The 72,089-nt window shown below is 31.4% G+C and overlaps 1 protein-coding gene across 1 annotated transcript; it reads right to left on the bottom strand.

The window, feature by feature from the left end:
• Positions 1-14,488: 14,488 nt before the first annotated feature.
• On the bottom strand, positions 14,489-58,178 carry LOC126884253 (facilitated trehalose transporter Tret1-like). The gene is made up of 3 exons (XM_050650186.1): positions 58,032-58,178; positions 52,949-53,308; positions 14,489-16,456 (listed from the first exon to the last, which is right to left on the bottom strand). The coding sequence occupies exons 2-3, from the start codon at positions 52,998-53,000 to the stop codon at positions 15,141-15,143; spliced, it is 1,368 nt and encodes a 455-aa protein (XP_050506143.1). The 5' UTR covers positions 53,001-53,308; positions 58,032-58,178; the 3' UTR covers positions 14,489-15,140.
• Positions 58,179-72,089: the final 13,911 nt, after the last annotated feature.

Below are 72,089 nucleotides of genomic sequence, written 5' to 3' on the forward strand. Positions count from 1 at the left end.
CAACGAGCTAACATTACCAATGGATAACATTGTTGAGATTGTGTGGCTTCTATATGAGCGTGATCAAATGTATGCGACCGACATACCATCTGTACGTATTGACTTCGGTCGAGAGGGAATTCATTTCATTAGACCAAGGATTGTGAAATTTACAGCGCTGCATCGCTACGGAGACATACAGAGAAGACCACTACCATTAATACTGTGTTTTGCATGCACAACACATAAAATACAAGGCTGTACTGTGGAGTATGCTGTTTTCTATCTCGGTAAAAAGCTCTTTACCAGGGGACAGGCTTATGTTGCACTTAGCAGGGTGCGTTCCTTTGAGGGTCTGCGAATTGAAGAACTAGAATGTTCAATGCTCTTAGGAAACACACCCTGTAATGAAGAAGCTATGGGGAAATGGAACAAATGCGCAATCCGCAACCGAATGCTTATTAGTTCCAATGCTTATGGAATTGGAAATTAAATTTAAAAACCAAATAGGCAATATACATAAAATTTTATGAAATATATTTTGATGAATAAATAATTTCAGATATTTCCCTTAAAGCTGTGTGTTAAACACTTTCTTGTATTTATATGAGTTTAAAATCGATTACAAAATCCTTTTATGCCATAGAAATTGAAACAACAAAACAGTTTATAATTTTTTATTGGGTCCTATAAATAATGAAAAGGTTTTATTATAAAAGGTTTTTTTTATAAAAGTATCTTTTTTTATAAAAGTGTAATTATTTAGGTTGTCAAGAAGTTTAAACATTAAATTTCAATATTCTAATGAGTAATCAGGGCTTATTTCAATTTAGATGGTTGTTTTTTAATTGTTAATAATGAATAAATAAATAAATTATTAAAAAAACTATATTGATAATATATGTAAAATATTGAAAATAAATTATAAAATTTTAATAAATGTCAAGTATTTGTTGATATACCAGGGCGGAGCTGTGAAAAAACGTCTATCTTTGGATGTGAAAGGTGGCATTCGGATTTTTGCAGATAAAGTTAGGTGACAACTTCAGTAATAATCATTGACTTATGCTCCTCCTCAAGTAGTATGACCGGAACATTAATCTTCTAATTAATAATTTTACTTTCTTTGCTTATAACTTTAAAACGAAATTTATAAGCAAAGTTTTTTTTGGAACAAAGTCGTAAAAAATAAAATAAAGATAATTGAATTTTGCGTGATATACGACTGGTTAAAAATGTCTTAAGTTATTACCCTTGCAAAATAGCAATAAATACAAAATAAGGGGGCAAAATAAACCTGTTATTATTCAATATTTTTCAACCACTTTGGCTGCACTTAGAACCTTCGTAATTCGCTTAGAACATTCTTATAACATACTTAAGCCGTCCACCAAATTTTATTAAAATCGACGCAACAAATTTTGCATAATAATTTTGCAATCTAAATTTTTTTAAAAAAGTTCAAATTTTTTATAAACTTTCTGAACAAAAAGTAGACGATTTAAAAGTTTGCTAATTTTTTACATACATGTAAAGAGACGCTTTACCTATCTAATGCATTTACAGAATTAAAATCAGCGATTATTTAAGCGGCTTCAGCAATGTTTTAAAAGTATAAACAATTTTTTAGCTTATAAACAAATAGAATAACTCCGTTACTATTATATTAAATTAAATTTTAAAAATGGCATTAGAAAAGACTCAATACGACGCTTATTTTAAAAGCAAAAAAGTTCAATTGTGAGGACTAGCTCCTCAGATACAACCGGTCAAATTTGGCCGGTATTTATGACGAAGTTATAAACAATAGGAATCTTTGAACTATTACCTTACTCTTTCGATCTTTTTCTCCAAGCAAATTTTAACATACTCAAGACACTCATAAAATATATTAAAATAATAAAACCTTCATAATTGCGCGATTGCTTGGTATAAAAATACCAAAAATACAAAAAAAACTAGGTTGAAGGAATTTGAACTAAAAGTTCAAAAATCGGTATACGTGAAAAATGCATTTTCTCGGCTTCCAATCGAGCAATTGTCTTCATTCTTTTTTAATCCGAAGTAACTCGAGTAGAGCCACCTAAATAACGTACTATCAAATCCTAAATATGCTTTAGTTTTGTTATAATAAATTAATTTATTTATAACAAAATAAAACCACATATTTTCCTATGTTTTTCTAAAAAAATTCAACAATATAGGAAAACATGGGGTTTTATTTTGATATAAATAAATTAATTTATTATAACAAAACTAAAGAATATTTGGAATTTGATAGTATGTACGTTATTTAGGTGGCTCTATTCGAGTTACGTCGGATTAAAAAAGAATGAAGGAAATTGCTCGATTGGAAGCCGAGAAAATGCATTTTTTTACGTATACCGATTTTTGAACTTTAACGTTAAAATTTCTTCAACTTTTTGAAGTTCTTTTGGTATTTTTGTAGCAAACAATAGCGCAATACCGGTGGTTTTTATTATTTTAATATATTGTATGAGTGACTTGAGTATATAAAAATTTGCATGGAGAAAAAGGATCGAAAGATTAAGGTAACAGGTCAAAGATTCCTATTGTTTATAACTTCGTCGTAAATACTGGCCAACTTTGACCGGTTGTATCTCAGGAACTAGTCCTCACAATTCAACTTCTTTACTTTTAAAATAAGCGTCGTATTGAGACTTTTCTAATGCCCTTTTTAAAATGTAATTTAATATAATAGTAACGGAGATATTCTATTTGTTTATAAGCTAAAAAATTGTTTATACATACCTTTAAAACATTTTTAAAACGTCGGATTTTAATTCTGTAAAGTGCATTAGATAGGTAGAGCGCCTCTTTATAAGTAAAAAATTAGCAAACTTCTAAATGGTCTACTTATTAATCAGAAAGTTTTTAAAAACTTAAAACTTTTTTAAAAAAATTTAGATTGCAAAATTATAATGCAAAAGCTATTGTGTCGATTTTAATGAAATTTGGTGGACGGCTGAAGTATGTTATAAGAATTTTCTAAGCGAATTACAAAGGTTCTGTGCAGATAAAGTGGTTGAAAAACATTGAATAAAAACAGGCTTATTTTGCCCCCTTATTATGTATTTATTGCTATTTTGCAGAATGGGTAATATTTTAAGACATTTTTTGACCAGTCGTGTATCATACAAAATTCAATTATCTTTTTTTATTTCTGTAAGACTTTGTTCCAAATTAATCGTTTTACAGTTATAAGCAAAGAAAGTAGAAAAATATCGATGTTTTTCGACATTTTTAAATATTTTAATTTTTTTATTAATGTTCCGGGCATATTTAAGAAGGAGCATAAGTCAATTATTATTACTGAAGTTGTCACCTAACTTTATCTGCAAAAATCCGAATGCCACTTCTCACATCCACCTCAAAACAGATCCGTCGTGGTCTATGAGAATTTTTCGCATATGTACGTAGATATAATATATCTACCTATACATAATTATGTATGTGAGGACGACAAATATGTGAGGTGAGCCGGCGCGACGGCTTAAAGTCAAGTCGACGCGCATAATTAACAATTAAAAGACAACGGTCTATATTGAAATAAGACCCAATTACTCTTTAGAAACTTGAAATTGATAGTTTAAACTTTAATTTAGGCACTTGGCAACCTCAAAAATAATAATTACATATGAGTTTTCAAGCCTCAAAAATGCGAAAAAATTGGTTTAAAAACATTTTTTCAACAATTTCTGTCCAATAATTTCGCCCGGTACCCTTCTGATTTTTTAAAGCCGGATTTATGTTACATTACAACGGGACGTGGACGGGACGGGACACGTTGAAGGATCGTCCGATATGAAAAGAATTGGCTGATTTATCTTACGACGGAACGGGGCGAGACCGGGAAGTGCCAAGGACGTGCGATTTATATTGTCCACGTCCCGGTGTAACATAAATCAGCCTTTAGGCGACATGTTTGAACATGAATCCACAAAGAGACCGAATCAGAGAATGTTTCATACGGGAGCTTCATTACACGAACAACTATAATTAGAACAGATGGAATCTATTTTAAGGTGTACTTTTTTAGAGAACATACAACCTTTATAGGTTTTTGTAAGTGTACCTCTTAAAAAATTGTAAACAAATACCGTACTGACAAACAAAGTGAAATTGATTAATGAGATCGATGGATATATTTTTGATAATAGGTAAGCTTCTGTTAAATAAAAAATATCCCCCAATTGTTATTAAGGTAAGGTGCTTTCCACTTAACCTCATTTTATGTGGACTATTAGTCATACAGCCAACACAAATGATTATGGTACTTACATTCCATGTCAAATAACTCAGGCAACAACTTTTGGATCTCCGATTTTTCTGAAACTTGGTGTATAGCTTCTGCGGGCCGTAAAAATGGGATATTTAAGGTCAAAAAGTCTTTTTCTTCTTTTTTTTCTCAAAATGATATTTTATGCGATTTTACAGTGATTTGGTGTTTATTTAAACAAATTTGCATTCTTATCGTAAAGTATCAATGGAAAAAATAATATTATAATAGAAGGGACTCAAAAAATGTCATTATATGGCATTATAACAAGTTATTTTGATTCAAAACAAGTTTTTGGTCAATTTTATAGTATAGAAAATGTTAAAATACCGTTTTTTACATTTTCCTCCATTCCCAAAATACATCATAATCGATTTGGCTGAAGATTTTCCCACAGATAGCAAAAACATAGGACTTTAAGTGGTTAGAAGGATTTGAATTATTGAATTGGGATACACAGCATCTCAATAAACATCATATTACAAATAAACCTTTTAATAATTAAATGCCCGTGGTAATGTTTGTTTAATAAATACGAGTAACCTAGTTTTGCATGCTAGTATTTGATACAAGGTCGAGTTGCAATAATATTCAGTGGGTGTTTATTAACAGTCAGCACTTTAAATCACGGTCACCTCGGCTTACCAAAACAGTAAATAAACAATAACCGACTTTAATTATATTTTTACGAGAACAGATAAATCAATTAGCAGTTGAGATTCGACGGGGTAACATCGATTTCAAGTAAATAATATACCACCAGTTATTTTCTGTGATATATTTAACGTGTAAATAAATGTCTTAACAACGAACTATATTTACTACATCAACCCTCATAGTCGGGGTAACCACCCCTCAGTATCCAGGGTGGCTCAAAAGGCGGGAGCCACCATATTATCTTACAATACCAAAAAAGTTACATGCAATACTGTCAGACTCAAAAGTACCTATATTAGTCCAGTCGGGATATCATTTGACCTTGTATGCCGAGCTGTCCAAAATTTTATTTTTCTATTCTTTAGGGGGGTCAATCGTAGCCTAAATTTAAAATTGCAAATAAATTCCTCCGTTACGTTAGCTGCCATCTTGATTTTAAAGGAGAACCGTTTTTGCTCAATATCTCCGTCATTTTTAACTTTTCGACAAAAATGGTAGGAAATGAAATTGTTCCAAATAAATCGTATTTACAATTACATATTATAATTTCTTTTTAACAATTTTTGTCGTGAGGAAAATATTTTCCGAGTTAATTGTACTTACAGTAGATGCCTATATTTTTGACTATGATATTGCATGTAACTTTTTTGACAACCATGTACAAACTACAGGGCTCTAAAAGTGTTTAGAGACACCATGAAAATATGGGAAAGAGTAATTGATAGAAGGATACGTGAAGAGACCGAAATATCCGAGAATCAATTTTGCTTTATACAGGGCAGATCAACAACAGATGCAATTTTTCATTATAAGGCAGTTGATGGAAAAATACAGGAGTAAATAAACAAACGCTCATATCGTATTCATTGATCTTGAGAAAGCATATGGTAGAGTTCCTCGAGAGATTCTGTGGTGGGCACTCAATAAGAAAGGAATCCCTGGTGAATATGTAAAGATTGTGAGGGATATGTATGAGGAAATAACGACTAGTGTTAGGACAGGTGTGGGAGAGACTGATAAATTTCATGTGAACGTAGGACTGCACCAAGGCTCGGTGCTTAGTCCGTATTTATTCTCATTAGTTTTGGACCAGATAACAGCGAAACTACAGGGTAACTTTTCATGGCGCTTAATGTATGCTGATGATGTCGTGTTAGTAGGAAATAGTGAAAGAGACTTAGAACAAAAACTGTAACAGCAGAGACAAGCTCTGGAGGAAATAGGTTTAAAACTTAGTAGGACAAAGACACAGTATTTGAAATTTTCATTTAAAGATGGAGTTACTACAAATAAAATGGTAGGTATCTTTGGATGGAAAACTGATTGTAAAAAGCAATAGTTTTTAATTACCTGGGAGCGGTATTACAGAGTAATGGAGAAATAGATGGATATGCATGCAGTAGAATTAGGGCTGGATGGATGGAATGGAAGGAAGCGAGTGGTGTGCTGTGTGACAGGAAAATTCCTATGATGTTGAAGGGAAAATTCTATAAAACAGCCATAAGACCGGCTATGATGTACGGATCTGAATGTTGGACAGTGAAAAAGAAAGAGGAATAACGAATGCATGTGGTGGAAATGAGAATGCTTAGATGGATGAGTGGAATGACAAAAAATTATAAAATTAAAAATGAGTATATTAGGGGAAGTCTAGGTGTGGCACCAATTGATGCCAAAATGAGAGAGCATAGGTTGAGATGGTTTGGTCATGTTCAACGTCGAGACACTAATGACCCAATACGAAGAATTGCTGAAGTGCAGATTCCTGGAAGAAGTAGGAGAGGAAGACCAAAGAAGACGTGGGGGGACGATTAGGCAGGACATGTTGGTAAAAGGGATTTATATTAATAGGATCAAGATATAATTGTATGGAGAAATACAATAAGGGAAGCCCACCCCGCATAGGGATAAGGCAAAGAGAATAATGATGATTGCATGTAACTCTTTTGGTATTTTAATATAATTCAAATACTTCTAACCATTTAAAGTCCTATGTTTTGGCTATCTGGGCGAAAATTTTCAGCCAAATCGATTATGATGTATTTTGGGAATGGGGGAAAATGTAAAAAAAGGTATTTTAACGTTTTCTACACTATAAAATTTGATGAAAAACTTGTTTTGAATCAAAATAACTTGTTATAATGCCATATAATGACATTTTTGAGTCCATTCTATTAAAATATTATGTTTTCCATTGATACTTTACGATAGAAAATGCAAATTTTTTTAAATAAATACCAAATCACTGTAAAATCGCTTAAAATAACATTTTGAGAAAAAAAGAAGAAGAATTAGAAGAAGACAATTCGACCTTAAATGTTTTATTTCTACATCCCGCAGATTCTATATAACAATATTCAGACAAATCTGAGATCCAAAAGTTTTTTTGATCCAAAATTGAGTGATTTGAAATAATGAAATCACTCTTATTACTTTTGGACTTCTTTTGAAGGGGGGTGTCCGCTGATTTTTACCAAAATTTTATATATTATTATATCTTAACAAAGTAGCCTGTGGCTATTTTTTAACCCTTTAGGTGCCTCTGGGCCATAGACATGCCCCTCAAAAGGAACAAAAATAGACAAATTTAAAAGGAAAAAGGTTTTCCTCTCTGGACAAAAATAGATTTTTTTACCCTATATTTGACGAGCTATATCTCTGAGCCCAGTGGACATATTTTAACGCACAAGGTTTTATTTTTCTTGTTATAGTCTTCTTATTTAATAAGCGAGGAAGAACGAAAAGAAGACTCACATTTTTTAAAAAGACAGAGAAAGTATTGACTCCGTAAAGAACAGAAAATTGGCTTACTTCGGTCGCATTATGCGTAATAGTAAATACCGACTTCTAGGGTTGATTCTCCAAATGTAGCCGTATCCTGGATCCTGGCTGGCCATACTTAGGAAATTGACTGGTCTAACGTCAACTGATATATTTCGAGCTTCTGTGAATAGACTAAGATCGGTCAATGTGGTCGCCAACATCACTAGAACAGTGTTTTTCAATCTGTGGGTCGCGACCCCTAGGGGGGTCGCGAAGCCTTACTCGGGGGGTCGCCGACTGAAAGAAAAAGTTAAGGTTGTTGAAGAGGCGAATTCCACTAATAATTTAAGAGCTTTAATGTCGACACTTTGCGAATAAAATTCCATTTTAAGCATGACATCAGCACCTAAATCTAGAAGCATTCTTTCATTTTTGTGGTGACATCAGCGAGATCAGCAAAAAGGGTTTAAAATTCATCTACACCCATTATCGGCTTTAGAGTGCAAGTCTGGAAAGTATGTCAAAAGTTGCTCTTGTAAATTATGCAAGCTCTGTATCATTCAAGAAATGTGAGCTGATAGTGCAAAACTTTGGTCTGTTGCATTATCTTCAACAATTTTCTAAACACACGGAAAATACTCAATTATTTTGTTTTGCAGGGAGGTTGACCACAGACGAAGTTTGCGTGAAATGCTTTTACTTTATCTTTAGCTGTTAAAATATTCCCTTCTCTTTTTTGAAGGTTTTTGTTCAAATTGTTAAGTTGACTAAAAAGATCTACCAAAAATGCAAATTTCAAAGAGCCAACAGGGCCAGAAAAACGATAAGCATATTTAAATTTTGCATCTTGCAAGGACATTAACAATTCATCTCTCAATTCAAGAACTCTCGTCAATACCTTTCCTTTGGATAGCCACCTAACCTGTGGAAAATAAACGATTATAAATAGCCGGGTTTGCAAAGATTTACCTTTGATAGAATTCACAATTTTTAATACCTCCTTGAGCATGTCATTTAAATCAGAAGGTACTACCTTAGCAGCTAGAGCCTGTCGATGGAGGAAACAGTGTCCATGATATGTTTGGCATTATCAATTCTACTTTGTGATGAGTTCGCAACTGAATGCCAGTCAAAACTTTAGCGACATCGCTACAAATAGCGATACATTTTTTCAAATGAATATTGTAGCTGCAAGTGCTTTCTAAAAACATATACAAACTCTTATCAGTAGTGTTTGCAGGAAGTGCTTTACAAAATAATATTTCTTCTGTGATACTGTCATCTGCTTCAAAACGCACAAATACAAACTGTGCACAGTCGGAGATATCTGTAGATTCGTCAAACCAGGGCCCCCGCAAGGCTGATTGGCGCCCGCGTGCGGGATATATTTTAGCGCCCTTTAAATCTACTATACAGGGTGAATGGGGAAGAACGCACCAAACTTTAAGACTGTATAATATTCGTAAAATCATCAAAAATAAATACTTACTTACTTACCTAATTAGCCCTAAGCCTTTCTATCTTTAGGTGTAAGGCTGTCAAAAATAAATAAATAGAATAATAATAAAAAATAACTCATACGTTGTTATTCGATTTTCATTTGTTTCCGAGATACGGGGTGTTAAAATTCTTATTACAAACTGACGATTTATTTATTGCTCTAAACCCGGTTGAGATGTGCAAATGAAATTTGGTGGGTTTTAAGACATAGTTGGTGCACATGTTTTGACACACAATTAAGAATTTTATATTCACCATTGGCGCGCGTACGGGTAATAGTCTAAAAATTTTGAAACGAAAACAATAGTACGCCACTGAGATATTTCAAATTAAAAATTTATTTTTGAATTCGCTGTTCAATTTCTGACAAACAATCTATCTTCATGTTTTCAAACGACGCTTCATTTTCATGCAAAAAATAAAATATCTTAACGCTTACAAAGTATTCGAAATAAGTCAGTTTCTACATGTTCATATAGAAACTTCGTCGAAAACTTTGTAAGCGTTAAGATGTTTTATTTTTTGCATGAAAACGAAGCCTCGCATGAAAAAAAGGGAAGATAGATTTTTTGTCACAAATTGAACGAGGAATTCAAGATTTTTAATTTGAAATATTTCAGTGGCGTATCATTTTTATCTTTAAACAATTTCAGACTATTACCCGTACGCGCGCCAATGGTGAATACAAAATTCTTAATTGTATGTCAAAACATGCGCAATAACTATGTCTTAAAACCCCGGTTTTAGAGCAATAAATAAATCGTCAGTTTGTAAGAAAAATTTTAACACCCCATATCTCGGAAACAAATGAAAATCGAATAACAACATATGAGTTATTTTTGATTATTTTTACGTATATTATACAGTCTTGAAAAGTTGGGTGCGTTTCTCCCCACTCACCCTGTATAAAACTAATAAATATTTTTGAAAAATTTTAACCCAGAATGAAACATTATTACTGAGGCCGAAAGTCCCTGAAAACTTCTATAATGTTTATTTTAGTAAGCTATAGGGGTGAAAATAAAAGAGGAAATTTAGTGTGATTTTTAATAATTGCAAATATTTAATTCAAAAGAAATTTTTTATTTATTTTAAGGGACTGTCGGCCCTCGGCAATAACGTTATCTTTGATTCTGCGTTTAAATTTTTAAAAAATACTTATTACTTTTCTCAGGATTCGAAAAAAATGAATACATTTAAAACACATTGAAAATTTTGACAGGCGACATTTTGCGCCTTTCCCCTTAAATTATTTGCAACATTATTGAAGCACCCTGCATATTAAATTAAAAATATACATTTAAGTAAATAAACAATAATATTTTGTCATTTCAAAGTTTTCAAACAAATTTTATACAGGGTGTCTACATAACTAGTAACCATATGGGAAACTGTTTTATTATTAATTTTACGAGAAAAAGTTATTCTTCATAAAAAGTTCTGCATTGTCTAGAACTCAGAATACAACCATCAAATATCAAATTTTATGAATCTTATACGAAGTATGTCAAAAAATATGAATTTTGGTCAAGAGCAAAGTACGTTTAGTGTTCACAATATTGAAAAGTTGTTATGAAAAGTTGTTTAGCATTAAAAACTGTGTCTCTATATGCAATTACATCCTTCTAATTGAAATATATTGTGATCTAGAAAGGCACTATACTTTTGATCGAAACTCATATTTTTTTACATATATCTCATATAAAATTGAAAAAATTTGATAGGATTTAGTCACCCGTTTATGACTTTTCAAGTTGGGTTGTTCTTTAGTAGTATTGAATTCGGCAATTTGTAGCAGATTGTTATTCGAAAGATATTTAGGCTCAAAGTGTGATTTCCTTCTAATAGACGGGGTGTTAGTGTTTGTGCACAGTTCGTCAATAATGTTCCCCAGTTCGTCAAAAAACAACAAATAAGGGAATAAAGACCCTGAAGAAACTCTTTTGAAATAGTTTGATGATGTAGAAGACGATATAAGTGAAGTGGAATCAATTTTTGATGAAAATATTGCCACTGACTACCATTGCTACACTGTACTAAATATAGTATCTGTCAGTTTTTTTTTGTTTAAACCTTTTTTAAAAACCTTTTTATTTTCATTTTTGTTACTCTTTGTTTAACTCGATTATAAATTTTTATTAGGATTCTTTTATTTGTTTAATTTTTATCACACTTTTTTTCGGGAGTAAAAAGGTACACAAACAATTCTTTCATTCTTGTTATAATGTTTTTTATTTTAATAAATGCAGAAAAACTAGATTAATTACTGTGTTTTTTTAGATAATGAATACTTTCAGTAAGTCATCGAGATATCTTTTTGCATTAAAATATTTAACAAAAACAAAAATTACCACTAAAATGTTAAACCCGTCTCTCAGGCGGTTAGTTAGTGTTTACGTCATTTGATTTAAGATGTTAGTACTTAAGGCTTAAAATAAATATTTCTTATTTACCAAACCTTCGGTTTGGCGCCCCTTTGGGGTTACGCCCGCGTGCGCCGCACGCGTTGCACGCCCGGTTACGGGGGCCCTGCGTCAAACTGCAAAGCAAAATATTCTTTAATTTTTGACCAGCGTGAATAACAGATAAATTTACCAAAATAGAAAAAAATCATTACCTAACGTATGTAGTCTTTTAATTACATTATTTCTTTGGTTTTCTAGGATACAAGGGGGTCGCCAGAATATTTCAACCTGTAGTAAAGGGGTCGCGAAATCAAAAATATTGAAAAACACTGCACCAGAAGATAGGCATCTTTAGAAGAAGAAGAATATAGAGGGTGTTTTGTAAAGAATGGGTCTTAGTACGAAAGTTGATAATAGTCGAAATACAGGGTGTCAAAGTTAAACTCTTATTTTATTTATTCTTGAATATTTCCTGGCAGGCACGGGATAACAACACGAAATTTGGCAGGCAGGGTTTCTTGGGACTAGAAACCTAAATTCGCCACCAAAAATAATGTATTACCCAGAGTGCGCCACATAGCGAGGGCTGAGAACAATAAGGTTCCAAGCGCCATTTCATAAATTTTTCAGGAGATAAATTTTTAATTTTAAACTATCACAACTTCGTTATTTGAAGGACTGTAAATCTTAAAATTATTTTATACTACAGTGTGGTAAATTGTGATAACGCCTTGATATACTGACGTCTGCAGTGTACTTGGAACCATATTGCATTATAAGCCTTGTACTTGGAACCTTATGGAACTATAAAATACGGAATTATAACATTTTACAAATTTTTTTTTAATTTTCCGAACATTGTTAGTGCAATTGGTGAAATTATGGTATAAATTTCAAAATAAAACGAATACTAATATTTACGTTTAAATAGAAAATCATAACACAATAGTTATTTATGATATAAGTGTTAAAAGTACACGTTTAAAGCACGCATGTGAAAGTTTGCAGAATGAGCGAAGCGAATTCTGCAATTCACATGAGTGCCTTAAAAATGTACTTTTTAACACGCATATCGTACAATATTTTTTCTACAAACGTAATTACAGGACAATATCTACAAAAGCTTTTACTTGAACTTGACTGACATTCCATTTTTATATTTTTTTGACATTACATCAAAATTGCCTATACGGTCAATACGAACTGCAGTGCCTTAAATTTTTTTTAAAGCATTAGTGCCTTAAAGTAGCATTTTTAAGGCTCGTATGCAGTGCTAAAAATTGCATTTTTAACACGATTGTAGAAAAAATACATTTTTCCTAAATTTAACTTAAACAACAGAATTTAAAATGAAAGTAAAAAAATACTTATACATTATGGAAAAACCTAACTAAGTTTATCTTCTTTTGTATTCAGAAATTATTGCCCTCATATATTCCTGATCCTGGTTTGACATCCACTTATAGGCAAATTCAATTTGTTGAATTTTTTCCTCAGTAACTGTTTTATTTTTCATTTTGTCGGTTGGAACTATGATAAGTTTATCCAAATTACTTTGAAGTAGTAATATTTTGCTGCGTTTAGCTGCTTTAATGTTAATATTAACAGAAACAAATGGACTATGGTGATCATTTTCTTTGTATTGCACAATAAACTGCTCCCCTTGTACAAAGCACAGTTGACACACTTTTGTGTATGGTATTTGATCATATTGGTACAGACACATTCTTTTTTTAAATTTTTGTTTTAATAAAATTTTTTAGAAAGTAGTAAGTATTAATAGTTATTTATGAAACAATACAATACAATACAATATTTTATCTACGAAAAACAAATAAAAAAACTGCAACTCTTCGTCACTGGAATTCATTTCTATTCTACAATTTTTAGAACTTTTACATTTAAAATTCCTACTTTCAAACTACTATCAAACCTGTGGTTTGAAACTACTTTCAAACCACAAAACTGTCAGACATTTTGTTGTGTCATTGCTCATATTAGCATCACCATGACAACGCAAAATTTAAGGATAATTGATTATATGAAAGTGTGCCAAAAAACCCATTGAAAGTGTGCGAAAAAGTAAATCTCGTTAAAAATACATTGTTTCTTCACGCACACTTTAAACCCTTCACGCACTGCTATCTATAATGACAGTTTTCACTTTCACAAACTAAAAACATACATAATATGATATAGAGTAGATAAAATTAGTTTGATATTTTAGGGCTTCCAGCGCTGATTTAATACGTTCAATTTTTGTTATTCCCCGCTCTACACACTTTTTGAAGTTCTACAGAACTGTGCAAGAGAGTGAAAATTCTTAACATGTGGCTGTATCAGTGAATACTCAAGTTTACGCGGACTGAGCGAATTACAAATGAAGAGGTCTTCAGAATAATGAAGAAAAATCTGAGTACAGATATGAACTTCTACAAGCGGTCCTGCAGGTAAAAATATTTGGAATTAGGAATCAGAACCTGGTTCAACACAATATCTATGCAGGTTTTCCATGGCAGACAAGATAAATATTGCCATGATGCCACATTCGTCATGGATAGGCACGTCAAGAAGGACAAAGAGAAGATGCCCTAATATCCATTAAGCTCGTTTAATAGAAGAATGTTTGTGTCAAACATATTTTGTCAGAAGGTTTATGAAAATAGTTATTATTTCCCTTTGTTTTTGTTTTGTTTTATGTTTTTCTTAAGTTAAATTTGATTTCAAGTACATGAATCTTGTCTTATCTTCTTATAAAGTCATCGCAGCAAAGCATCTCATTTTATAAAGCCTTGTGCTTTAAAATATATGTTTTATGTCGAAATTTGTGCGGCAGATAAAATTAAACTTCTAGAAGACTTTTTTCTAGGTAATAAAAGACGTGTAACAAAAAAATTAATAATTTATTTATTTAAGTATATTTTTAGAGTGATTTCCGAGTTGAAAATCTAAACTTATGAAGTAATATGTTTTCAGTTATAATTATTGTGTTAACAAAAATATAGTACCTAGATAACATAGTATGTAGTATTTGATTTAGAATATAGCAGATTTTTAAATGTCAAATAATTACAAAAACTTAAAAAAGCTCTAAAGGTTGATTGTTGATAAAATAAAAATGGCTAATTATTCATTTTATTAGTTACAGTGTGGCACGTATGGTGACTTGTCAGATACTAGTGTACAATTTGGCTTCAGTTACCAGGTCATTTTGTAGCAAAACCTAAAGTAACTCTAGAATTATCTAAAGTAGTAAAAATTAGACAACTCCAACATCCAGGCCTTTAGGTAGAAGTTGCAACTGTAACAAAACAAATATCGAAAAGCTAGATGTCTTCTAGATGCGATTGTATTACAGAAGTATACTTTTGTATACTTGTATTTGTATTTAGAAGAAGGCTTGATCGTACATTTTCCCATATTAAAAATTTGGAACATAACATTTGTTAATGAAAAATTCTTCTTCAGCTACGTCATCGATCCTTTGAGTAACATCATCGCTTTAAAAGTATCCGTCTAGTGCACCTTTAACTTTGCTACCTACTTAATTCGTCTTGGATTTCCTCCAACGTTTTGGCACTGGTTTCGATAACATAGAAAACCACAAATAATATAAATGCAGTACAACAACCAGCAAAAATAAAGAACACAGGTCCTATTCCAATTGCTTCAGATACTGGATTAAAATATTGAGCAATAAAGAATCCTATAATGTAGTAAATAAATACTGAGAAGGACATAGCGAATGTTTTTACCCTTGTAACAAATATCTCGCTGGTAACAACCCAGCAAAGGGGTCCGACTCCAAAGTTATATGTGAACATGAAACCGGCTAATGAAACGATGGGTAAAAATTTTAATGAAGACGACACTTTTCCTGCATCATCTAGAACACAATATATTCCCAAAACGGACTCACAAATAATCATTCCTGCAGCTGAGAGATTCAAAAGAAATCTTCTAGTAAATCTTTCAGCCACAAACGGAGCTATGGAACCACTAGCCAGATTGAGGGCTCCGAGAATAATTGAGCAAATTTCGGGGGATAAATTTGAGCCTGTTTTATTAAATATCGTTTGGCTGTACATAGTTATGCCATTAATACCAGTAAATTGTTGAAAAATGAGCAACATATTTGCTATAATAAAACTTTTTATAAATGCTTTAGTTTTAAGTACTTCTATTAATTTTCCAGAGTTTTGCTCTTCAATTTTCTCCTTTATTTCTTTAATTTCTTCGTCCACGTTTACACCTGGATTTCTGTATACTTTTAAAGCATTTTTCGCTTTTTCGGTTTGATTCTTCATAAGGTAGTAGTAGGGAGATTCTTCGCAAAACAAGATCGCTACCAAAATAACTAGTAGTGGATTGACAGCTAAAATTATATTTAAAGTTGTTACTGGAACATATGGTCCAATGCAATAACTGGCCAAAGCTCCTACACCGAGCATCATACCTCCAATTGTTGAAACAAAACCTCTGGTATTTTTACTCGCTATTTCACTTATAAAGGTTATTTGTATAACGTTTCCACCTCCTAAGCCTATGCCTGTTATGAATCTAGCGACATAATATACCGGAATGCTTCTAAATATTGCCATCAATAAGTAACTAGTGAGTATGGGAACTCCTACGGTACACATGGTAAATCTTCTTCCTAACACATTGGCCATATACGCAAATATCCAACAACCCACGCAGCATCCAAGTACCATCAAAGATGTCATCCAGGAAATTTCATTCGTAGTCGCTATCCTACCGAACGGATTATCGTCAGTCAGTTTTTGTAGTTTTGGAACGACTGGTGAAGACCAACTGATAGCAGTGCCGAACATAAAGGCCATCATTCCCACTAAAAAAGTAATATTTAATTTAGATTGTATCGAAAGACATAGTAAATAGGTAGTAACTATTAAGTCAAAAGGAGATATAGGCCAGGGTAATAAGGCAAAAATATACCCTGTTCGTGACACTTCAACAGCCAGGGTACTGAAGCATTTTTTCGACAGGTAGTACCTATAAGAACAAATTGTAACTATTTCCCTGCGTAGGATCTGGCGGCCTTTTTTATTTATAAACAATTTATTGTCAAAAAAATGCCCTTTTTCCTTTTTGTTTCAGCTCAATGGAAAACAGTAAAACTTACGTTTTTTTAGTACAAACATCTTCGAGAGCATGGAAAAAGCTATAAAATGGCGTATTACAAAGTTTGATATACTCATTTATTGTTAATATAACTGCGAAAAAAGTCGAAATTGCATAAAAATTAAATTCGCAATATCTATTGTAAAAATTAGTGTACAGCTTTAAAATTTTTGTCAAATAAAGGTTCTTTGGTGCTAAAGTGACAGAGAGGGTACCCCCCGTTAAGATAGGCAAAATGCCCTCACTCCCAGAATTCAATTTTTTATATTTTTTTTACGTTCTATGCGATTAAAAAATGAGATTATGCGGATTTTTAGCTCGCCACCCCCTTACCCCTCTCCCCACAGCCAAAAACGTAGATTTTTAGATTTAATTTTTTTAGTTGGGTTGCAATTGATTTAAAAATTTCAAAAAATTCACACATGTAGCTGAAGCTTTTATAAAACATGTCCATTTTTTATGAACCCGTAGGTCGAGTGTACATAACCTCAAATTTTTTTTATATTTTTTTAAAGCTTGTAACTTTTTGTTGGAGATGGCTGCAGGTCCAATTTTTTTTGAATTATGTGTATTTTATCAAAAACTATCCCTCTAATTTTATTCAGATTTTTCCGTCAACTGCGCCATCTTGAAAAATCCGGAAAACTGTTTTTTTAGGGGGTTTTGAGGATTTTCTCCATTTTATAGACTTCAAAATAGATCAACTCAAGGTTTTATTGATAGATTTTGTACAATTTGGAATGACTGAGTATTTTATAATATTCAAAAATTGGGATTCAAACAAAATACATGGGACGTTTTCGTAGTCTGACGTTCCAAACTTGTAACCTGTTCAACAATGAAAACTTCCCATGTTACAGTGTTCCCGTACATCAAAAAGTGTCCGACTAGACACCGTTAAGCTATTAACAAATTTTCAGTTTGTATTTAATAAACTTGTTTTTGATCCACGTCATCCAGGCCTGCATGAGTAACCGCTGAGAAAACTTTAAAAAATTTGAAAAAACATCGTTTTTGGGGGGTTTAGAGGTGTTTTGCACAATTTTTGAATATCCCTAAAAACTCAGTTATTTAAGATTATACGTAACCTATAAAAAACCTTAAGTTAGTCTATTTTGAAGTAGGTAAATAAAACGGAGAAAATCTCTAAAAACCACCGAAAAAACCAGATTTGCTGATTTATCAAGATGGCGCACCTTACGAAAAATCCTGAAAAAAGTCAGAAATATAGTATATGATAAAATACACAAAACACAAAAAAAAATTAGACATGCAGCCATCACCAAAAAAAAAGTTATACGTACCTATTAAAAAAACAAAAAAAAATTGAGGTTATGTACACTCGACCTTCAGGTCAATAAAAATAGATGTTTTTTAAAAGCGTCAGCTGCGCGTGTGAATTTTTTGTAATTATTAATTTAATTGCAAACCAACTTAAAAAAAATAAAATCGAAAAATTGACGTTTTTTGGTTGTGTGGGAGGGGGAAGGGGGTGGTGGGCTAAAATTGCAGTGACTCTTAATTTTTTAATCACATATACCGTAAAAAAAAATAAAAAAAATATTCAGGCTGTATCAACCTCAAAAAATATGATTAGAACCGCAAAAACCCTTACAAAACTTAAAAAAAACATGGTTTTTGGGGGGTTTAAAAGTGTTTCGACCAATTTTTGAATATTATAAAATATGTCATTTCAAATTATACATAATCTATTAACAAAACATTGAGTTGATCTATTTTGAAGTCTATAAAATGGAGAAAATCCCCAAAAACCCCCTAAAAAACAGTTTTCCGGATTTTTCAAGATGGCGCAGTCGACGGAAAAATCTGAAAAAAATCAGGAGGATAGTTTTTGATAAAATACACAAAATTCAAAAAAATTGGACCTGTAGCGATATTTAACAAAAAGTTACAAGCTTTAAAATAATATAAAAAAAATTTAACGTTATGTACACTCGACCTACGGATTCATAAAAAATGGACATGTTTTATAAAATCTTCAACTACATGCGTGAATTTTTTGAAATTTTTAAATCAAATGCAACCCAACTAAAAAAAATTAAATCTAAGAATCTACGTTTTTGGCTGTGGGGGGAGGGGTAAGGGGGGGTGGCGAGCTAAAAATCCGCATAATCTCATTTTTTAATCGCATAGAACGTAAAAAAATGTAAAAAAATGAGTTCTGGGAGTGAGGGCATTTTGCCTATCTTAACGGGGGGTACCCTTTCAAAGCGATTCATTTAATTGTTTAAATTTTATTCAAATTGTTTATCCCAGAGAGCTTTTTTTGCAATAACATGTCAGAAGAAAATGATTTTAGAACCATTCTACAGTTGTCAAATGAAAGAGCATGAGCTAAGCTTTCAAATTGGTTTAAAAAGAGTGAATAAAACATGCATTTATTAATAATAAACAATTATGGAAAAGTACCGTCAATTTTTCCTTATAAACTTTTTGATTAACTTTTTCCAAAAACATCTATTTTTTACCGTGATTTAGGTGCACACCTTACCTACCAAATAATGTTATGTAGGTATACAATAAATTGATGAAAAATTGTAATAAATATATATAATTTATTATATAAAAAAATAAAATAAAAATGTATACCATTTTTATTCAGTTGCAATGCGAAGGCAAAACAATCTTACTTTTCAATTAGAATACGGAGTGCAGTCCAGTCCCTTGAATCGCGATTTTCGGCTCTTATTGGAGCCTCATCGGAAAGAACGTAGGCACTGTTCTCCATATTTTAACTGATTCGCATCGAGAGCTTGTCCCACCAATTGCAACCGAAGTGATGATAGTAGGTGGCTAGCGCCATCTGGCATTGACGCTGGAATAAGTTTATGAGGCAAAATTGACGATAATTTTTCATAATTATTTATTACTAATAAATGCATTTTTTATTCACTTTTTTAAACCAGTTTGAAAATTTAGCTCATGTTCTTTCATTTGACACCTGTACAATAGTTCTAAATTCATTTTTTCTAACTTATTTTATTACAAAAAAAAAAGATATCTGGGATAAACAATTTGAATAAAATTGAAACAATTGAATAAATCGCTTTGAAATTTTTGACATATATTAAGCACCAGACAACCCTCATTTGACAAAAAATTTAAAAGCTGTACACTAACTTTTACAATAGTTATTGCGAACCTTTTTTTTGCAATTTCGACCTTTTTTGCAATTGAATCGTTTATTTCAGAAAGGGGTCAAGTGACAAATCTTGACAAAATGAGTGCAAAAAATTAATTTCTTTTTCTTAAACAAATTAATAAGATATATTTTTAAATAATACAACACTTTTTGACAAATACTCCAGGTTGTTAGGTAGAATTTTTATTTTATATAAAGTGATTGTTTGTTGAATGTAAACAGTGTGTAAACTTGATTTTCTCAAAAGTAGATACTTGTTACTTGACCTCTTTATGAAATAAATGATTCAATTATAGATACTAACAATAAGTTAGTATATCAAACTGTGTAATACGTCATTTTAAAGGTTTTCCGAAAGAATATAGACCTTTTAGTATAGGAGAGTATATTATATTCTTTGGTTTTCCCATGCTCTCGAAGATGTTTATACTAAAACAATTATAAGTTTCACTGTTTCCATTGATTTGAAAAAAAAAAGAAAAAAAGGCCGTTTTTTGACACTAAATAGTTTATAAGTAAAAATGGCCGCCAGTTTTGGCGCTAGTACAATTTGTTGTTATAAGTATTACCTGTCGAAAAAACGTTTCAGTACCCTGGCTGTTGAAGTGTCATGGAAAAAACCTTAATACCCTGGACTAATACGACAACTAATATTTATAAAAGTGAAGTATTTAACACGTTGACGGACAGTGAGTCAAACGTATAAGCAAGTGTTGTGACACTTTATGTATTTTGCATAGTAGAATAGGGAAAAATGCAACATCTGTAGACGTTGTGTCACATTACATCCATAGAAATTAGACGTCTATAGAAGTTCTGTCCGTCAAAGTGTTAAAATCATTTGAAGTTTTATTTCCGGAGACATTAACACTTCTCTTGTGGAGCAGATTCTGTTTATACCTGTAGTCGTGGTTTCTAATACTTGCATGTCAAATGAACGATGAATGAAGAAACACCTGGGGAAGTCTAAGAAAAGTCTACCTGTCTATACAGGTTGAGGCAAATAAAGGGCTTGTTAGAAATATCTCGAGAACTAAAGGCGACACAATCATGAAAATTTGAATTAAGGGGTTTTGAAGAGTCACCTATGTAATGAAAATATTTTCATCTATTTGCTACTTCCGGTTATACCGGAAGTTGCTTATAACTTCGTTTTTTTAAATGGGACACCCTGTATATTTTTACATTTTTGGATTCTCTTCGATGTCTTCTTTTTTAAAATATGAGGTTTTGCAATGTTATACAGGGTATTTTAAAAGATAATTACGTTTTTGTATTAATTTCGTAGCAATATTTACACCCTGTAGAAATGTAGTAGTTTGACATATGAAACTCTACTTACGTTCAAATTATTTTTAATATAGTCTACTACTGTTAAGAATCATTAGTATAGCTAAATTTTTATTTTTAGTATACAGGGTTGGTCGAAACTCGGAATGAGTATTTTCTGAGTTTTCTTAAATAGAACACCCTGTGTTTTAGTATTGTAATGAAATGATATTTTATGGTACTTTTTTATTTCTTAAGCATTCCCTATACCTAACTGCCTTAATTTGTGCTTAATTGTTAATCGCACCAACAATCTTAACTACGTAGGTATTTTGATAGCTAAACCATTACTGGTAATTTTAAGGATTAGTCTGGATAAATATGTATTTATTTCTGAAAAATTATTTGTGATTCAATTTTTTCACGGCCAACCTAATAAAATTTTACGTATTTTTTGTTGCAATTAATGTTTAGATTGAATCACCAATAGCTCACAAATTAAAGCAATTAGGTATAGGGAATACTTATAAAATAAAAAAGTACCATCAAATATAATTTCATTACAGTACTAAAATACAGGGTGTTCCATTTAAGAAAACTCAGAAAATATTCATTCCGAGTTTAGACCAACCCTGTATACTAAAATTTCAAAATTAGCTATACTAATGATTGTTAACAATAGTAGACTATATTAAAAATCACTTGAACGTAAGCAGAGTTTTTAATGTCAAACTGTTACAATTCTACAGGGTGTGAATGTTGCTACGAAATTAATAAAAAAGCGTAAATATCTTTTAAAATACCCTGTATAATATTAGAAAACCTCATATTTTAAGAAAGAAGATATTGAGGAGAATCCAAAAATGTAAAAATATACAGGGTGTCCCATTAAAAAAAACGAAGTTATAAGCAATTTCCGGTATAACCGGAAGTTGCAAAGAGATGAAAATATTTTCATTTAATAGATCGTCCTCCAAAACCCCTTCATTCCAATTTTCATGATTCTGTTGCCTTTAGTTCTCGAGATATTTCTAATAGGCCAGTTATCTGCCTCACCCTATATATCAAGATGAAAATTCTAACGAATTCTTGGTTCCTATACTCAGGTAGGAGTAAACTAATATAAAACGAAAATGAGAGACATCTTATATTTCAATTCGTTCAGAGAGGACCAGCAACCTCTTATGTAGGCTTCACCCTCATTAGAAAGCATCGTAGGGATATATGGCCGGTCCGGAATAAAAATGACGTAACTGCAAAAGGCCAAATTTTCAGGAGAGCAAAAAAATATTGTTAATTATTTAAAATAGGGATCAAATGAGGAGTAATCGTCCAGGAGCATCGGTATGGCGTTTATTCTTACAATGATAGCTTTTATTTTTGTCCCTATTGGTTCGAATTTCATTATCTTAATTTAACCCCTCCCCCATTTTCAACCCTTTTTACAGTTACGTCATTCTTCATCTAAAAATTTTTAAATATTTATAATGGTGATTAAATAAAGAGTAACCGTCCGGAGCATCAGTATGGCTTTTATTCTTACAATGATGGCTTTTACTTTTACCCCTATTGGTTAGAATTTCATTATCATAATAAAATCCCCCCATTTACACCCTATCTACAGTTACGTCATTCTTGATATTTTTTTCTGTACAAAAAAATATTTTTAAATATTTAGTACGCCGTTTATTCTTAAAGCGATGGCTTTTATTTTCATCCTTATTGGTCCGAATTTCATTATCTTAATTTAGTATCACCATCTTTAACCCTATTTACAGTTGCGTCATTATTAATCTGAAACAAGGTCTAAAATGGTGTGTATTTCAATAATGACGCAACTAGATTGCAGTGGCTCAGCACATAGTTACAGTTCTGTCGCTTTTGTATTATCTGTATACACAGTATTTTAGAAGCTAATAATTATGTAGTAAACAGGAATTGACAAAATTTGCAGTTACGTCGATCTTATTCCGGACCGGCGATCTATGGTTAGATCGGAAGTAATTATATTAATCGAGGAAATGAAGCTGAAAAAATGGCAAAACCTCGCAATTTTTTCGTCCAGCATCGATTTGTACAAAAATTTGGGATTAGGCTCATTTCACCCTCTAGTTCATTTTCTATTTTGAGCCGTTGTACGCTTTTGGTTTTTAAGGGTGAAAATTACCCCTAGTTTTAAAAAATTATAAAATAACATTTTAAACTTTAATATTGTCAACATTTGGTTCTTATTAGTTACATAATGATTGTTTTATGCTTTAAGATATACTATCATAATATTTCAACCGTTAAAACCACCCTTGTTGGAACTATATATAAAAAATTTACTTATCCTAAAAGAATAATTTCGGCTTGCATCGATTTATATAAAAATTTGGGATTAGCATCATCTCACCCTGTACTTCATATTCTATATCATGCTTAAGGGCGTTGATTATTTTTAAGGGTGTAAACTACACCTAATTGTCAAAAATTATATAAAAAGATTGTAAACTTTAATATGGGTAAAATTTGGTTTTGATTGGTTAAATAATGATTGTTTTGTACTTCAGGATATAATATCATAATATTTTAACCCTGAAAAACCACCCTTAATAACATTACAGTTTTTATAAGTAGATATTTTAATAGGGATAAATTACAGAAAAAAAAGTAGAATTAAAGAATTACAAAAACATTTATTTACACAAAAATGCGAATTTACAAATATGTACAAATACAAATACAAATAGTTTTTTAGTCATCTTCCAGTATACGAACCGGTTCTGTGGTATTATACATACATTGGAAATTATCCATAAGCGGACTATCCGAATTTTTCGAAAAAAAAAAAATTCGTTTTATAAACATAGCTCCTTTATTTTTGGCGACAAACAGTAAATTCAAAAATAAATTTGTAGAATTTTTGAAGACTTATAAGACTGTGTAAACTAAATTCCGTAAGATCCCTTAGTTTTTAATAATTAGGGTGGGTTTAAAAGGCTCGAATAAGGGGGTGTTTGCTCGTAAATAGAGGATTTAAACAGCTATATCTCGCTAACTGTTCACTGTAATGAAAATCTATGCACAAGGGAATTTTAGTTATTAAAAAAGCTACAATTTAGTAGTCCATCATTTTTTTCGTATCTCCAGTATTTTCGGAAATATTTTGAAGTAAAAGGTGAAAAATGGGAAATTCCAAAAACATAATTTATCTTTAAACTCCAATGTTTCTAAAATTAGGCCTTTTAAATAGGTCAAACATCTTATGTGTATTGATAATACAAATATAAAAGGAATTACAGAAAGGTAAAGATCAATTTTTAATTAGGAGGGTAGTTAGGGGGTTCTTTCACTGATTTTTTCATAGAGAAAAGCAGGTACCAACCTTTTTTTGATCATAAATCGCCTAATATTTAGGCTAGAAACTTTTTATTATTATTATTTTTTGAGAGGTCTAACTGTATACTTGAAAAAAGATGATTTAAGTTTTCCTCGAAAAATGCAAAGTTTTTCTGTTATTTTACTTTGAATATTTCAAATTTTGCATTTGACGAAAAAAGCTAACTTTTAACATGCCGTATCTCGGTTTGTATTGGTCTTAAAGATATTACAGAAAAAGAATTTGGTTTGTATTACTAAAAGGTACAATTTTGATATCAACAGTTCTTTTGATTAAATGCATATTTTTCGAGGTATTCTCAAAAAACCCTCTAAAAAAGTCGATTCTTTCATCGAAAAACTGTTACTTTCAAGCGCGAATAACTCGAAAAATATTAGATTTACGAAGAAAATGTAAAAAACATTTTTTTCTTAGAATTACTTTTTACATCGATTTACATAGTTAAATTGTAAAAAAATTCCCCGCTCCCGAGATGGGGTGGCAACCCCCAAGGTTTTAGCGTACAGCGGCATGATATAGAAAATAATCCTTGGACTATTCCCTACCTTCTGTGAAAATTTCAAGTAAATCCATGCTGGACGAACAAATTGCGAGCCAAAATGCTTCATTTCCTCGACAGAGGAATGATAAAGGTAACCATAAATACCCCTCCGACGAACGAATTAGAAATAAGATGGCTCTCATTTTCATTTCATGGTGAATGTTAGACTCTCAAGGAGACAAATGAGGCCCATGGATGGCCTCACGATTAAATATGCTATAATTAAGAAAACTAAACATCGTGGAAAGACAAAGCGTGAAACGCAAATATCACAACAAAAAATAGGTTAATTTGGCCACGTGTTTTGAACAGTTGGTTTTGAGATGTTTACTATAAAGGAAAAGGTCGAAGATAAACGAGGAAGATGCAGATATTTCAAAAGATACGCGAATATTATTATCATAACTAGAATCCGGATTTGTTAGCATAATGCTTGTGGCAAATAATACAAGCAGTACTATTTTCTTTTTAAATATGAACGAAATATTCAAAAATAAGTCATTTTGATACCACTTGTTTATGCATTTTTGCTTTTTAAAATATCTATGCTTTTTTGAATTTTTGTGCTTATTTGCTGTTTTTTATACAGAGTGAGTCTGTAATTTGGAATAAACTCAATAGTTCAAATACTAATTTTTTTTTGAAAAAATGCTCAGACTTTTTGATTGATTAGTATTTCAAATCGAATTTTTTTACATACAATAATAATGTATACAGGATGTCCCAATTTAGAGATATGACATCATCGTTAATTTTCTTAAATAGCAACATTGTACTTTTGATAGCTACTTTGATAGGGTGTGTAAAATTATACATAACTACAAAATATCAAATGCTTATTCCCTGCCATTTACAAGAATAAAAAATAACAAACTTATGTCTGTAATTAGGTATAAATTTAATAGTTCAAACACTAATTGTTTTTTTTTGAAAAATTATCAGACCTGTCGATTAGTATTTGAAATCGAAATTTTTTACATACAATAATAATGTATACGGGGTGTCTCAATTTAGAGCTTTAATGTTATTTTTTATCTTGTAAATGGTACGGAAAAATTTTGATATTTTGCAGTTATGTATAACTTGGCACATCCTGTTAAAATAGCTATCAAAATCACAGTGTTGCCATTTAAGAAAATCAACGATGACGTCATATCTCGAAATTGGGACACCCTGTATACATTATTATCGTAAGTGAAAAGATTCGATTTAAAATACTGAACGACAGATTAAAGCATTTTTAAAAAATAAAATTAGTATTTGAACTATTGAATTTAATCAAAATTCCAGATATATCTTTGTTATTTTTTATTATCTTGTAGACGGTAGAAAATAAAAATTTGACATTTTGCAGTCACGTATAACTTTACACACCCTATCATAATAGCTATCAAAATGAGAGTGTTGCCATTTAAGAAAATCAACGATGACGTCATATCCCTAAATTGGGACACTCTGTATACATTATTAGTGTATGTAAAAATTTTTTATTTGAAATACTAATCGACTGGTCTGAGCATTTTTCAAAAAGACACTAAAAGAAACTATTGAATTTATTCCAAATTACAGACTCACTCTGTACATTATTATCATTTTTGCATTTGACATAATTTTTATATGATTCTATTCTTCAAAACATAGTCTATAAAAGCCTGCCAAAAAATATTAATTATATCGACATTTTTGCTAATTTTTAATTGTCAACATTTTCTCTAAGGGCCGGTTGTTCGAACGCTAATCAACAATGATCATTATCAAATATTTAATTACTGTCACCAAAACTGTCAATGTCAACTTTGTTTGGGTTGCTGAAAACATAATTAATTACAATTATGAGGTTTATTATTAATTATGTTAATAACTATTGTTATATTAATTGATTATAGACTCCACAGACTTTTTAACAACCCAAACAAAGTTGACATTGACAGTAATTAATTATTTGATAATGATCATTGTTGATTAGCGTTCGAACAACCGGCCCTTATAGTAGGGGAGGAATATATGCTAAATGTGCAGTCACCTATGGGGACCTATTGGGTTGTGAAGAGTAGGTCCTAAAATCAAAAAAAGTTTTTGATTTAAGTGGGGAACTTTCCATTTTTAATTTAATTTTCCATTTCCAACAATCGTTTTTTCCGATTATAGCGCCATCTATTAATAATTCGAAAAAATGTCTCGAATAAAAGCCACTTATTTTTACGTTAGGAATCCATATCTGCAATAAAAAATGGAGGCTCCTATTAAGGGTTTTAAAGTAACCCCCGATGCCACCTCCGTGGGGAGTCGTGTTAAGTGACATTCGATATAGATTTTTCAAAAATATTGAATAAGTGCATTTTTCAGTTTTTCGAGCTGATGTTAATTTCGCGAAATATCTCGGGATTCGTATTTAAAATTTGAAACTTACCCCCTCACTCCTCTTCGTGTGGTGTCGTGTTTGGTATCATTCGATGGATTTTAGAAAAATATTGAGCACGTATTTTTTTAAATTTTTCGATCTGTCGTTCATTTCTCGAAATATTCACGTTTTTCTTGTGAAACTTTGTGACTCACCCATTTTCTTGCGCCTCGCTCAAATCGTCAGATTTTTGAAGTGTACACTCTTTTGTATGTACTTAACTTACCTTATTTTAATCTGCCGATTTCGAGTTTTTCTAAGGATACTTTTTTTTCGGCCTCCCTTAACGAACTTCCCTGTATTTAAGAGCAAATATACGGCAAAGGTACATTTACAGGGTACAAGGTTTCTCCCCATGTGATAATCTGACGTGCTCGGGTAACTAAAAATCCCCGTTTGGGCTCCCCTACCATAATAATATATATTCACCTACATTTAGGTTAGTGTTGCCCAAATGCAAGACCAAGACGAGACTTGGACAGTCTTGGTCTTGTTCTTGCACCAGTACACCTGGTCTTGGTCTTGGTCTTGGTATTGCACTCCCAGTCTTGGTCTTGGTCTTGGTCTTGCAGCAAGAGTCTTGCAAGTCTCGCAGTTACCCACTAGCATATTGCTATTTCTTAATAAACAACTCACATTAGGTGGGTTTGAACCCACCATCTAAACTATCCCTGCCTATACTCTAACTAACTGGGCTATCTACCATGTCCCACGGGAGTTAGTCTGTTTCTTAATAAACGTTTGCATTTAATAACCTGACATGTGCTAAAACATGGTGAAAACACAAAAAAACAAATAAATGACATAAAATTGACTGTATTTTAAAGAACATTATCTATCTAGAAAGGGATTGATGGACTCTCACATTAGGTATATGAAATGAAATGGAATAAAAGAGTTCTACAATTTGCCATTTATTCAAATAAAAAATTTAAAAAAATACAAATTAAATTACAGCACAGTACGCAATAGCTTTGACACTATTATTAGTTGATAATTTTTGTTTGCTATTAGTTGAAAATTTTAAGATTGGCTTTTTTAATAAGAGTTAATAAAAAGTAATACACGCAGTTTAATTAAATAACATTTATATGTACAGAGTGAGTTTTATGTAGGAAACGCCTCAAATATCTCGGAAACGACTTGAACGATTTTTATAGAATATGGTGGGTAAAGGTCTTCTAATGCGGCCGATATTATAGTGGTAATTACACATTGTTGTCAGATCTTTCGTTTTTTTGAAAATATAATGAACTTTCGTATTTGGAATAGAACACCCTGTATATTTTTAAACTTTCAACCATAATAACTACTAATTAATTTTCATGTAATATTTTCTATACCGAAATGCCGTAATTTCTGAGTTATTTCTATATTTATTTAAAAAATAATTTAAACAAATTATAAAAATCAATTGTTTCAGCCCTGGCAGACTTATTTTACGTTCTTTGAATCATATGGAACAAAAAAGGTCTGTTGTAGTTTTTGTCTAAAGTTATTCGTTTCCGAGTTATAAACAATTTAAAACTGAAAAAATCGAAAAATGACGATTTTCAAGGCTCAAAAACACAAGTAAAAATATTATTTTCGAAATCTAGAAGTGTCTAAACTGAAGTTTAAACTTTATTTATCAGTTGTCGATAAGTAATTTGTTTATTTCATTAAAAAAAAACTTTAATGCGATCGCCCATCCTCTCATAAGTTCTTCATTAACAATAAAAAACAATGACAAAATCACACATCGGCCAATATCTCTTTTTATATAATAATATCTCTTTTTTTGAAATTTGAAGGTTTTGTATTTAACATTTTACCGTGTGTGAATGGACTATACAGGGTAGCCAGGCATTATCTTATCTAGTGCCTTTTCAGCAAAAACCTTTGTTTGGCCGATTGATCTAATATCTAATTGCACACCTTGCAAACAGTTTATAAGTAGAACGTTTAGTCTTTACGATGTGGTTAAGGAAAAACAATTGAGTGGTTGTGCGTAACACTCGATATGCTATTCGTATTATATTTCTATCACTTTAGGCGACATACTTCTTTAAAAGTTTCAATGCCTTATTATTATACTGTTGTGTCGGCGTCACACAACACAAGACGATTATTTTTATGAAAGGTTGCTATTCTCAAAATCTAGACAATTGCTCAATTGTAATTAATTTCGGAGCGAAGGCGTCGTCTGATATTTGGAAAGAATGAAATATTTTATTTCTAGGTACATTGTATAAAATTTATTATGACCTCTGAGTACGTATCCAATAAATAAGTATTTATACTTTTAATTCGGTATGTATGTTCATCGTATTGTTCATAATGCGGATAAATCCAATTTTCCAAATTTTTGTTACATTTTTTTTTTGTATCTCATAGTCTCTAAGCATATATCCGAACTAATATACAGGGTGTAACAAAAATACAGGTCATAAATTAAATCACCTATTCTAGGACCAAAAATAGTTCGAATGAACCTAACTTACCTTGGTACAAATATGCACATAAAAAAAGTTACAGCCCTTTGAAGTTACAAAATGAAAATCGATTTTTTCCAATACATATATCGAAAACTATTAGAGATTTTTTATTGACAATGGACATGTGGCATTTTTATGGCAGAAATATCTTAAAGAAAAATTAAAATGAAATTTGTGCACCCCATAAAAATGTTATGGGGGTTTTGTTCCCTTTTGTGCCAAACTTTTGTGTACGTTCCAATTAAATTATTATTGTGGTACTATTAGTTAAATTAAATATTTTTAAAACTTTTTTGGTTCTTAGTATTTTTTCGACAAGGCAGTTTTTATCGAGTTGGGGCTTCTTTTCTAATATGTTTACGTAGAGATTTTTGTTCCTTTAAACCTCCCAAATGGTTGTGTACGTTCCAATTAAACTATTACTGCGATACCATTAGTTAAACACAGTGTTTTTAAAACTTTTTTGCTTCTTTGTTTTTTTTTCGATAAGGCACATTTTATCGAGATGTGACTTCTTTTTTAATATGGTTCAAAATTTACCTAAAAATGTAAATCATAAATAAATTTTCCTATTATTATCAAGTCTCCATAATCGTACTTAGCCATATACAAAAATATGTGGTGGATTTCACAAATAATATGCAAAATATCTCGACAAATACTAACTTCTCGAAAAAGTACCAAGAGGCAAAGAAGTTTTTAAAGCATTGTGTTTAAGTAATGGTACTACAATAATAATCTCCATATATCTCCATAATCGTACTTAGCCATATACAAAAATATGTGGTGGATTTGACAAATAATATGCAAAATATCTCGACAAATACTAACTTCTCGAAAAAGTACCAAGAGGCAAAGAAGTTTTAAGAGCATTGTGTTTAACTAATGGTACTACAATAATAATCAAATTGAAACGTACACAAAAGTTTGGGGGGGTTTAAAGGAACCAAACCCCCATAAAATTTTTATGGGGTGTCTAAATTTCACTATAATTTTTTTTTAAGATACTACTGCCATAAGAATGCCACATGTTCATTTTCAATAAAAAATCTCCAATAGTTTTCGATATATTGGAAAAAATCGATTTTCATTTTGTAAATTCAAAGGGCTGTAACTTTTTTTATGTGCACATTTGTACCAAGGTAAGTTAGGTTCAATCAAACTATTTTTGGTCCCAGAATATGTGATTGAATTTATGACCTGTATTTTTGTTACACCCTGTATTATTCCATAAAACGACACTCAAACTGCAAGACGCAAGAGTCTCGCAGGCTTAGTCTTGTTCTTGCTCAAGTCTTGCACGGTCAGTCTTGGTCTTGGTCTTGCTAAAATAAGGCGGTCTTGGTCTTGGTCTTGGTCTTGCTAAAACGCAAGAACAAGACCAAGACTGCAAGACCAAGACCGATTTTGGGCAACACTAATTTAGGTACTTCCGGGATTTCTTCTTCTTTTACTTCTACGGCACTACAGCCCAAATTAAGCCTTGGCCTCCTTTATTTTTTGCCTTCACCCTTGTTTGTCTGGTTTCACCCCTATTCAGCGATCCCCATAAGCGCGGTCCCCGATTGAGCGGTCTCAATACAGCGGTCCCCGTTTCAGCGGTACCCCGATTCAGCGGTGCCCGATTCAGCGGTCCCCATAAACGCGGTCCCCAATAGAGCGGTCTCAATACGAAAATAATAATATGACAATGATAAGTAATTAGTTTTATTGTAGGATATTATTTTAACCTATTCTTGTTTGAAAATATACAGGTAATATCTAAGTATCTGGTATATACCCTAGTTAATAGGGAAAAAAATCATCGATTTCACGTAAAAATGTTCTACAGGGTTTTCAAAGTTTTAAACGGTAGATGAGGGATAACTGATGATAATTCCGTGAAGACGTACAGCTGATTTTGCTTTTTTTTTTTTAAACAATTGTAAAGAATGAAAAAAGCAGTTTTTTGACTATAAAACGTTTCTTGTACATTTTAGAGAAAAATGTTTCAAAAAAATGTAGATCTTAAAAAGTTCTTTAATTTGGTGGTAAGCATATTGTAATATACAGTGCGTCCATAAAGTAACGCATAAATTCGTTATTTCGTAAACCGGCGACTTTAAGGAAAAATCCCGAAACAGGTCGATTTTTATTTTTAAATTACGATTTTTTGACATATATATCATCCTCGTGACGTCATCCATCTGTGCGTGATGACGTAATCGATGATTTTTAAATGGCAATAGGGGCCATGTGACAGCTCATTTGAAAGGGTATTTAATTCTCTATTCAATAATATAAACATTAACATAATTATTTATACAGGTTGTTCAAAAAACGTTTTTTTAATTAAAATAAGTGAGACAAAAAGAAGAATATATGTAGTTTATATTAAATCAAAATGCATTTTACTACTGTCAGTAAAGAGAAAAAAAATTTATTTGACAAATAAACATTGATTTTCGTTTAAACGAAATGTTCAAACTGCCAAGAGACAGGTGGGTGGCAGCTTTAACATTGAATTTAAGCGAAAAACAATATTTATTTGTCAAATAAACATTTTTTTTCCTGTTTTCTGACAACAGTAAAACGTATTTTGAATTAAATAAATTACATACATTCTTCTTTTTGTCTCAATTATTTTAATTAAAAAAATTTTTTTTGAACACCCTGTAAAAATAAATATGTTAATGTTTATATTAGTGAATAGAGAATTGAATACCCTTTCAAATGAGCTATCACATGACCCCTATTCTCATTAAAAAAATCATCGATTACGTCATCATGCCCAGATGGATGACGTCACTAGTATGATATATGTGCCAAAAAATCGGAATTTAAAAATAAAAACGACTTGTTTCGGGATTTTTCCTTAATATCGCCGGTTTACGAAATAATGAATTTATGCGTTACTTTATGGACGCACTGTATAAACAATTGACCGAGATAATTGCAAAAAACCCTCATTTTTGCAGTACATTATAAATATTAATAACTTTATTTTTTGCACAATGACGTAAAATTTAATGACTTTAAATTACATATGTCAATTAATGAGTTATTTAAGTGTGCTAAATTTCAACCAGATCGACCAAATAGTTTATAAGTTATTCAATTTGTTTATCCCAGAGAGCAATTGTTTATACAACTGTTCTTGCCCTACAGTGACTCTGTGAGATATTTTTAGCAGATCGCAGTCAATTATTTGAGACTTTCATTTTAAGACGTATTAAAAAAATTTTAACATTTTATTGAAATTGTTATTAAAAAAACTGTTTGAAAAAGACCTGACTTTATAGCTTATAAACAATTAGAATAACTTAGATATTTTTTATGTTCCGTGCTTGCATGTAGGCTTAATGAAAAGCTGATGAAAAAATGCATATAAAAAAAGAAAAAATAATTTTATATGTTCATTTTTTATTGTTAAAACTACTGCCCCCAAGAGGGTCCTGGTTTTACTCATTTTCCTGAACGATGCCTCTCAAACGGCATGCTGCAGAACCAAACGCCGCTGAAACGGGCCGGTGGAATCGAGAACCGCCAAAACGGGGACTGCTGAAAAGGGTCGGTGGAATCGAGAACCGCTGAAACGGGGACTGTTAAAATGGGGTCTTACCGTTTGTCTGTAGCTGCTCTTGTCCATACACTGACTCCTAAAAGGGCTTGTGCGTCGCTGTTTACTGTGTCTTCCCAGCGCTTTCTTGGCTTTCCAACCAGTTTCTTTCCCTGCATTCTAGCATTCAGTGCTCTTTTTGGTAGCCTATCCTCTCCCATTCTTATAACATGTCCGGCCCACTGCAATCTTCCTGGATTTCCCCGTCCCCTATTTTGCCGAACTTCATTGACTTTTTTCTCTCGTGGTAGATCCGTACATTTTCGACAATTTTGTACACAACCAAACAATTCAAATTGTTTAACAATACGACTAATCGTTGGTTGTGTCGGAGCTGGCTTATCTGGATTAGCACAACTAAATTGAAGTTTAATGTCACCATAGGAATGGCCTCCAAAATACAATTTTAAAATTTGTGTTTTTTCATCAAGAAGAAACTAATGATAAGATCGGATTCTCCACATACAAGACAATTTTTTACGAACATTTTAACCTACGGCGCAAACCCCCCTGTAAAAGATACATGCAACGTGTGCGACTCTTTTAAGATCAAAATTAAAAATAAGGATTTTTTAGAAGAACAGTGTAAATTTAAGCATGAAAATCATCTACTAAACTCAGAAGATCATAGGCGTAACCAGGGGGGTTTTGGGGTTATAACTCCCCCATTGGGATATACTTTGAGCTCTATACGCTTAACAACATACCCGCTGGAGACCTTCCAGTAGTTGTAACCCCCTCTTTAGGGCCTTGTAACCCCCTCCCTTAGGACCATCCTGGTTACGCCGTTGCAGAAGATGCACGCGATACGATGAAACAGGAGTTGGAGCAAGCAAAAAATAATCGTAAACTTGAAGTTATGACATACGATATGGAAAACGTTTTGGGTTTAACGAAACTACCAACTAATTTGCTGTATTATTATAAACGGCAGCTTTCACTTTACCATGTAGGATCAACCAACACACCATACTGCTTTATATGGACAGAAAGTATGGCTTGTCGTGGAGTTCAGGAAGTAGGTTCCTGCTTAAAAAAATTTGTTGATAATTATTTGGCTGAAGGAAAAAATCACTAATTTTATGGTCCGACTCGTGCGGTGGGCAAAATAGAAACATAAAATTTTCTTGATGTTGAAAGCTGTCCTAGAAAATCACCCTTCTTTAAAAAGTATTTACTGAAAATATTTGATTTTCGGCCATAACTTCCTTCCAAATGACAGATTTTGGGGAAGTTGAAAGATCGCTAAAATACCAAATACGCTTAAGGGGACGGGTACGTATTTTCGGCTGCAATGCTATTCAAATGGGTATGTATTCATTTTTTTTGAATCCTGAGAAAACTAATAAGTATTTTTGAAAATTTTTAACGCAGAATGAAAGATTACGTTATTAGTGAGGGCCGAAAGTCCCCGAGAACTTCTATAATGTTTATGTTAATAAGTTACAGAAGTGAAAAACTAAGAGAAAATTTAGTGTGATTTTTAATTTCAAATATCTCATTCAAAATAAACTTTTTATTTATTCTAAGAGACTTTCGGCCCTCGGTAATAATTTAGTCTTTCATTCTGCGTCTAAATTTTTTAAAAGTATTTATTAGTTTTTTCATGATTTGAAAAAAATGGACACCATGTCCGTGGTAATATTCTCCAAATCCAGCTTTGTCTTACAACCCACCCAGTCCAATAGAATATTGTCAGCATATTGTCAGTCAGACACTGACAATCAATGACAATTTTAAATATTTGACATGGCATCGGGAATATTTTGAGTTGTTGATTAAATAATATTGATAGTGTATTTGATAAATAATTGATGTAAGACGTGAACTTAATAAAAAGTTATTTATTGTGTATTATTTGTGGAAGATCCAAGCAGAGAATACATCAGGATAATATATTCTGTGATCCAAGTATTTTGTGGTTAAATATGTTCAAAATTGTAAGCGTTCCATAGTAACAATATATTATTAAAAAATCACTTTAACACTTTCCCTCTCTTCTCAACTGAGTATTAGTTTTTGTTGTACATATAAATTAATACAATCACTGAATACATAGTTAGTGAAAAAATTATCACATTTATTAACTGAATAAATAATTTGCAATTATACAAATAACAGTTATCCAAGAACATTCAAAAGCCATCTCTTTAACCCGCCAGTGGTCGCTATATGAGATTTTCTCTCACGGTTTCAGAAAATTGCGCACAACTTTTCTTTTGGGAAATTATACGCGCTGTAGTCCTTCTAGTCTCCTAACTATCCTCCCTCGACAATCTAATAGACTCGTCCGCTCAAATAGTGACTCAGTTTACTTAGTATCACCATATTGTTGTCAGTGCGCTTCATGTGAGAGATTCTCTCATCAAGCGACCACCTACGTCACCGACTGTGTATAAAAATTAATTTTATTTTTCCCCTTAAAACCTAAAATAATATCCTTTTATGATGATAAAAGGAGCCGTGGATGTGGTTGATGATATGAAAATCCTATATTCTGTTTTATGGGTTAGTTGTAGATGGTCACTTATCATATATTTTTCAATGTTAAATATTGGCGGCATCAATAGTCACATTTTATATAAGATAATAATAATAAAACAGAAAAACGTCGTGTCTTTTTAAAGCAAATGGCTTTATCGTTGATGAAACCTCATCTTTTTTGTAAAATTTTGTAAAGAAAGGCAAAAGTTGGATACGTGAGAGAACATCTCACGCGCGACCACTCGCGTAACAACCTTCTAGCGACCAATGCCGGGTTAAGTTAATGATGACATTTTCAAGTACAATGACATTCTAGTAATGTTTACATATCCATATCAGTGTGAATTTTACTACACGTAATTTGCCGTGTAAAGACAGAAAGAAGCACTGTTTAGTATTCAGGTTATGGTACAGAGATGCAGAGATGTCGGACATCCGGTTTATATGTGTCTCATTGACTTTGAGAAGGCCTTTGATCGGGTAAAACATACGGAAATGATTGCTATTCTTCAGAAAGTGGGTATTGATGATAAGGACCTACGCATTATCAAAAATCTTTACTGGCATCAACGTGCAAACATCAGGATTGGCTGGGACACGTCTGAAGAACTTCAGATACGAAGAGGAGTAAGGCAGGGCTGCATTTTGTCCCCACTAATATTTAACATCTATTCTGAGTTTGTTTTCAATAAAGCAGTGGATAATGCTCAATGTGGTATCAAAATGAATGGCGTCAATATTAATAATTTGAGATATGCGGATGACACGGTGTTAATTGCGAGCAATTATGAAGAACTTCAACATCTGATTAATAGGATTACCACAACGTGTGATGAATATGGACTCAAGCTAAACACCGCAAAGACCAAGGTGATGGTTGTCAGTAAGACGCCAATACAACCGGAAGTAGTAACAGCTTATGGTGAACAATTAGAGAGAACTAACAGTATCACCTACCTTGGTTGTAATCTAAATGAGAACTGGGACATGAGCAAAGAAATTAGAATACGTATAGAGAAGGCCAGAGCTGCATTCTTTAAGATAAAGAAACTTTTATGTGGAAACAACATTACTTTGAATCTTAAAATTAGATTAGTGAGATGTTATGTGTTCTCTACTCTTTTGTACGGTGTCGAAGGTTGGACTTTAACAGATACTCTTCTCAAGAAATTGGAAGCCTTTGAAATTTGAGTATACCGAAGAATCCTACGAATAAGTTGGGTGGATAGAGTTCGTAACGAAGTTGTTTTGCACCGGATGGGAAAAGTCACAGAAGTCGTCAGAACAGTTAAAAATCGAAAACTTGAATATTTTGGCCATGTTATGCGACACCCAGAGAGATATAATATACTCCATTTAATAATACAAGGCAAGGTAGACGGAAGAAGAGGGCCAGGTCGAAGAAGAACGTCATGGCTTAAAAACCTGAGAGAATGGTATAACAGATCCTCTGCATCCCTTTTCCGAGCTGCCGTTAACAACGTTGCTATAGCCAATTTGATAGCCAACGTTCGATAATCGAGCACGGCACATGAAGAAGAAGAAAGACAGAAAAAGTAGGGATAGCCGTAAAATATTTGCGAATTATGTACCCATGGCCTTAATGAATTTAAATCTTAGAGAATAAATCTTAGAGAATCGTTCTAAGGAAAAGAAGTTCTTTGCATGTGAAATGACGAAGGATGACTTATTTGGCACTTCACAAATTGAAAAATCTATAACTAACAGAAAAACAAATATTAACAACGAAAAAATCAGTTGGCTTAAAACTAGAGTAATAATGTTAGATAAAGACCATTCTCAGTTCATTTTTATGAAATATTCTCACAAAGAGAGTGAAGAATTTAAAGAAATAAATATAAAAAAGGTTAGCAAAGGTAGACCTCCTGATAATAATAACAGTTTTTTTGTATCCAAACTTTTGAAACTCTATCCAGACGGGAAGGTATTTTCACAAAAGAAAATTTCTGATCTTAAAACGTTGATGTCGTTAGTACCAAATGATGTAAAACATTTTTATACAAATTTAAGAGGTGCGAATTTTGAAGATGACGTAGAAGGATTTGGCTAAACTATTAATTTTGAAGTGGAAATGCTTAATGAATGTTGATATGTTATTAAAAAAAGGTTATAATTGAATGGTGCGAACAACTTATTAATGTTCTGTTATGTAATAAAACGATCCAAGTAAACAGTATTTTTTATATAAAAAGATCCAAATCCTAAAAGTAGCATTTAAACAGATTCACATATATTACTTAGATTTTATCAAAAAAAAAAAACAACCGCCATTTCATACTACAAAAAAGAGAAAAACTATTTTATTATATTTTTTTATGTAGGACAAATTATAATAGGACTAAACTCAATTTTTCCCCTTAAAAAATTGAGAAACTTAAAAATTATGAAATGTCGATTTTTAAAATAGTTTTTAATCTTAATTCACTCAAAACTGCAAAATGGCTGTTGGTACCTTTTACATAAGCGCTATCCAAGTGATGATTTCAACAATTTTGACCGGTTTAGAATGTAAATTTTTGAAAAAAAGATATAAATTAAAATAATCAGCATTTTTGAAATTATCGTAATTTTCATATTCTTTTAATAATAACTCTAAAAATACTCGATATACTCAAAAATCACATATAACCCAATTTTAGTTTTTTCCGCATCAAATGTTTTACCTGTTTTACTATTTCCGTAGGGTAAAAAATACCCTAGATAGAAACGGTTAAAACCTAAATTTTGCTGCGAGAACCGTGTAACAGGGGCCATTTAACCTTTTATTTTTAAAAAAGTAAGGAGCCTAAAAGATTAAATTTAACGGGTTTTAATAGCTCCTAGAATTAACTTTCAAATGGTTTTTAGGTGAATCTGATATCGTAAAAATTAACGGAGTTATTAAAAAAAAACAATAACATTTTTTGGAAAAGTTTTCAATATAAATTTTGAAACATTTCGGAATCATAAATTTTAATGCTGTCAACTTGTTCGGAGGCTCATTTGATAGATAAGTACTAAGTACTTTGACAAATGTTTAATAAATTTATGTTATAAAATGCATTGTTTTCCAGTTATTTAAGCTTGAATACTTAGTTTTGAGTACTCCCAATTTGGCCGAAAAAAATAAATATTCAATTACCTATAACTCACTTTTGTTTAACCCTCGTAAGGCGGTGCTTAGATTCTTACATTCTAACATAAACAACGGTGCGGGGTGCATTTGCACCCCATCTGTTTATCCATTTTTTTTATACGTGAACGTTGGGGAAATTAATTTGAAAGATATGTAATTAGAACTTATTTATTATAGTTAGAAATATAATTTTACAAAAAAAGTACTCATTTCTTCTTAAAAAAAACATTATCGTCGCAAAACAAACACATGAAATTTTTCACAGAATGAGTAACACAAAGTTTTTACACACAATACAGTTATGCCGGGACTTTCGGTCTTTTTTCTCTGACATAAGTAACACCGACCTTGTCCCGTAGCTCTGTTAGCTCCAGGTGGAATATCAGAAACATCTAATTCAGGATACGATGTTTTCATCATTTGCACTCAAAAGTCATTTTTTCAAAAAAGCATGTAAACACAAAGAGTATTAAATGCTGTAATCGGTGGAATACGTTTAGAATCGAATTGAATATGAATAAAAAAATGGACAAAAATCAAAAAAATTTATTAAAAAAGATAGGTGAGAAGAACGAGGTATGTTAACCCTCGTAACGCACCGCCTTACGAGGGTTAACATTATAAGGTTTTCCTAGTAGGGAATTTATTTTATTTTTTATTAGCTTCAATTTTGGTAATAATAAGTTTTTTGTGAAAACTTACAGTTTTTGAGTTATTTATGAAAAATTGTTTAAAAACATGTATTTTTCTCACGAAAAATTAAAATTTTTAATCTTTAATAACTCAAAAAGTTTTGATTTATGTTAATAACTTTATAAAACAAATTTTGCTTAGAATATTTGTCCCTCTATCAAATAATGGGGTTACTTTTAATAAAATAATTTTCACCCCCGAGAAGGGGTGGCATCCACCCCAGGGTAAAAGCGCAAGTTTACACCATGTCACCTATGTTCTTTGAGATATCCTCTTACTACTCACTAATTTTCATGCAATTCTATGGAGGTTCAACGAAATTGGAAGTATGTAATAGCTCATATCCACCTTCAGCGACTGCACTAGTGGCAATTTTAATAAATTTAATACAATACATAAAAATAGATAATATCAGAACATAAATTTCCTTTCTTAATTACCAACGAATGTATAGAAGTACTATTTATACATATACATTAGCTGATAATTTAGAGAGGAAACTTTTCATTGGAATTTTTGCGTATATTTCCTATTTTTAAGAGAGTCATAACTTTAGTTTTTTGTTTTTACTAATTGTAATAGAAAAAGAACAATACAATAAAAATATAAAGATTAAAGCAATCAAAATAGTCGAATATAATGAGAAACAAAAAGAAGCAAAAGGAAAGTCAACGGAAAGGAAACTAGTAATACAAGTGAACAAAATAAAAATGGATAGCATTTGACTCCCTAAAAATTTTAGCTATCCTTAATGCCCTAAGCAACAATAGAGTTGATGACCCATATATAAAAAGCATTAGGTATATTATATGTACCTACATGACAATGCAAAATCGCAAGTAAAAACAGAAGGAAAAACAGTAAAGATAACTACAGAGAGGGGAAAGACAAGGATTCTACCTCATCCAAGCTAATTACTTTAGTTCTAGAAAATATGTTTCTAGCTTCTGTAAATAAAGGAGTGACCTTAGATGGCGAAAAATTGAACCATTAGACCTTGATCCCGCGTACCAAAAAAAAGTTGATTAATATAATAATAGCAAGCTGAAAATTTGTCAATAGCTTAACGTTATCTAGTCGGACAATCTTTGATGTATGGAACACTGGAACAGGGGAAGTTTTAATTGTGGAACAGGTTAAAAATTTGAAACGTCAGACTCTCATGCAAAAATCAGACTGGTGTTTATCACCAGCTGGGCATTTTAATGAGTGGAACACGAAGAACATGTCAAATGGCAGGAATCATGTTGGTTAGTGATATCAGTCTGATTTTTGCATGAAAGGGTACCAAATCAATTGGATGTTCTGTCCGACAAAATATATTGGACGTTTTCGTAATCTGACGTTCCAAATTTTTAAACTGTTCCACAATTAAAACTTCCCCTGTTCCACTGTTCCCGTACATCAATGTTTGTCCGACTGGACACCGTTAAGCTATTAATAAATTTTCAGCTTGCTATTAATCAACTTTTTTTTTGGTACGCGGGATCCAGGTCTATATCTGAGATTGGCCGATGATATCGCGTTAATAGCAAAGACAGAGAAGAACTGCAGGAATTCCAATTAGACATAAATACAAAATCGAAAGAAATAGGATTAAATATAAACATAGCAAAAACTAAATTATCTAACAAACGAATCTCCAGGTATAACTGAAGCTATAACTGTGGAAAATAACAATATAAACTAAAATCACAATAAAGATCAACGATCAACGTAAATCATGATTTACAATGTATAAACTGTAAATCATTATTTGGGATTTACAATGTATATATGTTACAGTTCAAGTTGATTCTCAATTAGAGTTGAGTATTTCTAGTTCGAAGAGTTGATTTAAAAAATTTAATTAAACTTTTACTAGTTGAAGTAGACTCTTCCTAACCCTTGTTAGTAAAAGTAGATCGCGGGAAAAATAGTATCAACTCTTACTAGTTTGAGTTGACTTAGTCTAGTCGCAACATAGGGGGTCCCGTGGGCACTTTTAGGTCGCCGTGATTTGATGGTGGTATTATAGGTTTTTTGGGTCGCTGAATCCAATGGAAGTGGTCTGGAAGCACAAATGTGGTACGTTTAATTGTCATTAAAAATTATGGTAAAATTAGGTGTTTTTCAGGAATTATCAGAAGCCCTGTAAATAAATTGATAGTGTTAAGGTCTTCTCTGATGTATTTTATTTACAGCAAGTTTGTAGTCTTTTTCATAGTATTCTTATACGCTAAATCGATTGTCACTAGTCGTGATAGCTTAAACCACGTTCCGACTTTGTTATTAATAAATTATTGCAAAAATAACGGTTTATAGTACGTTTACTCACGGTTTTTGCTCTAAATTTTAAAAAACCACCTGGAATGACACGAATTTGGGCCTGCACGTAGCTAACATGTCAAACAAGACAAATGATATTGTGCCGATGTGTGCTTTTACCGTGGGGGTGTGTTTTACCCCGTTTCGGGGTTAAAAAAAGAGACATTTTAAATATGTCCAGAATTGGATAAACTGATTAATTCTAAGCAACTTTTGTTCTATACAGTTTTTTCACTAAGTCAATACTTTTCAAGTTATTTGCGAGTGAATATGTTCATTTTTCAACTAACTCAAAAGGAATTGACTTAGTGAAAAAATTGTATAGAACAAAAGTTGCTTAGAATTAATCAGCTTATCCACTTTCGGACCTATTTTAAAGGTTTCTTTTTTCAACCCACAACAAGGGGTGAAACTTACCCCCATGGTAAAAGCAGACGTCGGCACAATATCACTTGTTTTGTTTGACATGTTAGCTAGGTGTATGCCAAATTTCATGTCAATCCAAGTGGTTTTTTAAAATTTAGAGCAAAAATGGTGAGTGAACGTATTATAAACCGTTATTTTTGAAATAATTTATTAATACCAAAGTCGGAACGTGGTTTAAACTGTCACGACTAGTGGCAATCGATTTAGCGTATAAAAATCAAGCGCGGCTCCTCCTTAGGGTCAATTGGTCAATGACCCCCCTAAAATAATCTCATAAAAATACCAATTTTATTAAAAATATCTTTTATCTAAAACTTCACTCTGAAATATAAAATTCTCTCTCAGCAGTCTGCATTGGCAAAACAAATATAATAGATATAATAACGTCGCGCCTCGCGCTATACACAAGCCCGTGGCTGGGCCGTATTTTAAATTGTCTATATACAGTTCTTATGGCTTATGGACAAATGCATGTAAAATAGAAAAGAGACGGCAGATAGCAATTTCGTGGGCGAGAGTGGGAGTGACCTTTCCGTCGTATACCTCTAGTAGAGTCGACGGCCTCACGTTTAGTTAGTTACCGTCTGCTGACCGCACTTCACGGCAGGTCTATATCGATCGCGGCGTATTTGCGTAATTTATTTTGTTTTGTTGGATTTTTTTGTGATTGTAACAAAAACAAGATGAGTGTTGTTGACGAAATAATTGCCTTAAAATCTGCTGGAACACTAAATTATGAACGGCGGCTTGAGAAAAAAGAAAGTGGTCGACCAAAACCAAACATGAATTTAAAACAAACAACAAAGGATAGGGGTAAGGACATTCAAAGATATTTTAAAGAATCAATGTACAATTTGTGTGATTGGATTTGTGGCTGCAGTGTGAGAAATGCATTTTTTTGCTATCCGTGTTTACTGTTTTCGAATGACGCTGTATGGGCGAAAAATGGAGTAACTGACATTAAGCATTTAAAAGTGAAAATTACAAAACATGCCTCTTCAACTACTCATATAAATTCATCAATGAGTTACGCAAGTTTAGGACGTGTTAACATAAGACAGCAACTTGATAGTGTATATCGTAAATCTGTGCATGACTTTAATGAATTGGTATCTAAAAATAGGTATATTTTAAACAAACTAATCGACTGTGTAAAATTTTGTGGAGTTTTCGAAATTGCATTGCGCGGTCATGACGAAAGTGACAGCTCCAATAATCGTGGAATTTTTCTGGGCCTTATCGATTTTGTTTCTGAACTGGATTTAATGTTTAAAGAACACATTGAAAAAAGTACAGTATTTAAAGGAACATCGAAAACAATTCAGAACGATATTTTAGAATCAATGTTAGCCATTGTGCATACTCATATCATGAAGGAGATTGGCCAGACAAATTTTGTGGCCATTCAAGTAGATGAGACCACAGACAGCTCCAATAAAACGCAGATGATTATCATATTGCGATATGTATTAACTGGTATTGTACATGAAAGATTTTGGAAATTTGTTAACCCCCTAGGTACTACAGCACAACATTTAACTAATGTAATATTGGAAGAACTTCAATTATTAAAAATTAATGAAGCACCTGAAAAATTGATTGCCCAAAGTTACGATGGTGCATCAGTCATGAGCGGTAAACTGGGAGGAGTACAAACAAAAATTAAAGAAATATACCCAAATGCACACTTCATTCACTGCTATGCCCATCAATTTAATCTTATCCTCCAAAAAGCGGCGAGTCAACACAAACCGATAAAAATATTTTTTGCAAATTTACACGGATTTTCGTCCTTTTTCGGCCGATCTCCAAAACGTACGATGGTTCTGGATAGAGTGGTTAAAGTAAGGCTACCTAAAGCTGCGCCTACTCGATGGGCTTTCAATACAAAATGTGTTGAAATTGTATACACTTATAAAGATGATTTAAAATCTTGCTTAGAGGAAATTATTGATGAGGAGCAAGATGGTAACAATATAAATCAAGCAACTGGTTTAAAAAGACATTTGGAAGATGAGCATTTTTTATTTTGGTTAAATTTTTTCCATAAAATAATGCCCCATGTTGATATATTGTTTAAACAATTGCAAATGCGAGACATTGATGTTATATCTGTCAAAAATTGTATCCTGTCTTTTAACAACAATATCCAAATAATTAGAAATACTATTTTGGAATCAGAAGTACCAAGCACATCAACAGCAAAAAAAAGAAAAACTACTGCAGAGGATCCAAAGCGACGAACTGCACTTGAAATTTGTGATATTATTATATCTGAAATAAATCACAGGTTTAGTTTCAATGATCATCTCATGATTTCACAGTTATTCTACATAGAGAAATTTGAAGCATACACTACCAACTTTCCGCAAAATATTTTAAAAATGGTGACGGCTAATTATCCCACAGTGAATATTTCCAAACTAAAATCGGAACTTGAAGTCTTATATTGTCGTGAGGATTTTCGCAATAGTGCTGGTGCAGTAGCCATACTTCAGCTTTTTATTAACATGAATTTGTCTGAAACATTTTCTGAAGCAGTGAAGTTATTAAATATTTTGTGCACACTCCCTATGACAACCGTGGAAAGTGAGAGATGTTTTTCTACTTTAAAAAGAGTAAAAACATTCCTGCGTAATACGATGGGACAACCTAGACTTAGTGCCTTGTCTATGCTGAGCATCGAGAAAACGCTTGTCAAGAGCATTCCAAATTTCAATGAGAAGGTCATAGACTATTTTGCAGAACTAAAGGATAGAAGAATTGACTTAAAATATAAAAATATTTAAAGTAAGTTTCGTTTTAATAAATTTACAATTTATTATACTATAAATATTCCTATCTATATATCAGTCAATAACCTGTTCATACCATTTTTCCTATATTTTTTAAAAGATTTACTCTAAAAAAAGACAAATTTAATTTTCGGAAAACTAGGGTAAATAGTATTGAGTTTTATCTAAGTCTGTATTTTTTATCTAAAATATAAATGCTAAAAGATCTTTTAAATACTTTAAAAAATCAACAGTTTGAAGTTTTCAAACCAAAATGACCCCCCTGAAGATTGACCCACGAGCCGCCGCTGATAAAAATACTATGAAAAAGACTACAAACTTGCTGTAACTAGCGCATTTCGATCTTTTCAGCGAATAAACAATTATTTTGTTATTAACAAAATAAGAACATATTTTGAGTAATCGCGACTAGTCCCATTCGATTCAGCGACCAAAAATACATCAGAGAAGACATTAACACTATCAATTTATTTACAGGGCTTCTAATAATTCCTGAAAAACACCTAATTTTACCATAATTTGTTAATAACAATTAAACGCACCACATTTGGGCTTCCAGACCACTTCCATTGGATTCAGCGACCCAAGAAACCTATAATACCACCATCAAATCGCGGCGACCTAAAAGTGCCCACGGGACCCCTATGTTGCGACTAGAGTAACTGTTTCAGGACCGATTCAGTAAATGTAGATTATACGAGTATAATCTCACGTGCTTTTTTGATGAGTGTTCGTCGTTCGTCTCTTTGTTTTGACCGTTTCAACTACTTATCACGATTTGAACATATCCAGTAACATTTAATTTCTACAATCGGTTGTTTGTGTGAATCAACCCTTACTAAATGGCATTGGGAAGAGTATACTTTTTCTAGTTGAAGGTTGAAGTCTACTTTTAATAGTAACTGTTGAATAAAAATCTTCATTTTATATTTTTATAATCAATTTTTACTAAAACCAGCCGTTTGAGTTAACTCGAACTAGGAAGAGTCAACTCCAACTGGATAATCTACTTGAACTGTAACATATACATTGTAAATTATGATTTGGAAGTGCTCCTTGTAACATTCAACATGTCTTGGTTTGCTTATTTTAGTGCATCTTTATTGTGATTTATCGAACTACTCAAGCTTAGTCTGGAGACTGACTTAAATAGAAGATGATACTTAGCATGGGCAACATTTGGAAGATTACAAACAATATTCAAATCAAACTTACTAAATATAGATAAATCATATAAAAACAGTAGCCTAAAGAACCACGATACATTTTTCATTGCCTAGGTACTAACTTTTTAATCTTAATAGTGCAGGTTTAAATTACAATAATTTAAATAGTAGTCCAAGAACCGAAGCTTTTCAGCTGGCAATTTTTACAGAATGGATCGATTTGCTTGAAAATTTGAGAATAGGTAGTGAATAGTCCAAGGATCAAAATCTATATGATGCCGAAAGTCGCTTTTACCATGGGGTGGTTGCCACCCCACCTTGTGGGTGAAAATTTTTTATTATATTTTGACCGCAGGAGTTGATAAAAACATTCATTTTAAACAAAAAATGTTCTATTCATTTTTTTGATAAAATTAATATTTTTCGATTCACTCGCTATCGAAAGTGTTAGTTTTATATCGAAAAAATCAATGTAGATTACTTTGACTATAGGTGAAATTTTGTTCTATGATTAAAATAAAAAACATAGATAAGACTATTTAGTGGCATTAATGTAGTTTTTACTTACGGAAAAAATCTAACAAGATAGAACTTTTTGTTATCAAGAAATGTATAATACATATAAAATAATATAATGTATAATGATTAACATATCACAAAATTCTACTTAAGGTGAAACAGTAGCGATCAACAGGTAGCGAAAACGCGTTCCAAGATTGCGACTGTAATTTTGAATATCTTTTGGAGATATTTGGCACACGTATTCGTAATATAATAAAGAATGGCGGTACAGAGCCCAATCTGAAAAATATATTAATATGTGGAAATTACTCTGTAATTAAATACAATATTAAAAAAACGAGCCTGTACCGCCATTAAAAAGAACAAAAAAATACACTTTCTTCAAATAAACTTTTTTATCCGATGCCTAGATTTTGTGTCATTTTGGAACTACTAATGAAATAAAAAAATTTAGTAGTTCCAAAATGACACAAAATCTAAGCATCGGATAAAAAAGTTTATTTGAAGAAAGTGTATTTTTTTGTTCTTCTCAATGGCGGTACAGGCTCGTTTTTTTAATATTGTATTTAAATACAGAGTAATTTCCACATATTAATATATTTTTCAAATTGGTCTCTGTACCGCAATTGCTACTGTTTCCTCTTAAAAAATGGGTGCTTAATTTTTATTAAACAAATTAACTGCAAAGTTAGTCGCGTTTTTAAATACCTACAAAAATATTAGTTTTAGAAAAAATAGACCTGGTCCTGGAAAAATACAGAAAATTTTACACAAATCCACATTACAGATTTTCCATTATTTCGCAAACATTGTTCTGTAACTTTTTCTACGCATTTCTAGGTATAGTACATTCTTTCACGGATTTTGCTTGAAATTTGGCATACGCATAGCTAACATGTCAAAGAAAAAAAGTGATATGGTGCCGATGTGTGCTTTTGCCCTAGGGGCGAGTTTCACCCCATCTCGGGGGTGAAAAAATATATGTCCAAGATAAGTCCCGAAATGGATAAACTGACTGATTTTAAGCAACTTTTGTTCTATAGAGTTTTTTCTCCAAATCAATACTTTTCGAGTAATTTGCAAATGAATATGTTCATTTTTCAACAAAATAACCACGTTTTTAGACGGTTTTTCGCAAATAACTCAAAACCTAGGCATTTTGTCAAAAAAAATATTCTTACCAAAACTATAGCCTATAAAAAAGTGAAAAAAAAACGGGGTATATATTAGGTCTCTATACCCAGCAAAAGCAGAGTTATAGCTAATGAAAAATAGGTTCATATTCGAAAAATTCCAAATAGAATAATTCAATGTGAAATATTCAAATAATGAAGCATTCTTGGGGAAAACACATTACAACTTTTTTAAAGCGTTTAAAAAAGCTTTATTTCTCTTTTTATAAAAAAAAATTCTAGCATCAAATGTAACCAAGTTACGCTCAAAATAAAGTTGGTCACTTTTGTTTTGGCAAAAAAAAAAATCAGGAAGATCACTCCCCAATTAGCAACATAAATGAAATTAATCGTTACCGCTTCACAAGTTATTTTACTTATGTTTTGTTTATATGATCTGTAAGTTTCATCGATTCAAAGTGCTTATTTTTGAGAAAAATTAGTTTTAAAGTAAAATTTTTAAAAATTTTAATTTTGAAAAAAATGCTTTTTTTCAAAATAACTTAAAAATTTTTAAAGGTACCAAAAATCTTAAAAAATAAAAAAGTCGGTTTTACTTTTTTGAATTTTTTGTATTGTTTTGTTTTTCTGTAAGACAAAAATTGGTTAAGATTCGGTGTTTCTAAATTTGCATACACTCATGATAAGTAACTCGTTCAAGCCCTTTTAACTACAGCTCATGAATTAAGTTCATTTGAAATGCTAATTAGGGGGTGATTTTCCCGATTTCTTACCAAAAAAAGGACCAACTTTATTTTGAGCGTAACTTGTTTACTTTTGATGCTAAAATTTTTTTTAAAAACAAAAATAAGCATTTTTTAAACACTTTAAAAAAGTTAAAATGAGTTTTGCCCAAAAAAGTGCTTCGTTTTTTGGTTATGGCACGTTAAAATATTCGATTTGGAATTTGACGAATATGAACCTATTTTTCATTAGCTATAACTCTGCTTCTACTAGGTATAGTGACCTAATATATACACGATGTTTTTCACTTTTTACGTGCTATATTTTTGATACGAATTTAGTTATTTTATCCATTTCCGGACTTATTTGGAACATATATTTTTCACCTCCAAAAGGGGATGAAACTCGTTAATAAAGTTTTATATCTGATGATTGCATCTTAGATTTTAGACTATGCAGAGCATTTTATAAAGAATATTTTTTTATAAAGTTAATAATAAAAAAAGTTTTCCATATTATGGTTTCAACTTACCTATTGAATGGGACCTATTGCATGTGTATATGTCAAATTTTGAAAAAGCATATCTTATTTAAAGATAGTCCTAGACTTTTTTATAATACACCATTTTAAAATAAAGAGAATAACCTTTCTTTTTTTATTGAAGTTGTACTTCTTTACGCGCGATATGAGGGTGAATTTTAATAGGATTAAAACGTTTGATCCCAGCGCAGTCGCATTACAACTTTGTTCTGATTGGATGTTCAAATGACATGACAAAAATTATCCAATATGGCAGCTGTGGCACAGCTGTGGGACTGTGGTTTGGTTATGTATGGTTGTTGCGTTTTAAAATTTGTAGGAAGAGAAACAACAAACAAAAAGTTAGTTAATGTTTATACTGCCTTTTTAAATAGTTTTCATATTATATTTTTGGACTTATTAACATAGAAGAGATGATTGTTGCATGCCAATGTGAAAGCCCATCAAACTGTGACTAGTATGAGTGCCGCAAAATTACTGATAAAAAACCTATTAGCTCGAAGGCGTAGAGAACTATGGATAACAACAATCAACCGGGACGATCTACGATCTCGCTTATTCAAAGCTAAAGAATCTTACACTGGTAAGTGTTTTAAAAATAGTTGATCAAATTTTGTTATGATATTTGAACATAGCCACTTTGCACGATGCAAGTGATTGCGAAATTTATTAGTCGTTATACGGGCTCTGATTGGGTGTTGAAATGATCTGTCAATAATAAATAATTGTTCAATATGAAGGTAAACAAATGTATAATATATTAGTTTTATTGTTGTGAGGACAGAAACAAAAAAGTTTATAATTGTAGTGATTTTTAAATAGTTTTTAAAGCAACAGGTACGTAATAATTGTAAATGTATCATAGGTACCTACCTATTTGAACCTACCAAAATACATAGTATGTAATACTTTTATAATTTTAACTATTTAGAATGGGAAATAAGCCACAATATTATTAAAAAATGATTTTTATTAACGTTTCGACGCCCAAATCGGGTGCCGTTGTCAAAATACAAAATACTATTGATAATACAAAATACAATAGTATTTTGTATTTTGACAACGGCACCCGATTTGGGCGTCGAAACGTTAATAAAAATCATTTTTTAATAATATTGTGGCTTATTTCCCATTCTAAATAGTTAAAATTGTAAAAATGCCACAAGAAAATAGCTTCAGAACAACATTAATACTTTTATGTACATAATTTGATTACCATCAAAATTTCTATCAATATTCACCTAACATATTGTTTTCTTACTCTATGTTTTGTTGTATTTTTTCAATTCTAAATCATTTCAATTCAAAATCAAAATAATTTGATTTACATAATTCAAGAATGTCAAAAGTTTAATCCGTTTAGTTAGTCGATCTTCGCACATAATGACACACTGTCTCCGTGGCGAAGCATTTAATGCGAGTGAACCCCAATACAACGCCAATACCAGCCGCGCTGGTAAGTTGGTTCGAATCCCAATAGAAACTTTTATTTTTTTATTTTTGAAGATATCCTTCTTTAGCGGCGAATCGATTGAGGGTGAAATTTGATTGATCCCCGACAGTGTGCATGCGCACACCGACAGTATGGTATTAGTGGTTATACGGGCTCTGATTGGGTGTTGAAATTTTGAAATGATCTGTCAATAATTGTTCAATATGGAGATTATCGGTAAACAAAAATATTGTATAATATTAGTTTTTATTGATGTGTGGACAGCAATAAAATCAAATTTATAATTATAGTGACTTTTTAAATAGTTTTGAAAAGCCGCAGGTACGTAATTCTAAATGTTTCAGTTGGAAATACCTAATAGTTTCAATACCTATCTATTTGGAAAATGTAAACAAAATAATGTAGTTACCTATTAGTAGGCAATGCTTTAATTTACGTAATCTGATTACGAAAAAACTTTCTACAAATCTTCATCTCATATATTGTTTTCTTACTCTATATTTTGTTGTATTTTATTTCGACAAAAATCAAACTAATAATTTTATTAAATTCATATAAATTTATGGTGTAAAAGTTTAGTTTGTGTATATTCCCACATGACGTACACGCGAATGTGGTATAGTTTGAAATGCCGTCAGCTTTCGTACGGCGCGGTAGACGTGAAGTGGGTTCGAGCCCCAAACAAGTTATTATTTTTTTATTTTTTTTTATAGATTTTATGAATGTAAGTATATTATTATATAATTTTTGAAGATATTCTTCTTTTTTGAAAGTGGTAGATAAGAAAGTTAGTTTGATTTTTAAATAAAATAAGTACAAATAACCTTTTAAGTATATTTACTTCGTTTAAATTACCTATTATATAATAGAAGAATATCTTCTTACGTGCGTACAAAGTACACACACATTTTTTTTTTATACATTTTATGATTGTAAGTATATTTATTATATAATTTTATTTTCAGAAAATACGTATTTAGTTAAAAAATTTTCCGACAATTAATGTTCAGAAATCATTTGTGGCATTTTTAATGTGTTTGTGTGTTTTATTCTTTTAATATTTTAATTTTTGGCACTGTTTTAATAAAAATGTTTGAGAAGTAGTAAGTATAAATTAGTTTAATATTTAAATAAAATATAAATAAAAAGTATATTTATTTCGTTTATAATCATATAATCATATAGTAGAAGTATAACTTCTTACGTGCGTATAAAGTACACACACATTCTTTTTTGTATAATGTAGGTATATACCCAAATATTCAATAAAAAATTAAAATGAGAAATTTAAAAATAATCATAAAATATATCAAAAATCGTTAAAAGAATAAAACTTTGAACAACCATATTTTTCTTAAAAATAGTCATATATCCTTCTACAATAGACCATTTTAAAGGTAATTGACTTTTCTTCCTATTAAAAATGTACCTCAATCTACGTAGAAAAATGTTACAGAACAATGTTTGAGAGGTAACAAGGAAAATGGGCCAAAATCGCTGTGAGTAGCGAAATTTTTAAAACCATAAATCATAAAGACTTCTACTAAACGTCAGTTTAAAGAGAAAAGATGGAAGTTCTTTTCTGTAAAGCAATGTCTCTAACAATATCCCCGTGGAAAAAAGTTATGGGGAAAAAACAAAAATGCTATCTTTCGTGTTTTTCTGCTTTTCTTTGAATATATTTTTGTAAAAAAATATTTTTGACTTTAAAAAGGTGATATTTCGATAGTAAATTTACCCTGTCAAATTTTTTCTATAGACGTGTTTATGCCAAAAGTACATAGAACTCACCCTAATGCACCCTGTGCCCAGGGACTAATTCACCCCTTTCTTAAAAACGCATCCCTTTAAATGGAAGCACTTCGCGGATTTTTCATATTTAGAGGTGCAGTGACAATTTGAAACAATGAAACCCCGTTAACGTTGTCGTTCCTTTTAGCTCTCTTATTTTGAACATTATCAATAGCCTAATAATGAAATAAATCTTACCTGCAGTTACTGCCCCAACGAAATTGTTAAATACACCAACCTTAATAATCATCTTGTATCACTTGGATCTTCTCAAGTCAAGTATAAAATAAATACATGTCTGGAAAAATGCTCTATTTGGTACAAATACTCGCCTATCCATCTTATCGAATCAACACTATCTGATTATCGAAAATCTATTGTGATTACAATTGCTGACAATAAAATACACACATAATATGCAGTACGTTCTAATTGTTTTCCAACTTCATTTATTGGTCACAGAAATGTAATAAGAAAAAACCAGTTACTGAAATTTAAATTATTATATTCGTATTACCGATTATCTTGTTATACAGGGTGATTTCTGATTCCTCATACCTATAATAAAACAAATATTAAGCTCATATATTTTAGAAAGCGAATTAAAGTTAAATTACAATAAAATATTTATATTGGAGATGATACATATTGAAAAGTAACCAACCTATGTGTCAATAATGAGACTGATATGAAAGACCTCTTAAATATACAGGGTGTAACAAAAAGGCAGGTCATAAATTAAGTCACATATTTTGGGACCAAAAATATTTCGATTGAACCTAACTTACCTTGGCACAAATGTGTATATAAAAAACGTTACAGCCCTTTGAAGTTACGAAATGAAAATAAATTTTTTCCAATTTATCGAAAACTATTAGAGATTTTTTATTGAAAATGGACATGCGGTACTCTTATAGCGGGAATATCTTAAAAAAATAACAGTGAAATTTGTGAACCCCATAACAATTTTATAGGGGTTTTGTTCCCTTAAACCCCCCAAATTTTTTTGTACGTTCCAATTAAATTATTATTGTGATGCCATTAGTTAGACACAATCTTTTTAAAACTTTTTTGCCTCTTAGTACTTTTCTAATAAGCCAGTTTTTATCGAGATATTTTGAACATTTGTAAAAACCACCATATAAGTAAATGGTTAAGTAAGGTTATAGAATATTATTTTCATAATGTTGACATGTCTCTACTTACCCATTTAAAAATGTGTGGTAGATTTTACAAATATTCAAAATATCTCGATAAAAAGTGGCTTATCGAAGAAGTGTTAGAGGCAAAAATTTAGGAACGTTGTGTTTAACTAATGGTATTATTAGACCGGGCTATCGTCGCCCCCGCTAGCGAAATAATTCCGATTCGATTTTTTTTTTCACAAACTTACTCAAAAAGAGGTTCTTATAACATATCCATAGGGTGCCGGGCGGTGCCGTGGTCAAAAAATTTTTTAAACAAATTCACAAAAATAATTTTTTTATTTCAAACAATTTTTTTTTTAGATAATTTGGGTCATTCTGAGCAAAAAAGGTCTATTGTCATTTTGTTCTAAAATGAATTGTTGTCGAGTTATATGCCATTTAAAATTTGAAAAATGCGAAAATGGCCATATGTATAACTCGACAACAATCAATTTCAGAGAAAAATTACAAAACAAATTTTTTGCTCATAACAACCCAAATTATCTAAAAAAAATTATTTTTGTTAATTTGTTTAAAAAAATTGTTTAAACAATTTTTCCACCTACCTCCACCGAAAGTATACTTTTCCGGACCTGATTGTAGGGAGCAAAGTTGTACTTTTCCTCCCTAGGGAGGAAAAGTAAAAGTGACGTCATGGTATTTCATTAATGAAATATAACTTATTGACGCCCTGTACAATATCTATTTTCTATTACGTAAGTATCTATACATTTTAACGTTTATTTATAAAACACCCTGTATTTTGCAGAATGGTAAAAAACAGTATAAATTGTTATTTTGATTTAACAATGTTAACATTAATAATTTGACTTACTTTGACAGTTGACAGTTATATTGTACCAACTTGTTAGTTTTAGTTTTAATAAATTTTGTTGGTTAGTTACATAAATAAATTAAGTAAAAATGAAAAAATGACTTGTTATTTGAGGAAGGTGGACAAATTATATGTATAACATGGGAGTAAAGTGCCTTTTCCTCCCTTGAATGATTACTGCCCTCCGCTACGCGTCGGGCAGTAAACTTCATTCTCGGGAGGAAAAGTAGCACTTTCCTCCCTTGTTATACAAATAGCTATTTCGACCACGGCACCGCCCGGAACCCTATGGATGTGCTGTTAGGACCTCTTTTTGAGTAAGTTTGTGCAAAAATATCTAATCGAAATAGTTCGCTAACGGGGGTGACGGTACAGCCCGGTCTATATAATAATAATTTAATTGGTGTGTACACAAGTATTGGGGGGTTTAAGGGAACAAAATCCCCATAAAATTTTTATGGAGTGCACAAATTTCTCTGAAATTTTATTTTAAAGATGTTCCTGCCATAAGAATGCCACATGCCCATTTTGAATATAAAATCTCTAGCAGTTTTCGATATATTGAAAAAAATCGATTTTCATTTTGTAGCTTTATAAAGAACTATAGCTTTTTTTATGTGCATATTAATTTGTACGTACTAACGTAAGTTAGGTTCATTCAAACTATTTTTGGTCTTGGTTTATGACTTGCCTTTTTGTTACACCCTCTATATTCAAAAATAAGTAATCTGTATCAATAATGCGACTGATATCAAAGACCTCTCCAATATATACTATAATTTTTTAATTAATTGTAAACACATATTTCACAACTTGCACAACTTATCTTACACAGGAATAAATTTGGCTGTTTCTATATAGTTTAATTTATAAATAAAAAAGTGTTCATTGATAACGGCAATTTGCCAAAACATTAGGACAACAGTAAAGTGTTTTATTCATTTTATTGCAGTCTGATAAACCAAAGCAATTCAAACATAATTTGTAGATATACATATAAGTATAAATCAGAAAACCTAAAAAAATATCACCAGATGCACTATTAGTCCATTGAAATGTTACATTTAGTGTGCATTTCTTAGAGGAGTCAATTTTATTTTTTTAATGTGTAGGGGGGTTCAGTAGAAGCTTAAGTTCAAGTTTTTGGGGTTGAGGCCCTTGTCCCCCGGCCGCCATCTTGGAAAAAGAGGTGCAAAGGGCTTTCCCGCTGTATCTCGTAAACTAGCTACCTTACAGAAAATTTAAGTTTACATAAAATGAAGAAAATTAAATTTTATACAATTTTATATGTATTACTTTTTATCGTAAAGTGACCAACAAAAAAGTTATAACCAAAAATAAGAGAGAATTTTGTAAGAAATTTCCTTTTGGAGGTTATAACTTTTTTTACGTTCATTTCACAATAAAATAACATCATAGCGATTTTGTAGAGGATTTTTTAATAAACAATTTTCACTATAAAGTTGTTTAATTTTATTTATTATCTAGGTTTTACAGCGCTCCAAACTTGACCAGATTCTCGAATTCTCGTAGAAAAATAATGCTTTTCTATCTATATGTATATTAGACGAGTAGCATTTACCGTTATGCCAACCACGAAAATCAACTTTAAGGTAAATGATCAATTTTGGTCTATTTTTATGTTTTCGAGGTCGCTGAATCCGAATATGAAGTTTATTTTTATCTGGAGTTGGTGGAACATGTTAAAAAAATAAATTTTATACAAAATTGCCAAAAATCAATTTTGATGATTTTTCAAATTTACCTCGCTGTATCTTTGGTCGCTGTAAATATTTCCTTTTAAAAATTTTACTGTGTCATCTTTGAAGTATGTAGATAACAATGAAATTTGTCCAAAATGTTTAAACACATTAAAAAAGGAGTTGTTAATTTATTAACATTTTGTCATCATATTTCATTAGTTTCATGTTTACTTAAAAAAGTTGAGTGACAAACTTTTTAGTTTATAATTTTAGCCAACACAACAATAAAATATAGATCATGAAGAAGTTTTTTGGAAAATTTTAAGTCAAAATATATAATAGGAAAAAAGTTATGTTACTTCATATACAAGCGGCACACCCCAAAAAACGCTTATATCTCGAGATCCTGACCAAGGTGTGGTGAATGGCTAATTTTTATCATACTTTATGATTTTGATATCAAAAATCGTTTTTTTGCTCTGCTTAAGAATTTTGCATTTTGCGGTTGCGTCATTCTTCTTCTGAAGCGGCGAATTTGTCCTCAAACAACTTCTTGGGCCTTTTCTATATATGCTTAGAGTTATAAGTTTTATAGTGGGAAGAAAGGTCAAAAACAGATTAATAATAGCATAGGAACGTTAAAATCATAATAAATTGTATGAATAAAAAATATATATATATATAGATAGAAAAGTAAGCCTAACTTTTGTTTTTATTGTATCCCTATGAGCATCCGAGAATCTGGTCAAGTTTGGAGCGCTGTAAAACCTATATAAATACATAGAATTAAACAACTTTATAGTGGAAATTGTTCGCTGAAAAAACCCTCTACAAAATTGCTATAATGTTATTTTATTTTAAAATGAACTGAAAAAAAGTTATAACATACAAAAGGAAACTTGTTAAAAAAAATTTACATATTTTTGGTTATATCTTTTTTGTTGGTCACTTGACGATAAAAAGTAATAAAAATAAAATTGTGTAAAATTTAATTTGCAACATTTTATGTTTAATTAGATTTTCTGTAGGGTTGGTAGTTTACGAGATATAGCGCGAAACCCCTTTGCACCATTTCCAAGATGGCGACCGGGGGACAAGGATGGCGACCCCAAAAACTTGAACTTAAGCTTCTACTGATCTCCCCTACACATTAAAGAAATAAAATTGACTCCTCTAAGAAATGCAAGGTACGGCCTAAAAAATGTAACATTTTAATGGACTATATAAAAACCATGCACTCTAAAAATTAACAAACTCCACGTAATTAGACTAGACGATACCAACAACATAGAAGCTTGCTGGGAACAAAAAATGAACATGAATAATCACTGCAGCTCGAAAAAATCTAAGACAACGAACAGTTAAAAATGACTGGAAGACACAAGACATTTTAGATCTAATGGACGTTCTAAGGCAGTACAAATCCCTGAACAGAGACAAATACAGTGACATACATAAAGAAATCTGAAAAATAATTTACCTAAATAGCAAAAGATCGATGCCTACAATGATCGATCCTATTTAGAAATAATTGAACAATAAACATTACTACCTACATAAAAAACTAAAAGAATTAACAGGCAAAAGCACAATTTACAGGCAAAATATATATTACAAGACTGTCACTCTGTGGTTCTGTGGGTGCTGTATGTATTGGAATTGCAGTAGACTGTAAACACAGCTGTTTTACAGTATTTAATGACAAATTGGAAGTACGAATATACTGCATATTTCCCAACATCTTTTCTGGTAATATTATTTGATTCTGCGTGGTGGGTCATGCCCTTACAATCTGCGCCCTAACCTACCATAGACGTACGAATAAAAATAAAATATAACATTAAAAAATGTGAAACTAAATACACTAATGACCTTAACACTCTGTGGCAGAATTTTAAGTGATATTAAATAGCCTGTACCGAAAAATTACATAATAAAATAATTTACTGCAAAAAACAACTCTGGATTACGCAGTTTCTCGACAAAAAATTAAAATCTAGTGATGCATTGCATGCATCATATGGGAATAAAAATTGAAGAAATAGTAACGAATTGGTCGGATATTGTTCGTCCGCTATAACTTTTCCCATGCTAGTGTAGGAAACAAAGGTTGAACCTTGCAAAATGGACACAAGTCCGGTTTTATTTTTTTCTGGTATATCAAGGGGTGCTTATTATAAGACTAACTTTTTCTGAAAAAATTTCGCCCCGCAACCCCCCTTTCCACCCCTTTAAAGGGGGTAATTTGTGGTTTTTGCGGAACGTAGACCTTCCTGTACCTTTTACAAAAAATTTCTTTTATAGAAATATGAAGAGGACTATATTTTCTACGATTTATTACCCGACAGCATCCGTCTATCATCCACCGTTTAGCGGGGGTGCCGCCCCAAATTTGGCAAGTTTTTAAAAAAGTTGTTTTTAAAAAATATATATTTTTGACTAACTGTAACGGAAATTAAGAAGAAATCCTACGGTAATTATTCGCAAATAATTGATTGATTTTTTGGCATAGGTTTCACTTAAGGATAATTGCCCTTTTTTTAATTACAGGGTGTTATATTTTAAAAAAACCCCTTTTTATACCATCTGAACCGTTTATGCTAGAGTAAAAATACTTTCAGCGATTACCCATGTACTGGTGTTATTTATAAATTCGTATAATGCACCCCCATTTTTTTTCCGGAACCACCCAAACTAAAGAAGAATTAATAAATAAAGTGATTTTCTTGGAATCCTTCACACACAATGCCCTTTATTAATATGCTTTATATATAATTTTATGCCCGTTATTATTACCCATGCATGGACACCAAAAGAGATTTCCTAGTGCAACCCCTGCAGCCAAAAATAATAAATAAAATGGGGGGTCGAATTTTTTTTTGTTTTTTGCTTTTTGATCCATATGGGCATATGCTTTATTAATAGTGCTTTTCAAAAATATATATGGTTATTGCAACATCCCTGCGGAAACCACCCCTATCCTTGAAAATATACTGCAGAAACTACCCCTATCCCTTGGCGTGCATGTTTATACGATTTTCTCATTACCTATGCATTATTTTTAAACAAAACTTATACATGGTTAAAGACCACTATTTACTCTAAAAATTAGGTCGTATTCATTTTTTTCGTATAAGCAACCGTTACGGCACAGTGGCGCCGTAAACCTCATATATGCTTTGGCGGGCTCCAGTTTCTGTTTTTTTTCGTCATCTGCTCGTTTTATTGATAAAGTACTTATGTAAAATAAAACAACACAGTGTAACCTACAAATTATGACTTATGCATATTTTACAATCTTTGCGCCCCAACCCAAAATCAATTTTTGCATATTTTCGCCACCTACACGTATTTTATTGCATTAATGCTACCTTAATAGCACAACATTTACCCTTAGGTGGTCGCTAAGCAGTGGCGGATCCAGCGAGGGGTGATGGGGGTGATCACCCCCCCTCTCAAACCAAGTGATGTTATAATCAAAGATTATAAAAATATTCTTTTATTTTTATAGAAATTTAGCCAATTGGCACCCCCCTCTTAACGATGCTGGATCCTCCACTGTCGGTAAAGCATAAAAAGTACGCCATTCTTATAAAAATAATAATATAGGTAATATAAGTATTTCTATAAAAATAAATGAATATTTTTATAATCTTTGAATATAATATCACTTGGTTTGAGAGGGAGGGGGAGGTGATCACCCCCATCACCCCTCCCTGGATCCGCCACTGCTTAGCGACCACTTAAGGGTAAATAGTGTGCTATTAAGGTAGCATTAATGCAATAAAATGCGTGTAGGTGGCGAAAATATGCAAAAATTGAATTTGGGCCACCACTGTGGCTTTGGGGCGCGAAGATTGTAAAATGTGCATAGGTCATAATTTGTAGGTTACACTGTATTGTTTTATTTTACATAAGTACTTTATCAATAAAACGAACAGATGACGAAAAAAATAAACCAAAACTGGAGTCCGCCAAAGCATATATTAGGTTTACGGCACCACTGTGCCGTAACGGTTGCTTATACGAAAAAAATGAATAGGGCCTAATTTTTAGAGAAAATAGTGGTCTTCAACCTTGTATAAGTTTTGTTTAAAAAGAATGCATAGGTAATGAGAAAATCGTAAAAACATCCTCGCCAAGGGATAGGGGTAGTTTCTGCAGTATATTTTCAAGGATAGGGATGGTTTCCACAGGGATGTTGCAATAACCATATATATTTTTGAAAAGCACTATTGATGAAGCATATGCCCATATGGATCAAAAAGCAAAAAACAAAAAAAAATTCAACCCCTATTTTATTTATTTATTTTTGGCTACAGGGGTTGCACTAGGAAATCGCTTTTGGTGCCCATGCATGGGTAATAATAATGTGCACAAAATGATATATAAAGCATATTAATAAAGGACAGTGTATGTGAAGGATTCCAAGAAAATTACTTTATTTATTAATTCTTCTTTTTTTTGGGGTGGTTCCGGGGAAAAAATGGGGGTGCATTTTTTACGTATTGGGCGCATTTTAGCACCAGTACATGGGTAATCGCTGAAAGTCTTTTTACTCTAGCATAAACGGTTCAGATAGTATAAAAAGGGGTTTTTTTTTAAATTTAACACCCTGTAATTAAAAATAGGGCAATTACACTTAAGTGAAACTTATACCAAAAAATCAGTCACTTATTTGTAAATAATTGTCGCAGGATTTCTTTTTAATTTGCGTTACAGTTAGGGAAAAATATATTTTTTTTAAAAACATCTTTTTTAAAAACTTGTCAAATTTGGGGCGCCACCCCCGCTAAACGGTGGATGATAGACAGACGCTGTAGGGATATAAATCGTAGAAAATATAGTCCTCTTCATATTTCTATAAAAGAAATTTTTTGTAAAAGGTACAGGAAGGGGTACGTTCCGCAAAAACCACAAATTACCCCCTTTAAAGGGGTGAAAAGGGGGGTTCCGGGGCGAAATTTTTTCAGAAAAAGTTAGTCTTATAATAAGCACCCCTTGATATAACGAAAAAAAAAAAAATAAAACCGGACTTGTGTCCATTTTGCAAGATTCAACCTCTGTTTCCTACAATAATGCGTCACGATTCATTTTCAAACAAATTAAGTCTCATGTATTAAAAAAAATATTACAGGAAGCAGAAAAGTGTCTCTCAAATTAAAGTGCACCTTTTGGAAGACGCCCTCTGCAATGGTAAAAAAGAACTAAAATTACTAAAAAGATTTTTTTTGTATGCCTCGAAACGTTCTTAGATAGATAGATAGATAGATACGTTTATTGACAATTTTTACATAGTAAACACTACATGTCATGTCACAATATAAATAAGTCACTTTTGTATACATAGGAAATAACTAAGAAATAATTAAGAAATAATACAAGAACACATAATATAACACGAAAAATAGAAATATAAAAATATAAAAAAATTCAGTTAGGTGTAATATAGTTTTCATAAAAACGACCACATTAGGAGCTCAAACAAACAAATTCATGTATACTATAGGAACAGTGTTCCAGCAGGAAGTGTTTTGCTAATTTATAAAATTGCTTAGAATTCATTGCCTTAATATCAATATTTTTGTTTATGTTTAAAAAACAATTATTATTTATTTATTTATTAAGCTCAACAGGCCGTGAAGGCCTAGGGCTGAAAGATTTAATTTTTCCTTACAATTACTATTACATATTTATATATAATGCTATATCCTATACTACTATAATATATACAATATTACATTTGTTTGTATAAAACACTTAATACTACACTTAACATTATAGTCTTTCCATACATTTCTTCACCACTTCCTTCCATTGTTTTCTGTCCAAAGCTTTTTCTTTCCAGTTTACAATATTACTTTGTTTTAAGTCTTCATATACGCTGTCCTTCCATCTCCTTCTTGGTCTTCCTATTCTTCTTTTTTGTATTGGCTTACGTAATAGAACCATTTTTGGCATTCTCGCCTTTCCCATTCTTTCTATGTGTCCTAAGTATCGGATTCTCTGTGCTTTGATTGCCGTCGTTATTTTTGGTTCATTATATAGTTCTTCAAGTTCCTTATTATTTCTTCTTCTCCATTGACCGTCTATTTTCACGCCTCCATATATTGCTCGTTGTATTTTCCTCTCCCATCTTTCTAAAAGGTCTATTTCTGATTTTTTACGCACCCATGTTTCACATGCATATGTAGCTGTAGGTCTGATAACTGTTTTGTAGATTCTTATTTTTGTTTTTCTTGACACATCTTTGGATTTCATTAATGGACGCAATGCTCCATACTTTTTGTTTGCTTTTGCTATTCTTGCTTTTATTTCCCCTTCCCCATGTCCCTTTTCATCTACTTTTACACCCAGGTATGTAAATTCTGAAACTCTTTTAAATGCGCATACATTTTCTCCTTCTATCTCCAATGTGAAATTGTCTTCATTTTCTTTATCTGTTTCTCCCATTATCATGTATTTTGTCTTTTCCTTATTTATGAGAAGACCAAAAGGTTTGGCTTGTTTTATTATATTGCTCATTAATTTTGTTAGCTCTTTCTTACTTGTCGATAATAATGTTAGATCATCTGCGAATGCAATACATTGGTGGCCATTTTTAAAAATCGTTTCCTGTGTGCTTATTTTACTTTTCCTGATTATTCCTTCCAGTATTACATTAAAAAGAGTCGTTGATAGTGGGTCTCCTTGTCTTAATCCTTCCTTTGTTTCAAAATTATTTGATTTATGTCCCTTCCATGCTATTTCGTTTGTGGAGTTATCCATAGTCATCTTTACCATCCTGACGATTTTACTTGGTATGCCCATTTCTTTCATTAGTGCGTACATCTGTTGCCGCTTTACCGTATCATAGGCCTGTTTAAAGTCGACGAACAGGACGTATACTGCTATTTTATGTTCGTAGCACGTAGTTTGGATTTCTTTTAACGCAAATATTTGGTCTGTCGTCGACCTATTACTTCTGAATCCTGCCTGATATTCGCCCAATATCTTTTCCGTGTATTGATTCAGCTTTTTTCTTAAGATGTTTGTCAATATTTTGTACACGACTTCTAGCAACGCGATACCTCTATAATTTTCACATCTCATTTTATCACCTTTTTTATGTATGGGGCATATCCTTGCCCTGGTCCATTCTCCTGGCATTCTTTCTGTTTCCCATATACTTTTTATCAGGCTATGTATCTCCTTGTGTAGTCTTTTTCCTCCTGCCTTTATCATTTCCGCCGATATTTCCGTTATTCCTGGGCTTTTATTGTTTTTTAGCCCTCTTATTTCATTTTCTATTTCTTCCCTCGTAGGTGTTTCTATTACTATATGGTCATCTTCAATTTCCTGGATTGTTCCCCTTTCTTCTTCGTTTTTGTTTAAAAGTTGTGTAAAATAAGTTTGCCAATTTCTCATTATTTCCCCGGGTTCATTTATTAATATTCCTTCCTCATTTTTCATATATGGGTTATGTTTCTGATATCCCTTTTCCATTTTTCTTGTTTCCTGGTAAAAGGATCTTATTTCCTTTTTTGGAATTTTTCCTCTATCACTTTGAGTTTTTCTTCGTTGTATTTTCTTTTTTTATTTCTGCATGTTCTCTTCATAATTCTCTTCAATTCTCTATATTCTTGTGTGCTAATGTCACTATTATTTCTTAAGTTTTTTATTCTTATTTTTCTAATTTCTTCTGCTATTTTTTGACATTCCTCATCATACCATTCTTTTGCTTTTTGTTTTCTATTACCTTTAATTAATATTTCTTTACTGGTGTTTAAAACTGCTTCTTTTATGCTTTCCCACTTTTCTTCCGGGTCTAGTGTTTCTGGTTCTTCGTTTAGTCTGCTGGTTATTTGTTGTTCGTACTTCTTCTGTGTCATATTATCTTTTAGTATTGCTGTGTTGAATTGTTTTTTGATTTCTTTGTCCCTTTGATTGTCTTTCTTTATATTAGCATTTATTCTATAGGCTGCTCTTACCAAAAAGTGATCTGAGTCACATTCCGCTCCTCTCATACTTTTTATATTTATTATATTATGGGCGTGCTTCTTCTCTATTAATATGTGGTCTATTTGATTTATTGTCCTTTTGTCAGGGGAAATCCACGTTCCTTTATGTATATCTTTTCTGCGTTGGTATGTGCTTTTTATTACCATTTGTCTTTCTGTGGCAAAACCTATAATTCGTTGACCATTATCATTTGATACATCGTGTTTACTGTATTTTCCTGTTATATTTTCATATATATCCTCTTTTCCCACTTTAGCATTGCAGTCTCCCATTACTATTTTGATATCAAATGCTGGTAATCTGTCATATTCTCTCTCTAGTTGCTCATAGTATGCATCTTTGTCTTCTTCGGTGGCGTCTTCTATTGGTGCATGTACATTTATTATGCTTATGTTTCGTTGATTCCCTTTTAACCTGATTGTGCACATTCTATCTGATATCGGCTTGAAATTCATCACTCTGGTTTTCCATCTTTTCTGTATGATAAAGCCTGTTCCTAGCAATCTGTTATTCCCCCCACTTTTAAAAAATACTATATCATCTATTTCTACTATTTCTGTGTCTAATTGTTTTGTTTCTTGTAAAGCTAATATATCTATTTCATATCTTTTTGTTTCTCTAATTAATTCTTTAAGTTTTCCCGTTTCATAAGTGCCTCTTACGTTCCATGTTCCCAAATTAGTTTTCATTTTCTTGTTTTTAATCCCAATCGTCTCCTTGTCCATTGCCGTTGTTGCTACCGTTTCATTTACGTCGTTTAGTTTTTTTGGTTTCTGTTTTGGTTTTCTATTTTTAAGAGTTGTTGCTGATGTTTATTCCATGTAAAAAACAATTATACAGATTATATTCTATTGTATTAAGTTGTGTAACACACAACCTGGAATATGGTATAATGATATGACTTTTGTTTCTTGTATTATACTGATGTTGATCAGCATGTGTTTTTAGATCTTGTATATTATTATGAACAGTTAACAATTTTTCCAATATATATATATATATATATATATATATATATATATATATATATATATATATAATAAATGGTGGATGTGTGAATTGTTCGTAAGGGGATTTTTTCACATTCTCTATTTCATCTGTTTTATATATATATATATATATATATATATATATATATATATATATATATATATATATATATATATTGAAGGTAAAGGAAGAATACCATACTTTTTAAACAAGGGTTTACAGCTGGCGCGATATTCCGCTGAGTCAATAATTCGGATTGCTGCTTTTTGAAAAGTGAAAACTTTATATGCATAGGACGAGTTTCCCCAAAGAAGTATGCAATATGTCAGGATACTATGAACCATCAAAATAAACTGACCTAAGAATATCTCGACTCACAGAAGTAGCCAACCTGCGCATAGCAAGAGACATAAAGAACGAACTCGATCTTCTAGGTAGCCTGCTAAGATAGTAGTTTATGTCATGCTCAGAGTTTCTCTTAATAATATAGAAAACAAGCTGAAAATGCGAGCATTATCATAACGAAAACTTTGTTTATTTACGTATTTTAATTCGTAATATGGAAAATTGCTATTATGAAAAGTAGTTTAGAATTAATAATGATGTTTTAATGTGCAATTATATCATTCTAATTTAAATGTTATGAACTATAAAGGTAGTTTACTCTTGATCTAAATTTATATTTTTATATACCTCGTATAAAATTAATAAAACTTTATATAATATGTTGGTTGCATCATAAATCTTAGAACATGAATAGCTTTTTATGAAGGATAACTTTTCTTCGTCAAATTAAAAATAAAAGAGTTATAAATGAAAATGTTGTTATCCATAATTTGAGAAAAATCTTCAAATATTTTTTTCCATTAGAATTGCACATATCAGACCATAATTTTTTATATCAAACTATAAAACTATAATAAAACTATTTCATATAATGTCGGTTCGCTAAACTCAGACACAACTGGCAAGTGATTTTAGTCAATAATTTTGCCAATATGGCAAAAAAATAATTACTAATTAGTTAATAATTACTAAATAATTAGTAATTTTGCCAATTTTGGCAAAATTCACAAAAAACAAAAAAATTACCTACTAAAATCACTAGCCAGTTGTGTCGAGTTTAGCGAACCGGCTATTTAGGGTGTCCAGAAACTCTACCGACAAACGAAGAGAGGAGATTCCTCAGATAATTTTAAGAGAATTTAACCACATTCAGTTAGAGGAGTTAGGGGAGTTAGAGCTCTTTGAAGATGGCGTCTTGTAATTAGTTTTTCTTAAATACCTCCAGAACGCTTTTAGTTAGAAAAAATGAAAATTGGTACATATATTTATCTTCCAGAGATAAATCGATTCCATCTATGGTGACTTTGGGTGGTGGTTTTGGGTGGGGCAACGGTTATTTTATCGTATAACTTTTTTGTCTTTAACTTTTAAGCACTTTTGGTACTGTAATATTACATTGTGAGGTATTCTAGTACTAAAAGGTACTCTTGCTTTAAGTCGGTAGGACACACCGTTTTCTAGAAAAATCGATTTGAAAATTTTTCGTTTCCTGAATTTGAAAAATTTTTTGAAAATAAAAAAAACGGTGTGTTTTACCAACTTCAAGCAAGAGTAACTTTTAATACTAGAATACCTCATAATTTAATAATCTAGTGTCAAAAATCCTTAAAAATTAAAGACAAAAAATGTATGCGATAAAATAACCGTTGATCTACCCAAAACGGACGCATATGACCGGTACTAGAAATTCACAATTAATAAAGTCGATTCATCTCTGGAATATAAATAAATGTACCAATTTTGGTTTTTCTAAATATTTTTTTTATTGAAATTTTTTTTGATATTCAAACAACGAAAAATTTTCAAATCGATTTTTCTATAAAACGGTGTATCCTATCGACTTAAAGTAAGAGTACCTTTAGTACTATAATACCTTACATTTTAATATTCCAGACTCAAAAGTGTTTAAAAATTGAAAACGAAAAAATTATGCGATAATATAACTGATGCTCTGCCCAAACGGACGCCTATGACCGGTACTAGAAATTTGCAATTAATGAAATCGATTTATCCCTGGAAGCTAAATATGTGAACCAATTTTCGTTCTTCTAAATAGAAGCGTTCTGGAGATATTTAAGCTAAACTAATTACCAGACGCCATCTTCAAATAGCTCTAGCTTCTTTAGGAAGCATTTTCGGACTAGATGAATTGGGTTAAATTGTCTTAAAATTATCTGAGGAACACCCTGTATTTTAATTTCATAACAAATGGAACATTCCATTTATCATAAAAAGTAGGCCGTATACTCGTAAATATATACCTACTTAATAAATTATTGCTTTTAAAATATACTCAAATTGTATTTTTGAACATCTTATTTATTTTATATAATAATTAAATTCACTATCAAATGTCATTTATGTTTTATTAATACTTAATTTAAAATTTAGTTTGACATTCACGAAGTGTAAAACTCAAATGTAAATAAACTATGCTTTGCTGTACAAATTGAGATTAAAAAAGTAGCCTACTTCCTAATCAACAATTTGAACTGACGTTTAATGCGTCGGTAGGAAATAACCGGATTGTGACGTCACATTTTAGACTTTGAGGTCGATTATCTCGAAGACGGTTAGAGATATCGAAATGCCGTTTTCAGATTTGGATTCAGAAGGCAAAACTACATAAGAATCCATCGATAAACCTGCTCTAAGTATTGCAGGAGCGGCAACGTAATAACACACACACTTTTGCAAATTTATAAACGAAAATTTTCGTTGAAAATTATAACCATACATATAACATTTTTTCTTTAAACATATTAAAAAATTGTTTTTTTTTTCAATTTAGAAAGTAACAGTCAAACGAGCATGTATCTCTATTTTTTACATTTGGACTTGAATACAAAATGTGAAGAGATAATTGGATTATTCTCCTTTTCATGAACATTTTTCAGTGCGTCACAAATTATAGAAAAAAAGGTAAGTCCGTGATAATACACATTTATGACATTTATTCTAACGTGACATTTTAGTTAAATCTGACAGTTGTCAAATTTTATTTTCAATTTGGAATAAAACCAAATCAATAGTGTCTATTGCATTTATAAAATGGTAATTTCTTTCATTTGTATAGTCTTATAAATTGTACAGATTATATTGATAATAGTATTATTTTATTTAATAAATAATTCTTTTTTGATTATGGCGTCATCTATCGACAACTAGAATAATCACCAAACTAGAATAATTACCAAAGTATTCACAGACGTGCCTTTTTTTCTGTCACATACAATTTAATGCGTTAGAGAGAAATCGAAAAACTGTGACGCACTGAAAGATGATCATGAGAAAAAGAATAACAGTTTATTTTCTATCTATTTATCTAATTAGCCTTCTCTGGTTCATCTTTGGACATAGCCTCCTCCTCCTTTTCCATTCTTCTCTGTCTGTCGCTACAATCATCCATCTAGAGCTCACGTGCTTTTTGATATCATCTGACCATCTCATTTGGGCCTTCCTGTGCCTCATCTATATTCACACGGTCTCCAATTTATAAGAAATTTTGTTCCATCGGTGTTATTTATGCCGGATATTGTGTCCGGCAGATCTCCATTTCAATTTTGTAACTTTTGTCTAACATCCTCACTTCTTTTTCTCTCTTATCCACTCTTTCCTCTTTTCATCCATTAGTCTTATGTGCAACATTTGTCTTTCCATTGCTGTTTGCGTTTTTATGATTTTGTCCATGTGTGCTTTTGCAAATGTTCACGTTTGGGAACCACAAGTGAGAACAGGGAGTACTCATTGATTGTTTACCTTGGTCTTAAGATGTTGTGGATATCTTCTGTTTTTAAGGATGTAGCTTAGTTTTCCAAACGCCGCCCATGCCAATCTAACTCATCTTGCCCGATCCTCATTGGATGTCCACATCAGTGGACTACATGATTCGTAGTAGTGTCTATAAATTAGAATGATCTGATTGTGATGCTACATATCGTCGCCTCAAAGCAACAGTAGGATATGTAAAAAAATGACTTTTGGGATAACCATTTCAAATGATTGGAAATAAATCCTTCTGTTGAGTGTAACACTAAGATAAATAAAAAGTGGAATACTTTTTTCACAATATTACATATCCTTGTATAGCTTAATTTTTTTTAACTCATATGCTATAATGTAACACTAAGACAACATACACATCCTACTGTTGTATTTTGTCGTTTACTAATTTTGGTCACAAAATATTAATGCAACACTAAGTTATCTTACTCACATCCTACTGTTAATGTAGTTATTGCCGAATTACGAATATTTGTCTTTTTTTATATTAAACGGCTTACACCCATAATATTTATTATCTTCAGAAATCTTACTACAGTTCTACTATTACATTCATATTAAAAGTTGTATTGTTAGAATAAAAATTAATAATTCAGCCTCAGCCAATTTAAGTTATAAAAAATCTAAAATATCTAGCATAAGTCAATATTTAGTCTGCATCCGATGTGATCACAACTAATTCTGATTAATTTTCCATTCTCTTTTGTTTGTCGTTTTCGTTGTCGAGTTTTAAAATTGTCGGAAAACATGTATATTGAGTTTATAATTTATCTAATAAAATGTTTGAACAAAATTGTTTTGTTTTTTATAATAAAATGTGTAAAATTTTAAACAAAACTTCAGTACAAATATAAGTTTATACAGAGGACGTTTGAGTTGGAATAAATTAATTATCTCGAGAAGGGGTGAATTTGGAGAGAAATCCTGAGACAGTTCGATTTTTAATTTTAAATTATGACTTTTTGCCATATACATATACATCATACTAGTGACGTCATCCATCTTGTTGTGATAACGTAATCGATGATTTTTTTTAAATGAGAGTAGTAGTTGTGTTATAGCTCATTTGAAAGGTTATTTAATTCTCTATTCAGTAATGCAAATATTAACATAATTATTTATACAGTGTGTTCAAAAAATATTTTTTTATTAAATTATTTGACACAAAAAGAAGAATGTAAGTAATTTATTTAATTAAAAATACATTTTACTGCTGTCAGAAAAACAGGTGATAATGTTTATCTCAAAAATAAACATTACTTTTCGCTTAAACTCAATGTTCAAGCTGCTAAGCGACAGGTGGGTGGCAGATTTAACATTTAATTTAAGCGAAAAACAATGTTTATTTATGAAATAAACATTTCTTTTTGTTTTCTGACAGCACTCAAATGTATTTTAAAGTAAATGAATTACATACACTCTTCTTTTTGTCTCAATTAATTTAATAAACAAAAAATTTTTTTGGGCACCCTGTATAAATATTTATGTTAACGTTTATATTAATGAATAGAGAATTAAATAACCTTTCAAATGAGCTATCGCACCACCCCTACTCTCATTAAAAAAATCATCGATTACGTCATCACGACCAGATGGATGACGTCATTAGTATGATATATATGGTAAAAAGTCATAATTTATATATGAAAATCGACCTGGCTCAGCATTTCTCTCTAAATGCTTCCATTCTAGAGATAATGAATTTATTCTAACTCAAACGTCCTCACTTCATAACACATATTTACGGATATCGTTAAAAAACAGATTAACTGTTAGAGCAACAGTAGGACAAGTAACTTTTTTTCCAATTATTTTTCACTTTTTTATGAAGTAATATAAATATTTATGTAAGGCCTGTAAAGTTATATACTCAAACAAAATTCCATGTAAATCCATTCAAATATAAAAAGTTATTAGGTAATGAAAAATTCGTAAAAATTTCAATTGCGTTTTTCTCGAAACTACAATATTTGACATATCCTACTGTTGCTTTGAGGCGACGATATATAGGGAGAACTTGTAGGTCACTCGCTTCCCGTTCCCTTGAACACACTAAAAGAGAAAATACATCAACCTTCTCTCAACATCTTAAACAAAATAACCATACTCTTAGTATCCCGGACAACGTATCTATATTACACAACATCCCCGAGAAGAATTTTTGAGATTGGACCTATACGAGGACCTTGAAATAGTCAAAGAGAAACAGAGAAGTCCGAATTGTGTTAATCGCCATGTGACTTTCAATCGTGACTTTCAACCCTTATATCGTCAACACTTTTCATAAATTACATTATAAATCTGTTTCTCATATTATCTTTGCTTCCCCTAATTATTCTCATCTATATTAATACTGTTCTCATTTCTTTATTATTTCTTTCTATCTATATTTACACTTTCAGACATTCCACTCAATTTTCGATAATCATCTAATCCTTTCTTCAAAAAATTTTTTTTTCTCCCAAATAATTCATTTTAACGATATTGACAACATCTATTTGTCACAACTTTTGCACAACTATATCTAGTCAGTATCTCTCCCATACTCTTCACATCATCTTTGTCAACCTGGTCTTCGTTTAGTGTCCAATCATAACCATTTCACTTTCTCAACTCATTAATCCAACAATACATACAATATTTCAATCAAATTTCTCACATCAAGTTATTCTATCAGCCCACCTTCTACTCACATCATCAGATTTGTTTGGTCGTTGGGCCTCTTGAGTTCCCAGTCTCTCAATAATTATCATCATTAATTGTCATAATTGTGA

This window comes from Diabrotica virgifera, chromosome 5, assembly GCF_917563875.1.
Source record: "Diabrotica virgifera virgifera chromosome 5, PGI_DIABVI_V3a".
Classification (NCBI taxonomy): Eukaryota; Metazoa; Arthropoda; class Insecta; order Coleoptera; family Chrysomelidae; genus Diabrotica; species Diabrotica virgifera.

Coding starts and splice junctions, on each gene's coding strand:
- LOC126884253 (XM_050650186.1), bottom strand. CDS start 53,000: ATGATTATTAAGGTTGGTGTATTTAACAATTTCGTTGGGGCAGTAACT. Junction 16,457..52,948: donor CGTTGGGGCAGTAACTGCAG/GTAAGATTTATT, acceptor TTACTTTTTTAG/TGGGAATGATGGCCTTTATG.